The sequence below is a fragment of the Lycium barbarum genome, chromosome 5 (genome assembly GCF_019175385.1).
Source record: "Lycium barbarum isolate Lr01 chromosome 5, ASM1917538v2, whole genome shotgun sequence".
Lineage (NCBI taxonomy): Eukaryota > Viridiplantae > Streptophyta > Magnoliopsida > Solanales > Solanaceae > Lycium > Lycium barbarum.
The window spans coordinates 79,146,367-79,218,455 of NC_083341.1; the positions used below are offsets into that span (position 1 = coordinate 79,146,367).

The window sequence follows — 72,089 nt, forward strand, 5'->3', positions numbered from 1 at the left end:
GGTACATGTATATATATATATATATATATATTTTTTTTTTTTTAAATGATTAGGAAGTAGAAGTTGTCAAAGAACCTGACCAGCCTTCAGAAGATAAAATTAAATGTGAGATATAATGGAGTACACATGCTTGTATGGAGAATCACAAGCAGCTGGTGTCTCTTTTTCAAGCGGAAAAAGAAAACAAGCAACTGATGCGAATCATATTCTATTGAGGAAGGTTGAAATTGTTTATGCATTTGTACTTTACATTTATGATAATCATGTTGAAATTATTATTCAACTCCAATTAAATGACATATCTTTTTCATTGACAAAATTTAATTTAATATTGTCCATGTATATGTTATTTTTCTTTAGTATATTTATAACATTATTATCGTACTTTCAATATCTTAAATCTTAATCATGCCAAGAATAAAAAAACTCTTATGTTTTTCTCTTGATCAAGGCCAGTGTTAACCTACCTTTCCTAAATTGTTGAATACTTTTGTAAGGAACATATAATATCTCCTACAAATACTTGCTTCGACACTTTCTTTAAGCATTCTTTTTGTTTAATTTTACTTTTTACGGATAATAAGAAGATATTATTTGAAATGCTTTAATATGAATTTTGTTATTGACCTTTAACATTTTCTAAATATGGTATACACTCTATACTATTTTTCATTATACTATTTATATTTTTTGTAACTACATGTTTATTATTAATAATATAAATGGAAAATAAAAAAATATCCATAAAATATATAGTAAACTGTGACTTCTCCTTTTCCAAACAAAAGAATTGATGGACTGAAAATAAAAAGTAGCTGCATTTAATTTTCATTGTTGATTCAGATATTAATATTTTTAATATTTTAAAAATTACATATTCAAAAGTTAAAAAAAATTGTAACAATAAATTCTAAGTTTGCATCTGTGGTGACTTTCCACACAACAAAGATATTCTCGATTTCACAGATTTTCCTACAAAGAAGTATAAAAGTTACTTTATATCCAAAATTGAATAATATGCAGCAAATAAACCAATTGACAAAGTGGACCCCAAATATGTAAGCAAGTCATAAGACATAAAGCAGCACATTAAATAAATCAGCGGGTCCCACTATTTCAGAAGCTGTGTCGACGAACTTACATTGAAGAAGCTAGGTGGATTCGTCAAGAAGCAACACGTGGAAACATAGGAGAGTTAGCAAGTTGCCCTCACTTTTGACTTTATTTACAGGAACGCCCTGACTGACGACGATCATGCCCAAAACCCATCTTTTAAAGTATTTCGTTAAGTCAATAATGATGGATTCATTGCCACATGCGTATCAATCAATTAGTGGGAGCAAATGAAATTATTGTACATAAAAAAACATGAACCCCATATTATTGTTTTTTTTTCAAAAGGTTAAGTAGTCAAACTATACATTCTTTTTTTTATATTAGCCTGAGATCTAATCTAAATATTGAACTGTTGTATTTGTTATTCCGCCATGTCATTTATTTGTTATGTTTACTAAAATAAATATATTTAAAATAGTTATATTTTAAAATAAGATAGAATTTAATTACTTTTTTATTTTTATTCTTACTCTAATAAATGTGAAAAGAGATTAATGTCGTAAAAAAAATATCAAATGGAGATCAACTAATGAATAAGGTAAATTAGTCAAATTATAATTCTAATCGACGTTTTCTTAAAAAACCATGCAAAAGACAACATGACAAGTAAAATGAGCTAAACCAAGAATATTTACCAAAAATTTAAAAATAGTATTTCTTCGTTTAAATAGAAAATCAATTTCTACTTTGTTTCGTTTTAAACATGTAAAATTAATTTAATAATTTGAATTATAATTATCCAAATCAAAATTTGATAAAAAATAATAAGTATTTTACACCTTTAAATTAATCGAATTAAAATTGAAAGTATCAACCGATGCTTAAATATTGCTATTGTTTTATCTCAAAGAGGGAAAAATAATTTTTTTTAAACAAGTCTTCTCTTTTAAAAAATATTAATAAATTTTTGCCGATTTTGTATTTGTAGCAAACACTAATATAATAAAGTTTTAGATACGGAGCACAAACTACAATGTTATATTAATCGTGTTTTGAACATAGTATATATATATATATATATATATATATATATATATATATATTATCACTATCCAAACATAATTACATACACATAGATGCATTATAATCTAAAGTGTTGGGCCGTCTAGTCACTTTATAGGTTTATGATTCTTTTACCGGTTAATGGTACTTACGTTGATTTTCTAGAATTTTACAACCAAAACCATTTAGATAAAGAGGATCTGAACACTTTTATAAAAGGCGGAGATAATTTCACGAATATCACTCAATTTTTACTTTATTATTTCAAAGTCACTAAGCTATTTTTTTTTATGAGCAAGTCACTCAAATTTGCTTTTATATATATATAAAAAGCCACTAAACATTTTTATAACAAAATATTACTCAATTTTGACCAAGTATCATAGATATTGTCTCACTCATTTTCTCCTAGCTAGTAACACTCGGTGATACTTAGACAAAGTTAAATTTTATAATATTAAAATAATAATAGTGAATAAAAGATACTAAAGAGCGATCGAAAAATTTATTCTTGCACAATGTATATTTCGTATAATTTATCGACCAAGTTAAATGGCAATAACAGGGTCCAGTTTGGAAAAAATCAAGATGGAAGTGCATATTTTGAATAATCTTCTTTTCGCTTTCAATCTTCATTCGAGAATTTTTGGATACAAGCATAAATAAATACTAGTATCTAGTCCATAATTGGTGACGGAAACTTTGTGCCATGTGTGGTGAGAATTTCATGCATATATTCCATGTTTTGTATCTTAGTTTAGAACTTGTCCGGCATGTTATTGAAGCGAAATAAAAAGTGTTGCTCTATTTAGAAAATGATGATAGGCTTTCTTTGATATGTCTCATAAATTTTTAGCCTTTTCAGAAATTGTACCGCTAGTTAGCCCTTTGAGCCTGTAGCCTTTTTGTTATTAACCGTATTTTGCCTTGATCCTTTTGTTGAATCCCTGGTTTTTGCACCCTGCTTCCTTGACCACTGTAACTTAGATTGTGATATAATTATTAAATTTGAAGAAAAGGGATGGTCAAGTGTAAAAGGTGACTAATGATAGCTGCAAAGTGATGAAAAAGCCCTCTTAAAAAGAATGTGACATGAAAAAAAAATTGCGTGAAAAAAAATGATTGAAATGTTCTTGATATGAGGGAAATACTTGCAAAATAATTGATGAAAGGAGGGCTGAAAAATAAAGTGAAGACGATGAAAATAACGGGTGATGAAGTCTAAAAGTGCAAAGTGTGTAGGGAAGTGTAAGTCACTATTATATAGTTTTCCTAGCCGTCCCCTAGCCAACATTACAACCCGTTAAAGTCTTATTTGATTCTATTCGAGCATACTTATATTTGTAGAGATGTACATAATGGGCAAGCCTATGGTTCTTTGTGCATACACGTGAATTTCTTTGAGTGCGAGAGTTGTGCTTTGATGTTAACTCCTTAATTTATATTTGATTCTTTGATTTGAGTGTATGGACTATTTATTATTGTGAGGGAACTTGTTTCATGATAGAGATGTGATGTTGTTAGATTTCTTTGACAGAATAGGTGCGCGAGCTTAAATTTGATGAGTTAGAGTTCGTCACTGAGGTTAGGAGGTTAGAAGTTTGTTGTTCGAATGAATTGACTTGTATATCTTGCATGATGATAAGGAAGTGTATATTCGATGGTTTGAATTGCTATAGGGCCTAATTGTTGGTATCAAAGTGGTGGTGTTCTTAGGCTTGAATTATTGATAGTGGTTTTAATGCTTACTCGAGGACGAGTAAGAGTTTAAGTGTGGGGTGGTGATGTTCGGCAAAAAATGCATATATTTAGCCATTGTTGCCTCACATTCTAATACTTTTAATCGTTTTTTGAGTATAAATTTGTCACGACCCAACCCCGTGGGCCGCGACCAGTGCCCTAGCTGGGCACCTATACGTACCCGATACCCAAATTAGCATATTATCAGAATAATGATATTATAATAACATTAGTGGATGCTACAGAATTTAACAGAAGAGCAGACTTGGCACACAGAAGCCGATAAGGCTATCATAAAACAAAACATCCCAAACATATGTACAGAACCCACACAAATGTATCCACAGACCTCTACAGAACATATCATAATCATAAGACGGGACAGGGCCCCGTCATACCCAGAACAAAGTACATATCCAGATAGTAGTGTCAGACTGTACCAAAAGATGGGCTCTGAAGAAGAGAGCGCCCCAAAATAGCAGAAATAGGATCCTAGACGTGTGGATCGGCAAACCTGTCGTCTGTACCTGCGCGGCATAAAAACGCAGCCCCCGAAGAAAGGGGGTCAGTACGAAATATGTACTGAATATGTAAAGCGGAATTATAGAAGTAAAAATCATAACGGATACCGAAAACTGAGTAGAAAATCCAGAGTGTCAGATGCATATTTTCAAAACAGACAGAGCATGTACAAAATCATATGTCATATCATATCCGGCCCCTTGCCATGGGGCTCGGCAGACAGAATGTGGTCACCCTCCCAACATCGGTGCCATAACACAGAGGAATCAGAAAAAGGGGGCGTGGCCCCGTATCACAAAATGTCATATCAAAATGGCCATAACAGATCAGATCAGAATAGGCGGACATGGCACATCATACTCCACAGACCCATGTACGCGTATACCTGCCCCCTCACCTCGGGGCGCGGCGAACAATGCAGAAGATCACGCTTGACAACATATCCTGGCCCGGGCTCAGTGTGGGAAACGTTGGGACATCCACGAATGGAGTTGTGAGAAACTAATGCAATTTAAAAATGTGGCAAATGTTTTCAAAGACTCGATGAAGCGTAGCAAAGACAAGCAAATCAAATGGAGTCGGACGGAATCAGAATTATTACAATTCGGATATCATAATAATTTACAGAAATATAACTTTACTGAAGTCATTCCGAGTGTCAAAATAATTTATAAGATTTAATGGAATATTTAAAATAATATTCATTAAGCGATTAGTAGGGTAATCAAAACATTTCTTTCAAAAATCGCTTAAAAAGGAAGCTTTAGCATATTAGGGGCAAAACCGTAAATAGCGGGCCCGCCTCAGAACAAATAAGGCGGCGGGCTCAAATTGTGCCCTCTAAGCATATGGAGTCACCTAAAAAGGTTCTACAGACATTCTATGACTTTCCGAGTAATTTGAAGCAAAGTTACATTATTTCTAGAAAAGGGCACCAAAGTAGTTCAATTCCATTGAAGGAAAAACAGAAATTTTCTCTTGCGGATTCCGAGGGCCACGAGGTCCTTCGAGGCCCGGATCCGACCCTAACTCACTAAGGGCATGCCAAGGGAAGTAATAGGGTTGCTTTACATACCTTTCACGCTCCTTAAGCCTTTCCAATCTCACTTCCCGTTTCGTCGAAAAACTGCAATTGGTCAAGTTTACCAATTGTAAGCTATGAATACCAAAGTCTCAATCTAATGCAAATTTGGCTACCGAAATTTCGGCAGCACTTCCCCTATACATATAGCACCCCGAGAATTCAACTCGGCTATAATTCATCAACAACAACCCAAACAACAACATCAATATCATCAATGAACATTAAAAGCACAAATATCCTCCAACTAGCAATTTTTCTCACAAGTTAACATAATCATCAATTCAACCCAAATTTTCGAATTAACATCATGATCTCACATCCATTATCATTCAAGATCATCACAACATAAATCTAAAGACATCTCATACCATTTCCCTTAGGATATACACTTGATATACATGATATACACTTTTCCGCCAAAAGCATAACTTATGCAAAACATCAAATCTTTGGCATACAATTTCATAACAAGTTTCCAACTTCCAAATTCATCAATGAACATCATAATTCACAACCAAACACTTCATTTCCTTAATGTCGGAAAATCATACCAAAACGACATAAGTGTTTACATTCCAATTCAACACAAACTTATACCATTCTAGCTTCATTCGCATAACAAACATCACAATACCAACATTCTAACACATTAAACAACTTGATCCATATCTATTCCAAAACAATCACACCACACGGCCATATGCTTATTTTGCAACATCAACTAAATTCACCCAACTTTCAATTCCCAAATGCATTTCATTACAATCATAACTAGATTATAACATAAATTCAACACATAGAGGCTATACAAGTAGTATACACCCACGACCACACACCTCCAACACACACCCACTTTGCAAACTTCTATTTCTTCATACAATCAACACATTTCCACATACTACAACACAAACAAAGCTCAACAACACAATAAAAAGGTAGAAATTCTTACCTTTCCTTTAAGCCCTCTTCACTTGAGCTTATGTTCAACTTGGAGATTCTAGAGCTCCCCACTCCAAACCAACTATACCAAGATGCAAAGGGACCTTGAATTAGTAGGAAATCAACAAGATTTGAATTTTTGGGACAAGATTTTTGATGCCTATTTTTCAAGGCCAAACCCGAAACCCTCTACTTTCTTGCTCTTTTTTTTTTTTTTTTGTTTTGCTCTTCTTATCTTCTAAGTATTCATCCTTTAGTAGTATATAGTTGAAGTGCTTGGTCACATGACCAAGCACATGATCAACTAAAATGGGCTTGGGCCAAGGCCTAGCATGGCCGGCCATCCTTGTCTCTTTGGGCTTTAATTTGTTTTACATTTTGCAAGCCCAATAAGGTGTGGATCGTATTTTATAATTCCCGAAACTAATTTCCAAAATTCCAAAATTACCCTTAGCCTTGTCCCACACTTTCATGATTCTATTCTTTCATGCATAACTCCTATGTACAACAAAATATCAAATTTGACTTTATATCTCAAGAATCCAATATAATTCAAGTCTTTCCAAACGTGTGAAAACACGGGTTATAACATCCTCCCCCCCTTTAGAACATTCGTCCTCGAATGTAAAATTAATCTTATAGGGTTGGAAAATACTTTGGGGGAGTTCATGGTTGCAAACAACACATATCACATACGATTGGCATTGAAATCAAATTAAGCAGGGATTTGAGATTACCTGTGGGCACAGGGAACAGATGAGGATACTTCTTCTTCATTTCTTCCTCAGACTCCCAGGTCATCTCCTCCCGGTTATCATTCCGCCACAGTACCTTAACGGAGGCCACATCTTTGTTCCGGAGCCTCCTGACCTGACGATCCAAAATAGATACGGGCTGCTCCTCGTACGATAACTGCTCCGTCACCTGAATATCATCAGCAGGGAATACTCTGGAAGGGTCTCCGATGCATTTACGAAGCATAGAGACGTGGAACACCGGATGCACCGCTTCCAAATCAGATGGCAAATCTAACTCATAGGCGACATTCCCAACTTTCCGAACAATCTGATAAGGCCCAATATAACGCGGACTGAGCTTACCCTTTCTGCCGAACCGCATCACGCCTTTCATAGGCGATACCTTCAGAAATACCCAATCGCCTACCTAAAACTCCAACGATCGACACCGTTTATCCGCGTATGACTTTTGTCGGCTCTGGGCTGCCAACAGTCTCTCTCGAATAAGTTTCACCTTGTCCACTGCCTGCTGGACCATATCTGGGCCAATCAGCTCTGTCTCGCCAATATCAAACCAGCCAATCGGCGATCTGCATTTTCTGCCATATAAAGCCTCGTACGGAGCCATCTGGATGCTGGAATGGTAACTATTATTATATGCAAACTCGATCAACGGCAAGTGGTCATCCCAGCTGCCTCTGAAATCAATAACGCAGGCCCGCAACATATCCTCCAGGGTCTGTATAGTGCGCTCGGCCTGACCGTCGCTCTGAGGATGAAATGCTGTGCTCAGGCTCACCTGAGTCCCTAGTCCCTCCTGAAAAGATCTCCAGAAATGCGCCGTAAACTGGGCGCCTCTGTCAGAGATAATAGATAGAGGAACTCCGTGAAGCTTCACAATCTCTCTAATATAGAGCCTGGCATAATCGTCGGCGGAATAAGTAGTCCTGACGGGAAGGAAATGGGCTGATTTCGTCAGCCTGTCAACAACGACCCAGATGGAATCATACTTCCGTAGAGTGCGAGGCAAACCTGTAATGAAGTCCATATTAATAACCTCCCACTTCCAAGTCGGAATTTCCATTTCCTGCAACAGTCCACCCGGCTTCTGATGCTCAATCTTGACCTGCTGACAATTAGGACACTGGGCGACGAATTCTGCAATATCCCGCTTCATACCGTCCCACCAGTATAAGCATCGAAGATCATGGTACATCTTCGTAGACCCAGGATGGACCGAATAGCGAGCATAATGTGCCTCGCTCATAACCTGCTGCCGAAGGCCTGCAATATCAGGTACACACAACCTGCCTCTGTATAACATAGTGCCGTCCGGTGAAAACTCGAACGGAGTCCTCTCCTTATCATGGGCTGTGTCCCTGTACCGAGCTAAGACAGGATCCTCAAACTGATGCCGCTTAATATCGTCCCTGATAGATGACTCAGAAACCCCTCGAACAGAAATCCGGGTGTCTCTAGAATCGGCCAGACGAACCCCAAGACTAGCCAACTGCTGAATATCACAGGCTATCTCTCTCCTGTCTGGCTGTAAGTCGGCCAAACTGCCCATGGACTTCCGACTGAGCGCATCCGCAACAACATTAGCCTTACCCGGATGATACAAAATATCCACGTCATAATCCTTCAGAAGCTCCAACCACCTCCGCTGCCGCAAATTAAGCTCTCTCTGCCTGAAAATATACTGGAGACTCTTATGATCAGTATAAATATCCACATGAACGCCATATAAATAGTGTCTCCATATCTTCAGGGCATGAATCACCGCTGCGAGCTCCAGATCGTGAGTGGGATAATTCTTTTCATGCTTTTTGAGCTGCCGGGAAGCATACGCTATAACTCTGCCGTGCTGCATCAATACACAGCCTAACCCCATGCCAGAAGCGTCACAATAAATAACATACCCGTCCGGTCCCTCTGGAAGAGTCAGAACTGGGGCTGTAGTCAGCTTCTCCTTCAGTAACTGGAAGCTCTGTTCACAAGCGTCAGACCACTGGAACTTAGCTCCCTTCTGAGTCAGCCTTGTCAAAGGCGCTGAAATCGAAGCAAACTTCTCCACAAATCTCCTATAATAACCTGCTAACCCCAGGAAACTGCGTACCTCTGTGGGCGTCGTAGGTCTGGGCCAATTCTTCACAGCCTCAATCTTCTGTGTGTCCACCCGGACACCATCAGCTGCAATAACATGCCCCAAGAAAGCCACTGAAGACAGCCAGAATTCACACTTAGAAAATTTGGCATATAATTTCTGATGCCGGAGTACCCTTAATACCGATCTCAGGTGATCTGCGTGCTCCGCCTCAGACCGAGAATAAACCAGGATATCATCAATGAATACAATTACGAACATATCCAAGAATGGCCTGAATACCCGGTTCATCAAATCCATGAATACTGCGGGGGCATTAGTAAGCCCAAAAGACATAACCCTGAACTCATAATGCCCATATCGGGTCCGGAAAGCTGTCTTAGGGATATCGGCCTCTCGTACTCGTACCTGGTGATAACCGGATCGAAGATCTATCTTCGAAAAACACTTAGCACCCTGCAGCTGATCAAACAAATCATCAATCCTGGGGAGGGGGTATTTATTATTTATAGTTACCTTATTCAGCTGCCGATAGGCAATACACATACGCAGCGACCCGTCTTTCTTACGCACAAATAATACCGGAGCTCCCCAAGGCGAAGTACTGGGCCTGATGAAGCCCTTATCTAGTAGATCCTTCAGCTGCTCTTTCAACTCCTTCAGTTCCGCCGGCGCCATTCTATACGGAGGAATAGAGATAGGCTGAGTACCTGGGAGTAAGTCAATAGAGAAATCTATCTCCCGCTCTGGAGGAAGACCTGGAAGCTCGTCAGGAAAAACATCTGGAAACTCATTAACCACGGGAACTGACTGAAGTGTCGGCGTCTCTGCTGTCAAGTCTTGTACCCGTACCAGATGATAAATATAGCCCTTTCTGATCATTTTCTTTGCCTTAAGGTATGAAATAAACTTACCTTTCGGCGATGCTGTATTACCAGCCCAATTTATAACTGGCTCCCCGGGAAACTGGAAGCGAACTACCTTATTCTGGCAGTCAACATTAGCGTAACAGGAAGCTAGCCAATCCATACCCATAATAACATCAAATTCAGTCATATCTAACTCTACTAGATCTGCCTTAGTGTCACGGTCACAAACAATCACAGAACAGTCTTTATAAACCTGTTTCGCTACCACAAAGTCCCCTATCGGTGTGGCTACCTCAAATGGCTCTATAGGTTCAGACATAATACCAATTTTACCGGCAACAAGGGGTGAAATATATGATAAAGTCGAACCTGGATCAATTAATGCATACACAGACCGAGAGAAGACCAATAAGGTACCTGTAACGACATTAGGAGATGCCTCCTGATCCTGACGACTGGCCAAAGCATAGATGCGGTTCGAAGGACCGCCAATACCAGAAGCTGCACCACGGCCCCTGCCGCGACCCGCTGGTGCCGGAATACCCTGCCCCATAGGGCGCATAGCCACGGACGAAGATGAAGACCCAGCGGCTGATCCGGTAGGCTGCGCTGCACCACCCGCACTGCCCTTATACGGGCAATCTCTCACAGAATGGCCCTGACGGCCACAAGAAAAGCATGCCCCGGTGGCTCTGTAGCACTCCCCCGGGTGATATCTGCCACAGAAAGAACATTGAACCCTGGGTGGCCTCATCTGACCAGAACCCCTATCTGCCCGCGAGCCTGAAGCCCTGGAGCTCTGGCCTGCTCCTGAATACCCTGGGCTATCAAATTTGCGACCTGTAGGCTGGGGAGGTGCGCTCTGTGCCGGCTGAGATGAAAATCTGCCAGGCTGCTGCGGCTGCTGCGGCTGTCTGCCCCGAAAATCTCCAGAATAACCCGATGACCTGGCCCTCTTGGGCGGTCTCCGGTCCTGGCTCCTGTCGGCCTGCTGTCCTCCTCGGCCCCTATCCTCCATGCCCTGGGCGTGCGCCTGAATGCGGGCAATATCCATATCGGGCTGAGCAGCCAATACCAAACAACTATCAATAAAATACCGGTCGAGCCCCATAATATATATGTGTATCCTGTCCGCCATCGTAGCCACCACAATAGGTGCATATCGGGCCAAGGAATCAAACTCCAAACTGTAGTCCCGGATACTGCGGCCCCTCTGCCTCAATAACAAAAATCTGTCAGCCCTGGCTCGTCGTAACTCTGGGGGCAGAAAATGTCCAAGAAAGGCCTGAGAAAAATCACCCCAAACTGCTGGGGAAACGTCGTCCCCTCTGGATAGCTTCCACGACTCGTACAGTTCGCTGCCACATCATATAACCGGTACGAAGACAATGCGACTGACTCTGTCTCGGAAGCATTAATCAGCTCTAGAGTGCGCCGCATCTTCCTGATAAACTCCTCGGGATCCTCGTCGGGCTTAGTCCCGTAGAACTCTGGAGGACCACAACTCAAGAACTCCCGGGCCCTCGAACTGTCACGCCTATACATCCGGTCGCCTCCCAGTCCGTGCCCCTGGACCTGTCCTGCTACCAGTCTAGTCAATAACTGGACCGCCTCCCTCATAGACTGATCCTCAGTGCCTGGCTGTGGAACTGGAGGCTCAGGTACTGGAACTGCGGGAGCTGGCGGTGGAGCTGTCCCCCGATCTGCAGCTACGGCTGCCCCAATCTCCTCCACGAGTGGCGGTGTAGAAGAACCCTCTGTCTGGGGCAAAGTCTCCGGAGCAATATATGTCTGGGTAGTCCTCTGGACCCGGCTAGTCTCTCCTACGGCCACTGACTTGGCCTTTTGGGCCGCTGTTGCCTTTTTCGGAGGCATATCTGCAAATATAGCCACTCGTTAGGAAGGGGTCATCCTGATAACACAGCTCTATCGCACGATCTAAGACAGAAAGAAGGGTAGTATCCTAAATGCCCTGTAGCCTCCTGTTTATAGGCGTGGTGCACAACACACCGATAAACAAGACTCTACTAGACACGGTCTGTGGACATTCCAAGGGCGAACTGCTCTGATACCACTTTTGTCACGACCCAACCCCGTGGGCCGCGACCAGTGCCCTAGCTGGGCACCTATACGTACCCGATACCCAAATTAGCATATTATCAGAATAATGATATTATAATAACATTAGTGGATGCTACAGAATTTAGCAGAAGAGCAGACTTGGCACACAGAAGCCGATAAGGCTATCATAAAACAAAACATCCCAAACATATGTACAGAACCCACACAGATGTATCCACAGACCTCTACAGAACATATCATAATCATAAGACGGGACAGGGCCCCGTCATACCCAGAACAAAGTACATATCCAGATAGTAGTGTCAGACTGTACCAAAAGATGGGCTCTGAAGAAGAGAGCGCCCCAAAATAGCAGAAATAGGATCCTAGACGTGTGGATCGGCAAACCTGTCGTCTGTACCTGCGCGGCATAAAAACGCAGCCCCCGAAGAAAGGGGGTCAGTACGAAATATGTACTGAATATGTAAAGCGGAATTATAGAAGTAAAAATCATAACGGATACCGAAAACTGAGTAGAAAATCCAGAGTGTCAGATGCATATTTTCAAAACAGACAGAATGTGGTCACCCTCCCGACATCGGTGCCACAACACAGAGGAATCAGAAAAAGGGGGCGTGGCCCCGTATCACAAAATGTCATATCAAAATGGCCATAACAGATCAGATCAGAATAGGCGGACATGGCACATCATACTCCACAGACCCATGTACGCGTATACCTGCCCCCTCACCTCGGGGCGCGGCGAACAATGCAGAAGATCACGCTTGACAACATATCCTGGCCCGGGCTCAGTGTGGGAAACGTTGGGACATCCACGAACGGAGTTGTGAGAAACTAATGCAATTTAAAAATGTGGCAAATGTTTTCAAAGACTCGATGAAGCGTAGCAAAGACAAGCAAATCAAATGGAGTCGGACAGAATCAGAATTATTACAATTCGGATATCATAATAATTTACAGAAATATAACTTTACTGAAGTCATTCCGAGTGTCAAAATAATTTATAAGATTTAATGGAATATTTAAAATAATATTCGTTAAGCGATTAGTAGGGTAATCAAAACATTTCTTTCAAAAATCGCTTAAAAAGGAAGCTTTAGCATATTAGGGGCAAAACCGTAAATAGCGGGCCCGCCTCAGAACAAATAAGGCGGCGGGCTCAAATTGTGCCCTCTAAGCATATGGAGTCACCTAAAAAGGTTCTACAGACATTCTATGACTTTCCGAGTAATTTGAAGCAAAGTTACATTATTTCTAGAAAAGGGCACCAAAGTAGTTCAATTCCATTGAAGGAAAAACAGAAATTTTCTCTTGCGGATTCCGAGGGCCACGAGGTCCTTCGAGGCCCGGATCCGACCCTAACTCACTAAGGGCATGCCAAGGGAAGTAATAGGGTTGCTTTACATACCTTTCACGCTCCTTAAGCCTTTCCAATCTCACTTCCCGTTTCGTCGAAAAACTGCAATTGGTCAAGTTTACCAATTGTAAGCTATGAATACCAAAGTCTCAATCTAATGCAAATTTGGCTACCGAAATTTCGGCAGCACTTCCCCTATACATATAGCACCCCGAGAATTCAACTCGGCTATAATTCATCAACAACAACCCAAACAACAACATCAATATCATCAATGAACATTAAAAGCACAAATATCCTCCAACTAGCAATTTTTCTCACAAGTTAACATAATCATCAATTCAACCCAAATTTTCGAATTAACATCATGATCTCACATCCATTATCATTCAAGATCATCACAACATAAATCTAAAGACATCTCATACCATTTCCCTTAGGATATACACTTGATATACATGATATACACTTTTCCGCCAAAAGCATAACTTATGCAAAACATCAAATCTTTGGCATACAATTTCATAACAAGTTTCCAACTTCCAAATTCATCAATGAACATCATAATTCACAACCAAACACTTTATTTCCTTAATGTCGGAAAATCATACCAAAACGACATAAGTGTTTACATTCCAATTCAACACAAACTTATACCATTCTAGCTTCATTCGCATAACAAACATCACAATACCAACATTCTAACACATTAAACAACTTGATCCATATCTATTCCAAAACAATCACACCACACGGCCATATGCTTATTTTGCAACATCAACTAAATTCACCCAACTTTCAATTCCCAAATGCATTTCATTACAATCATAACTAGATTATAACATAAATTCAACACATAGAGGCTATACAAGTAGTATACACCCACGACCACACACCTCCAACACACACCCACTTTGCAAACTTCTATTTCTTCATACAATCAACACATTTCCACATACTACAACACAAACAAAGCTCAACAACACAATAAAAAGGTAGAAATTCTTACCTTTCCTTTAAGCCCTCTTCACTTGAGCTTATGTTCAACTTGGAGATTCTAGAGCTCCCCACTCCAAACCAACTATACCAAGATGCAAAGGGACCTTGAATTAGTAGGAAATCAACAAGATTTGAATTTTTGGGACAAGATTTTTGATGCCTATTTTTCAAGGCCAAACCCGAAACCCTCTACTTTCTTGCTCTTTTTTTTTGTTTTTTTTTTGTTTTGCTCTTCTTATCTTCTAAGTGTTCATCCTTTAGTAGTATATAGTTGAAGTGCTTGGTCACATGACCAAGCACATGATCAACTAAAATGGGCTTGGGCCAAGGCCTAGCATGGCCGGCCACCCTTGTCTCTTTGGGCTTCAATTTGTTTTACATTTTGCAAGCCCAATAAGGTGTGGATCGTATTTTATAATTCCCGAAACTAATTTCCAAAATTCCAAAATTACCCTTAGCCTTGTCCCACACTTTCATGATTCTATTCTTTCATGCATAACTCCTATGTACAACAAAATATCAAATTTGACTTTATATCTCAAGAATCCAATATAATTCAAGTCTTTCCAAACGTGTGAAAACACAGGTTATAACAAAATTATATTGATTGTGTAGGAATAAAGACTGACAAATTGAAGAGACTTGGAGCAAAATTAAATAAAAAGTGTCAAATTGGGAAAAGAAAGAAGAAAGATGGAAGACATGCAATGATGACTCATGATGATGGTCTAATGATCTGGAAGCTTATAACATAATGATCGGTGGAATGAAGATTTCAAAATCAACCAACTGGAGCAACCAAAGAATTAACGTGTTAGAAATTGGAAAGATATCAACTTCGGAAAAGGACAAAATATACCCCTCGTTATACTTTGGGGCCATATATATCCCTGCTGTTATACTTTGGATCCAAATATACCCTTCATCCATTAAAGTTGTCCAGGGTGTACATCCGATTCTACGTGGCCACCACACATTCGATGAAGTGGATGCCACCTCAACACCCCTAACTCATTTTACCCCTCTCATCCTTCCACCACTTTTCCTTCTCCTCCACCACCATTACCACCACTATGACCGCCTCATCAAATTCCAGGCAACATCAATAGTTAGTTACTTATGAAGTTGATGATGTGGAAACCAACTCAGTCTATACCCAAACATGATTTGTGGTAAACAAATAAGTTTCTGAGTCTTTGGCCAGTCAAGGACACGATACTACTGAGAATTTTGTTAACGCTGATGATCCCTGAAAGACATCAATTGATTAATTTGACACATGAGTGTTGTTATAAGATGCTTCAAAAGTGTACATTCCTTTTGCCGCCTTGGAAAAGAGGGTGAGGGAAGGGTTCTACTGAATTGTCGTTTACCATTTTATTCGCTACGCTTTCAAAACTTTTTGAAGCTCTTACCAATATATATATTTTGTTTTTTGATAAACTTGTCAAGCTCCTAACATAAATGATAGATGTAAGGCACATGCTCATATGCTCTATAACATGTGGACCATTTGATGGTTAATAAAGTGTCATTTGATGTCATGATTCATTTTGCTTTTAGTCCCGTTGTGTTACTTAAGATATTTGCTTCTGCTTCATGACTGTTATTTTTTTTTATGCTGCAGAAAGCTCTTGCTTGCATAAGACGCATCAATTTGGAAGATCTGTGTTGGAGAGTGTTTGATGCCAAAGGCCAGGTTGAAACGCCGTTGATTTTTGTTTTTAATCAAAACAACATCAACAAATACCTCATTGATAAAATAACAATAGTCATTGATGCTAACTGGAATTTGAAGAGCCGGTCATGGTGGCAGTAATGGTGGTGGAGGAGAAGGAAAAATGGTGGAAGGAGGGGAGGGGTAAAATGGGTTAGGGGTGTAGCATGCCACGTGACATCCACTTCATCGAATGCATGTTAGCCACGTAGGATCAGATGTGCACCATTGACAACTTTAACGGGTGAGGGGTATATTTAGCCCCAAAGTATAATGACAGGGGTATATTTCGCCCCAAAGTATAATGACAGGGGTATATTTGGTCCCAAAGTATAACGAGGGGTATATTTGGCCCTTTTCCGTATCAACTTTGTTGTTTTGACGGAAACATGGATGCGAAGCCGTGTGTCGCGGAGGTGAAAGGCTCAATTCCAGAATCTTTTCCCAATGTGTTTTGGATTCAGTTATTTCGTACGGTCTTTTTTCTACACCTATAAATAATTCGTAAGGCATAGTTTTTACACAACTTTGGATAACTTGAAACTCGGAGTTCAGAATTTTGGACCTAGAGAGAGCTTAGAGTTGCCGTGGAGGTAGTAGTTACAGGGTTTTACCTTCTCTTGTTTGTAATACTTATTTTTACCTTTTTATTCGGATGATTTGTTGCTTTTCCTCCATGTCTATGTGGAGCTAAACTCTTTAGTTCTATGTTTCTGACTCAAACATGAAAGTTGACGTTTGATTATCGTTTATATTTATTGGTTCTCCATCTTTAGGTTATTTATTTATTCTTGGTCTTAATTGTTTGATTATCTGTCCAATAGTTGAACACTATGTGTGGCGTGTAAATTGAACTAGGAATAGAAAATTTGCATGCGTAATAAGAATAAATATATCTTGTTCGAGTAATCATTTCACTATTGAGGATAGGAATATACCCTTTAGCCTTGCTTAGTTGAATACGGAGAAGTAAATACGTTTTTGTTACTTTATGGCGACCATAGGGATATAGGCGTTAGAGTATTATCTACAGGCTTGTGAGCAACTCTGAAGATACTCATAAAGTTACAATTAACCCGTCAACTAGTAAACCAGGAAATAAAATAGGTGTAACAATTGGAAGACTCAACTGGATTGTTAGTGGTCATAGCCCTAGATCTATCTCTCTCCGATAAAAGTCTGTTCTTTCTTGATTGATGTTTATTATTTGCTTTCTTTTACTTTTAGTTAGTTTATAAATACAACTTTGGATTTTATTTCTTGTTTAGATAATTAGCATTAGTTTAATTTAGTAAATAATTAATCATAAGTCCCTGTGGGTACGATGTTTAGACTTTATTCATATATTACTTGTACGACTGCGTACACTTGCGTGTGCGTTTGAGAGCAACAGGTTTTATGGGATACTGGAGTTGTTGTATGTGTATATACGTGTTCAGGACCCCCTCGACTTTTCTTTGCCAGAGTTCTTTTCCTGAGGGGTTTTATTTCTGTTGAAACTAGCATGTTTAGATTGTTTAGGTAAAATAGAGTAATTATGACTTAGATGGTAGTGGTTGATGAGCTTATGGCATGGCATGTATGATATGTATGTTTGATGAAAAATGACCCCTTTCCGAAAATTCTGGTATATACTTGGCATGTGTTGGTGAATTGACATGTATGCTTCTTTTTATGACATCTTGAGTATTGAAGTATCATGTGTGATGAACATTTGCTTGGGTAGTCACTTTTCTTAGAAATCCTTATGCCATTGTGAGTGTGAGACGTTAGTATTTGTTCATACATTGCTTTTGCAATCTAGAACTTGCCCCATTTGTCATGCTTGAATTCTAAGGATAGTTTGGTTGTTGAGATGATCTTAGGATTTCTTTATGTAAATTTGAAGCCACTTTGCCTTATAAGCCTTACCCATTCATGTATATGTTCCCTTTGAGCCTTTGACCTTTTCCTTGACTAGCTGCTAACCAACCCATACCCTTGTTTGAAATAATTCCACCTTTGCACCCGTTCTTTCCTTGACACTATAAGAGAAAAATAGGCTAAAAGCCTAAGTTGGGGAGAAACATGTGTAAAAGAAGAGGCTTAAAGCCTACGTTGGGGTGGTGTGAGTTACCTAGTAGAGGATTCGATGTGGTTGCCGTGTAGTTGCCGTAAATTCTTTAAAAAAAATCAGAAAATCATTGCACAAAAAAATAGTTAATACATATTAGTTTGTTAAACCACATCGAAGTTGAAGAAGTAAAAAGAGGGAGAAAGAAAGGCAAATAAAGGAAAGAAAAATATAATGTTCAAGGATGGTGACTCACTATCACCCAAATATCTATCCTACCCGTCCCTAAGCCTATATTACAAGACGAGAAAAAGTCCTAGTGTGATCACAACCGAATCGCCCGTAGTTGAAGGCATTGAAACTAAGGGCAAGCATATGAAATTTGCATTTGTAGTGTATGTAATTCCTTGTGAGTGTGAGTGTTTCTCTCCTTCTTTGTCTTTGTCCCGTTTCTTCTTGTAAATATGTGTTTGGGACATTCTTTGGTCTTTGTGAGGGCATAAGGGTTGAGTGAAATGGTGAAAACAAGTGATTGCCCGAAGTAGCGTTTGTGTATACATTGATAGTTCCAATAACTTTTTGTCATGGATTGGAGCTTCATTGTGAATCGTAGCATAATTTGAGTGATACATCTTATTTTGAAATGGTGAAATTGAGGGGGTCAATCGTAACAAAAATGCATGCCGGTAGTTCTTAATCAAAACCATTGTAGACATTTTTGCTTTGTTATATCTAAGCTTTTTGTTGAGTCGTTTGTGTTGTATTACTTGCTTGAGGACAAGCAAAGACTTTAAGTTGGGGGTGTTGATGTGCCGTGAAATTATGACACAATTGATACCTTTTGACGAGAATTTTTATGTATTTTTAAGCAAGTAATTATCGTTTTATTGTGTTTTTGCGTATTTCAGGTAATTGGATGTTTGAAGGACAAAAATATGAGAATTGCATAAACTGGCACAATAAGATGGAGAAGTACGGACTGTACTTATTTGTACGGGCTGTACTCTTGGTCGTACTTAGTAGTGGAAAGAAACAGAATATCAAAATTTGAAGATGAGAGATACGATCGAGTTTTACGGATCGTATCTGTTTATACAGACCGTAACTTGGCTCGCACTTTGAAGAATAGAACAAGTGAAGGAAGATAGTTACGGACTGTACTTCTAAATACGGTCCGTATAAGTTGCTCGTAAATCTTGACCTAGCCAAGGAGTTCAATGGTCGTAATTTGATATAGGTCCGTACTTAATTGTACGGACTATATCTTAGGCCAACAGGGGCAATTTTGTCAGTTTGTTATCCGGCATTTTTTAGACCTTATAAATAGTTTGTCTTAGGGTTTTTTATGTACTATTCATTGTCCAACTTTGTCTTTTGACTGGAGAGCATTGAATACTCTATTGTTTTGAAGCTTTTGAGATAAAATACAACTTTTATCATCTTCATTATTTAATACGTAAGCATTATGAATTCTTTAACATTTTGTTGTTTGTTCTTCAATATGAGTAGCTAATTTTCATACTAAGGTTGTGAACCCAATGATGGGTGTTATGTGATTGTGAATTGAGATTGATATATGCATAATGGGTTGTTAGGGTTTACTTATTCTTTATTCTTCATTGTTAGTTGATGATTGCAAACATTAACTTATGCCCGTCTACCGGAACTATGCTAATATTCGAGCATTCGTTGTTTAAGTTAAGATAATGATGACCGGTGCAAGCTTATGTCATTTTTGCATTTTGTGTTTGAGGTCATCATTCCCAACCAAATCGATGTCACTTTCGGAAGCGCTTTCGCGATATTGGGGATCTAATCATCCAATTCACAATAAAAGAGGGCCCTCAATTTTCGGTTCTGATGGGGAAGACGTCTCGACCCCATTTAATGGCACAAAGGTTTAGGGAACCTACACGCTCGGAGGCTCTATGGCTATGTCGTGTGTTAGAAGTGGTTCCGTGAGGCTTTCGAGATCGGTTTTGCCCCGAACGTTTTCTTTTTATGTTGCTTTAGATGACAATAACTGAGAACTAAGTGGGATTCTTATTCCATTCCAGGACATGGGATGAGCTGGCCATCCTATCAATACATGAGCCTTTTTAAGGCTTTTACAAAAAGAAAGAAGCGGGGTGGACCTACTACTTGCCGTCGGTGTGCCTTCGGGAAAATCTGTTTTGGAAGTCTCGCTCTTTCCTCCGATTGTATCCCTTCGCTAGCGAAGTACGATGTGCTTCTGAAAAGTTGCCTTGTTAAAAACCTTGCCGGTAAAACCCATTTGGGACAAAATCTCGGTCTAGGAAAAGAGTGCAATGAGCATTCCAGGTTTGATTGTAACATATCCTTCTAAGGGCAATCCATGTCAGGGAGAAGAAGCGAGTTAACATTAGATAAATATTCCAAGAACATACCTGAAGCCTTTTCTAGAGATAAAATCTTTAGAGGTGTCTGACGTTCCACCTATTTTTTTGTTCCCTTCGGTGCTCGTCCTTGATCCGATAAGATCCCTTGCCCGCAATCCCTGCTATTTGATACAGGCTTTCCCAGTTAGGCCCCAGTTTTCCTGTGTTGTCATCTCGAGTTGCGAGTGTGACCTTCCGTAGAACATAATCCCAAAATTGAAGTGCCTCAAGTTTGTCTTTCTATTAAAATATCTTTCGACCGTCTACTTTTGTGCCACCATTCTTATGAGCGTTATCTCCCTGCGCTTTTCTAACAGGTCCAGATTAATCGTCATTGCTTCCCTGTTAGACTCCTCCGTGATATGGGTATACCTGATGCTGGGCTCTCCGATTTCTACGGGTATTAGGGATTCCGCCCCATACACCAGGGAGAATAGAGTTTCCCCCGTGTTTTGCCGTGGTCTTGTATGCCCATAACACTCCAAGAAATTTCTCTGGCCACATTCCTTTGGCATCTTCCAGTTTCTTTTTGATGTTCTTGACCAAGATCTGGTTGGTGGATTCTGCCTAACCATTCGTGCATGGGTGGTACGGGGAGGATGCTATACGTTTGATCTTCAACCCTTCTAGGAACTCGGTGATCTTTGCCCCTACGAACTGAGGACCATTATCGCATGTGATTTCCTTTAGCACCCCAAACCTGCACATGATATGGTCCCAAATGAAATCTATTACCTCATTTTCTCATATCTTTTTATATGCCTTCGCCTCTACCCCTTTTGAAAAATAATCCGTCATTACCAGCAAGAACCTAACGTTTCCCACTATCCGTCATCGGCCCTACGATATCCATCCCCCACTTTAAGAAGGGCCACGCGGCCGCTACGGAATGGAGCAATTCTGCAGGCCGGTGTATCATAGGAGAATGCCGCTAAGACTTGTCACATTTTTGAACAAAAGCTTTAGCGTCGTCGTCCATTCGTGACCAGTAGTACCTAACTCTTACTATCTTCCGAGCCAAAGACTTAGATCCGGAATGGTTTCCGCAACTTCCTTCATGTATTTCTCTCATCACATATTCCTCTTTCGTCAGCACCAGATATTTGACCACTGGTATGAGGTATGACCTATGGTATAACTTCTTATTAGCATGCACTATCGCGCTGCCTTGACTCTTTTAGCTCGTGTGGCTTTGGTATCGTTGGGGAGACACCGCTCTGTAAGTAATTCACAATGTCATTTCGCCAGTCCCATGTCAAGCTGGTGGTGTTTACCTCATGCAAGCCTAGGTCCAGGATGGAGTGCAATAAGTGAACTATAGAATCCGTTCCTGCCTCCGTCGTATCTGCCGAAGACCCCAGGTTTGCCAAGGCATCCGCTTGTGTGTTCATTTCTCAGGGATTTGAGTCGCTTTCCATTGTTGGAAGCGGGACAGTAGTGTCACAACTTGGCTCAAATACTCCTGCATCCGCTCATCTTTGGCTTCGTATTGGCCGAGGATCTGCTTTACGATCAGTTGAGAATCGCTTTTTAATTTCACGTTTTCAGCCCCTAGCCCTCGAGCCAATTCCGATCCTGAAACTGCGACCTCATACTCGGCCTCATTGTTAGTTAAAGGTAAACATTTAATGGCTTGCCTGACCGTGGAATTCCCAACCCCGTCCCTTTGCGTTTACGACCCCATCCGTATACAGGACCCATTCCCCGAAAACGACCTCAAATTCCCGGGTCGCTTTCTTTTGGGCATAGGGCATCATGCCTAGACTATAGTCAGCGACAAAATCTGCTTAGGCTTGCGACTTGCTGGCAGTTTGGGGTTGATAAGTGATATCATATGTGCATATTTCAATCGACCAACCTGCTAACCTTCCCGAAAGCTCGGGTTTGTCCAAGATATTTGTTAAAGGAGAAGTAGTTATGTTACACCTCACACTTTTGGAGCATGAGAAAGCCATGTATTTCACCATGTTAATGGAGTATCGGAGACGTCCTATGAATTTTTGAAAGGTACAAGCCATGGGAAGTACGTAGCAATGAAGTAAAGGATGAATTACGATCTTGTAAGTCGTAATCGGAAAGGAAAATCTTGGAACCAAAGGATATGACCATTATCAAGTATGATTAATGATAGATATCATATATGAAGAGTTTCGGAAGATTCCGGGACCAAGCAAGTTGAAGAAAATAAGTTTGTCAAAAATTTGGAAAACTTAGGCAGAATTTTGGACAGACATTTTGGGTCAATTTTAGAGAAGTATATTTCCTAGTATATCAGGAGTTTTGAAGTGAAACAACAGTCTAAATTGAAGTTCAGGAAGTCTAGTTTCCAACGCAACAAACCGTTCATGAAAACGACATCGGAATAGGGGGTCATGGGCATATCAATATAAGTCTCCAAGCTGCCAAATGGTTCCCCACGGGTCCCATTTGGAAAGTCAGTGGAACCGACTCTTGAGGGGTATAAATACCCTATTATTCTCCTTTTTTCATCATTTACACTTCTTGTGAGCTCTAGAAACATCCATACACTTCTCTTAAACACTTGTAACCCCTTAAATCAAGAATCCAACAAGATTACACCAAACTAGTTCTTGAAAAGTGATTGTTCTTGTTTCTACTTGATGTTGTGGTGAGTTTGGTCTTGAGGAAAGTTGGTGTGGCTAAAGTTCTTCAAGTATAAGGTATGTTTTTATCCTATCTCTTATGTTAAGTTGATTTGAAGGTTTATCAAGTCTTAAAAGTGAAAATAGTTATGGGGGAAAGGTCATAAAGTGTTGTGTTGCAGTTGTTGAGTTTATGAACTGTTTTGAGCATGTTGTGGCTGTGTTGTTAAGCTAATTTCCATGTATATGGATGGTATCTAATGTTGTTGGTGTGTTAATGAGACTATGCTCCTTGATTGGGAAGAAAGGAAGTGTATATTGTTATTATATATTGATATACTTTGGGCTGTTTGATGTATACTTTTTGTAAGGGCAATAAAAGGAGTATTTAAGGACTTTTGTAAGTTTGTTGTTGTTATTGTGGGTTGTTGTATATGTTGAGGTGATTGGAGAGTAAGCGTAAATGCTGCCCGTTTTACTCTAGAATCAAGTGGTTGTTGATATACGTGATATAGTAGCACCATCTAAGTTTATATGTGTATTCCTTGTTATAGGAATGGCGTGCTAGTTGTAATTAGCCTGATTGTTGGATTACTTGGGCGACTTGAGGTATGTTGAGGCTGTTCCTTTCTTTCATTTTGGCATAATCCTTATCATATGAATGAACATAGCAAGCAAACGAGTTCCAAAGACTCTATTCTTAGACAGTGTAGGGATATTCGTATCCTTGACCTCTTAAGTCCCGAAGGGGCATCCATAAGTTGTGCGTTTTCATAACGATGTATAAATCCCGAAGGGGACACTCATAAGGTTTCTTTATTCATATGCATTTCATATTTGATTTTTAAGTCTCGAAGGAGACAAATGAAAAAGGGAAGAAGTTCCCATTTTTGAACTAAAAGTTGCTCCGAAGGGAGTCTTTTGATGTTTTACAGAGATTATCATGCATTTGCATACTTATATACATGCACGATATCATTTCATGGGAAAAGGGAAAAGGGACTAAGGCGTTATATACGCAAACCACCTGATCAGTTGGTCCATGATGATTATGATGGCCAAAGGGGCTGCATGAAGGGGCCAATATGCTCTTATCCCCGAAGGGGCTACGAGCAAGGCGAAGGCATGCATTAGGGGCTTCCCGAAGGGGCCTATATGATATGATTCCCGAAGGGGCGAAGTTCGAAGGTGCGAATATATATATATATATATATATATATATATATATATATATATATATATATATATATATATATATATATATATATATATATATTTCAAAAGTACATTATGCATATTCATAGTCTTTAGCGATAATCACAGGTACAAGTTGACTCCTACATTCTTGTTCTTCTTTGAGTCTTGATATGTTGTTTCATTTCTGCCTTACATACTCGGTACATTATTCTCACTGACATCCCTTTGCCTGGGGGCGCTGTGTTTCATGCCACGCAGGTGTAGACAGTTGAGTAGAAGACACTTGCCATAGGATGTTCCCGGGCTATCAGCTGGATTGGTGAACTCCATTTCTATTCGAATTATTGTCGAGTTAGAGTACTTATGTATGTCCTCGAGTTAGATGCATTATGGGTATGTTGGTGCCTTGTCTCAACTTATGTTATGGTAACTTGATCCTTGTTAGAGGCTTTTGCAGACAGTGTCCTGTGGATAGTGCGTCAAGATGTCGACAGTTGTGTAAGGCGGCCACATAGGTCAATGTGTTCATATGCATTGATTTAAAGATTTTATTATGACTAAAGGTTTTCTTTGACTTAATGATAAGGGAGAAGTCCCTGACATGATGAAAGAGTTCTATTAAAAAAAATTCATATTTTACTTAAGAGAGGCGTCATTTCATAATTTGAAGGTTCACAAAAAGTTGTGATTTATGAATAGAATGGTAGTATGGCACTCAGCCGAGTAGGGGTCTTGGGTGTCAGTCGTGGCCCTCCGGTTTGGGTCGTGATAAGTGACCACGCAGATTGGATGGCATTGGAACTATGGCCTTAGTGTTCGGGCCAGGGCTACCTTTTCAAGGCGTGGGTAACGTAGCTCAGCCTCAGTTAGGGCCTTACTGATATAATAAATAGGGAATTGTATACCTTTTTCTTCGCGGATGAGCACAGGACTTACCGCGGTTTCCAAAATAGCCAAATAGACCAGTAGGGGTTCTCTTTCCTCCGGTCTCGCAAGCAGGGGTGGATTTGATAGGTATTATTTCAGAGCCCTCAAAGCCTGCTGGCATTCTGAGGTTCATTCAAAATATTTTTTCTTTTTGAGCACATTGAAGAACTTCTGGCACCGATCGGACGACCATGATATGAATCTTTCTAACGAAGCCATTCTTCTCACTAGCTGCTGCATTTTCCTGGAGCTATCAAGGACGTTTGGAATTTGTTCGATGGCCCAAATATGGTCCAGGTTGACCTCAATACTTCTGTTGGACACGATGAACCCCAAGAATTTATCCGAGCCCTCTCCGAAGACGCATTTTTCTGGGTTCAGCTTCAGGTTGTGGGCACGAAGAATATCAAATGCTTCCTGCAAGTGTTTTATGTGTTTCTCTGTTCCCAGGGATTTAACAATTATTTCATCCAAATAAATTTCAACACTCTGACCTATTTGATGTTGAAACATCTGATGGGTCAACTGATGAAAAGTGACCCCCACATTTTTCAAGCCAAAAGGCATGACATTATAGCAGTAAGTCACGTGCTCCGTGATAAATGAAGTCTTTTCATGGTCCGCGGGTCCAATCGAATTGGTCAAACCTTGAGAACACATCCAGGAAGCTGAGCAGCTCGTGCTCGGTCACTGAATCGACCACCTGATAGCGGCGGGGCATAGGGTACGAGTTTCTCAAGCATGCTTTATTTAAATCTTTCAAATCCAAATACATTCGAAAGCCATCAGGATTTTTAGGGAGTACCACGACATTAGTCAGTCAATCTGGGTATTTCACCTCTTTCACCGCTCCGCACTTAATGAGTCGGGCCACCACCGTTTTAGCGAATTGACTACAGTCTGCTGACATTGGGCGCTTTTTCTGCTTAATTGGCTGATAGTCAGGATTCATGCTCAGCTTATAGATGACCAACTCCAGAGGGACGCCTGCAACATCTAAACCTGACCTAGTGAAGCTATTCATGTGATGTTAAAACTTAAGAAGTTTCCCCCGGAACTCTGGATCCAGGCCCATGCCCAGGTATACTTGTTCCTCTGGCAGATCTGGATTGCATGTGTTGAGTTCGAGGTCTTCCGGTGTGATGCTCGCACGTCTGCCTCTTCTGGCACAACAAACCCTCTCGATGTCCTTTCTCGCAAAACCTCGCTGGATAAGCCTTTTACTTGTTCTACTCCTTCTCCATGTCCATCCACGGGCTAGGCCACGAGGTCGGTGTTCTGTAATTACTAACAGCCGTCGTCCCTTTGGTCAAGGGGGGTTCTGTGTTTCCTTGGATCGACTCCGGGTCTCCCTGGACTTCATCTATCTTTCAAGGGGTGGGAAATTTCATGACTTGATGGAAAGTAGTTGGGACTGTCTTTATGTTGTGCAACTATGGTCTTCCTATCGCCATATTATAAGGCATGTCTCCTTCTAAGATGTCAAGCAAAGCCTTTGAAGAGACCCCCTTCCATGTGTGTAACTAGCTCAATTTGCCCTCACGTGGTCTCTCTTGATAAATATATTTCGGTCAGGATCTTGACCACCGGGACCACTTGCTCCATCAACTGTATTTCTTTGAGAACTCGGAGTTGCACCATGTTCGTAGTGCTAACAGAATCGACAATCACACCCTTAATATTAAAATTTGAGATTTGAAGGGATACTGCCAGTGCGTTGGTGTGTGGACCACCAATTTTTCTTTCCTCCGCAGCCCCGAGCGTAACGTGGTCTCCTGGGTGGTCCCTCTCTCCTTTCTGAAAGGAGAGGGTTTCTTGTCATGGGGATCTTGTGCTATCTCTTTGATAGTTTTCCTTTCAAAAATCATATTAATTGTGCCTGAGGGAATTTATTGTTCGTGCGGAGTCCCAAATTCGTTTTCCCGAGTATATTTGGATCGATTACTTAGGAGCTCCTTCAAGTGTCCCTTCGTAACAAGTCCGCTACCTCATAACGCAGGTGCTTAAAATCTTCGGTTGAGTGTCCTGAGAGGGTGTGGAATTCACGTCACAACTCCACGTCGCATCTATTTAGGTTAGACTGTGTTGCTACTAGAAACCTTGCTTCCTTCATCTTTTTCATTGCTATGACCAGTTCCCCAGCTTCCATATTAAAACTATATGACGCCACACTCGGGGGGCCTGAATCATTTGATGGCTTTCTTAACAACTTCTCCCTTTCTTTCTTGTGTTGCCCTTGATCATACCGCGATCTTTGAGTTTATGTGTCGCCCTTTGGAGGGAGGCGAGTTGCGTACAGTTCGTACCAATCTCTTGGGTTCCTTTGTCTGGCGAGGAAGACATTCACAGGGCTCTCTTGTGGCTTGTTTCTTATGTCCGCCCGAGGGGCAGTTCTGAGGTCGTCCTCTATTCTCACATCTTGGCTGTGTATCAGTTAGTCACCGCAGCAGCCCAATCTTCTGGTATGGCGGGCAACAACATCCTCTCCCGTTAGAATATTTCCACTTAGTTGCGGAGCATCTCATCATTCCTCTATTTTAGAGAAAAAATGTCCTCTGTGTGTGTCTCGACTCTTTGAGCCCCGGTATGAGCTTTTACGAATGTATCTGCAAGAGCAGGAAAAGAGTAGATAGAATTTTCAGGAAATATATTGTACCAAGAAAGCGCCCCCTTAACGAGCACGTGCTGGAACTTTTTTAGTATAACTGATTCAATCTTGTGCCGCTTGAGGTTGTGTCCAGTGATGGCCGCTTCGAAGATCGTTATGTGCTCCTCTAGATCTGTGGTCCCATCATTGTTGGGTATATCCGGCATTTTGAACTTCTTCGAGATGAGCGCGGGAGCCGTACTCGGTTTATAGAAAATCTTTTCATATTTCCTCGCTCCTGCCTCTTTCAAGACAGGGGAGCCCCGGGTATATATTTAGCTCATTCGGTCTTGGAGCTCTTTTTCTAACTTGGCGATCCTCGCTAATTCTGCACTCTCCTTGTCTGGCTCCATCTCCCCCTGCTTCATGTGAACCTCAAGAGTCCTGGGTGCCTTAATAACCTCCGGGTTATCCGTAGGGCATTTAGCTGATGTTCCCCCAGCCACGATACTTATGACCTTTTCCATGCACTTTATCATGACGCTGTTCGACCCCATAACTGCTGCTAGAGTTATTTCCGATAGGGTATCCTCCGCTTTGTAGATTTCTTCCTCCCTAGGATGAGGGCGCCTTTTCCTTTTTTCTGAGTAACGCCCTCGAGGACGCCGCTCCATGATTTTTGCCGAGTTGTTGTGATGGTCTTTATCGATTGGGACCTCGTTATGGACCACTTCTGGGGGTGGTGTTACCTCCTTCCTTTTTACCCGTTCTTCCAATTTCGGGTTGATTTCTTTGTTATAGCTCTACTGGTTCCTCAGCCGCGAGCCCTGCGGGTGTCTCGTTCCTGTTGGAACACTACTAGTTGACGTGTTGCTAGTTGTTTCAGGCATGGTCCAGTGCGTTTTTTATTTTTGACAAAACAACTCTAGACCCAAGCGAGTCTTCAGATTTTCTGCTTTGAATCAGGATGGCACCATAGTTGTCTATCCCCACGGATGATGCCAAACTATTTTTCAGTGAAATCGGGTTAAACCAAAAAATCAGTTAGAGATATATTTTTATAGGGTTTAAAGACAAATGAGACGTGTCCAACCCCGAGAACTCTTTTTATATCCCAGTCCTGAGTAGTTTGGATTGTGAGAGAGTTTAGCTAACAACCAAAATAATATGATAAGATTCAAACAACTAAAATGATAGGAAAGTGATCGTTTCGTATATATTCCTTAGAGAAAAATGATAGGATTACAAATGCTGAGAGCAAGAGGATGTGCCCTTGCTTCTATCCTAAGCTTCCTTATATAAGTCAAAGTGAGACTTTTCAAACCCAAAGTACAGGTTATGTGACCTTTCTACCACCCCAATGTGTATGCTTGCAGCTGCGCTCTGATCGAGGACTGTTGACGTGACGCGGTTGGTGAGAATGGGAACTAGCTGGACAGGCCCCGTGGTCATGACGAGTATCCAGCCTCATGACCGGGTCCGGATGCACTTTTACCCCCATACAGCATGCATCTTCTCAAGCACAGCCTTGTGTGTGTTATAGAGTTTTATATGTTGGAGTCACTGGTATTTTACTTCTATTGAGAATTTAGCTTTACACTGTTAAAAATTAAAACTCAATGGAATAGAAATTCATTAGTATATTATAATTTCTTAGTATATGAAAGTGCTATTTGCCCTTTCTGATTTAATAGAGTTCAAGTCATTCGATTTTTTTTTTATATGTACAATACAATATATTATGGGGTGCTGTATATACTTTGTTTCATAGACTATTTGATAATGAAAAGTTACATTCTTTTTCTTCAAATGTATTTGATGATGCTTGTTATAATATTACTTTTGTTGGACCAATAGGTGAATGCAACTATCTATTAATATTTTTGAAAGAAAAAAGAGCTTCAGTGGCGACTTCAGTTGCCACAGAAAAATGTGGCGACGTCAAATTGCTACGATAAGTGAAACTATGTTTGTCGACTAAAAATTCGCCATTATGTTTTTGTAGCGGCTCTATCGCGTTTCAAAAAGTAAGTGCATCCGTAGTGACCTCTCTTGGAACACCTTTGTGGGTGTTAATTTGGCAACTTTTGTCGCCACAAGAAAAACCTTTGTGGCGACCCTTAAAGGTTTGTCCCCACACAAGAAGCTTCTTGTGGTGACTCTTAAAGGTCGTCACTAATAACAATCATCCACTCAATATAACTAACGATCCGCGAGGCGACGAAAAACTGTTAGTGGTGACTTTTATGGTTTTATTGGCGACATTGATCGTTGCAAAGAGTGTTTTCTTGTAGTGTCATAAATCACATATTGAGCTCATGGAAAGTGTCATTTAGGGAAAAATGGTGATAATATTCAAAATGAGCGGACGAGTCATTACAAGAGCAAAAAAGAGTTTAAGTTGGCATTTCAGAGGCCCTTGAGTGCTCTATAATTGCAATTTTTTTTGTTTGAATAAATATTATGAATTCTAGTTTCTAGTTCATATAATCATTAGTGTTCTCTGATCATGAAATTGAATACGGATAGATTTAATTCTTCTCCTAAGATGTAAAAGGAAGTAAGGCCCTATGTTCCCCTCCATCCTTGTATCTCTCCTTTTTTTTATTTTTTTTTATACAATTTACGAGGTAGACGTCATGCCAAATGCCCACCACCTTTGGTGGTGAAAGCCTGGGTGAATGATTTTTTGTTATGATGAAAAAGGGTAATGTATAAAATTATGAGAAATAGTGGTGTCGTCACATTTGTGAAAAGGAACATTCCTTCTTGTAAACACAAAACTCAAGGCTATATATTTGATTGCTTAATACTAATATCAGAAGACATACACAAGAACACTTCCAAGAGCTTTTGATCGAGGCTATATATTTGATTGCTTAATACTAATATCAGAAGACATACACAAGAACACTTCCAAGAGCTGTTGATCAGAAGACATACACAAGAATTTTTAGTTGGTTTGGAGACAATAACAAGAATTTTCATATTTTCCTCCCCACCTGTTGATTATCAGATCAAATGCAAGATTAAAGTTTAATTAACAATCTTCTACAATAATGAAAAATATATTGTTGGACAAAAACTAACATGCAAATTTATTCGAACCTGCATTCTCCTTCTTTTACTGGAATTTGAAGTTCTAAGTCATGTTCTTTGAATGGCTTGAAGATCAAGTCGAGTTGCTCATCATGCACTTTGTCAATAGTAGAAGGGTTCACTGGAAAGGAAATGAAGTGTTCTATCAATATTTTTCAGTAAACTCATTAACTACCTATTATCAGTTTCAGTATTGAAAAATGGTTTTCAACTACTTTCAGTCGAATAAACCTAACAGCTCTGTATTTATTCTTGATTATTGTTTGGTCGATAAAGCTACCAACACTGGAGGGGACAGGATATGTCATATGACAAATATTGTGTGTTTACATTAACATACTGAAGGAGGAAAGGAGTACTTATCCTTGTCAATGACAGTAGCCCTAATGTCCTTTACATACAAAATCAATGAATATTTAGATTTAAAATGAGAAATCACAGATCAAGAGTACTTTTTTGTAAATACAATTGCTTATTTTTTTGTTTGCAATCACCTCATACAAATCATCAAATATTATGGTTCGTAGTGTCTTTTCTCTCCTCAGACATTCAGATAGGGGTTGCGTCCTTCCTTCTCGCGCCTGTTTTTTTTTTTTTTTTTTGGAGAAAATTCCTTCTCTTTTGCCAGTTCTATAGATATGCATAAATTCCTTCGTATAAATTAGGACTAGTTACATTTTAGTGTTATTTCAGTCCAGTTGGGGATGCTTTCTTTAAGCTTTTAAGCACTGTCATAGTCCAACCGTTTTCTTTTTTGCCAGCCTCAACTTCCTAAAAATTAATGGAAACTATAAATCATGCTATGCATCATGGTCACATGTTCACTAAGAGAAATATCATCACACGTTTCATTTTATATGATGACATTTAATTGAACATCGAGTATTGGTTATCATTTTGACTTTTTAAGCTATTAATAGTGTTGAAAGAAAAATGTATGATTTAGGATGAGAGAAAAACCATGTACTAGTAATTTAAATTTGATAATTCAAAAAATTTAAAAATAACTAAACTAGTAAATTCGGGTGGTTCGTAAACCATTGAACAACTCAAAGCAGTGGGTGATCGGGCATAAGCGATTTCCTTATTCTAGCCCACTGATGAAGGTCAGACAACCCACAAACAACAAATGAAATTTCTTGTTTTATCCAATGTAGAGGGTTTGAAACTCCACCCCTCCCCCCTTTCCCTCTACCCCCACCCCACTCCCCCCCCCCCCCCCTCTTATTCAATCCAATTGGAGCAGTTCAAGTGTTTAACTGTCACAAGGCAGAGGGCTCGAATCCTCCACGGTCAAGAAAAACCAATGTTTGAAGCTAGAGTCTTTTCACATTATTGCATTAACAATAATTCACAGGGGAGGTGGTTTGCTACCTCCTCGTTTCTAGATTTCACAATAGTTTCTTCTTTTCATTTCCAAATTCATTCTTTTTCGTTTACTTAGGTAAAAGAGTCAATAGCTCTCCACACTTCTATTGGAAATCCATCTAGAGAGAGAGACTCTGACCTCTCTCTAAATTTCCCTAACTGGCCTTTTACACTATGGCCACTAAGTCAATTGCCCAAGCAGAAGCATCACCCCACAAATACCACCGGACCCAGGATGGAAGAGGACACCCCGGGGAGACTCTTCTTTAAGGAAATTCTAGCAGGAAATAAATCTCCTAGTCAAAAAACACTACTTATTCCCATGATATGACTATCATAGCCGAGGATGAAGTTTCACACTCTGAATTAGATCCGACAATTCCAAGTGAAGATGAAAAGAAAAGAACCTATATGCCTTAGCTCCTAGAGATGTGACAACCGGAAGAACCCCTAATCTTAATTTTTTGTCGGGATTTTTTCATAGTCTAAAAACTGCCCTTCACGAAGGTACCTGGTTCATACTAGGGCATTTCCTTTCAGTTTGTAAATAGAAACCAAATTTTGTACCGGCTGAAACAAAACTTTCCTTCACAGGCATATGGATCTGAATTCATCAATTACCGAGTGAATTCTCTGATAGAAGCATCATAGAAAAAGTTGGTAATAGAATCGGCAAGCTCCTGAAAGTTGATACTTACACCTCATCAACCTTGAGAGGGAGTTATGGAAGGATTTGCGTCAAAGTTCCATTGGAAACTCCAGTTAAAACAGTGGTTACCATTAGTTCTCACCAGCAACCACTTGTGTATGAGGGGGAAGGGATACTCTTCAAGGGTTGTGGGTAAATCGGTCATAACCTAAAAGACTGCTCATTCCAAACTATCCCAACACCCCAAGTTCCACCCACAAATAATTCCCCAGCCAGGAAAGATGCAAGTTGACAGCGAATGGAAGACAACTGACTTTAAGAAAAAGAAGAATGGTCAAACAACCAGTTCGACCAAAGGTGAGAAATCACAGAATACATAATCTCTTTCGGTACAGGTAAAATCATCAGATGCCAGCTGTTATTCACTTTTACGCTAGTGCATAAAAGCTACTAAGAGGTTGCTGGTGTTCTAAATGAATTTTAGTATTTTTAGAGTCGTCACCTAATTTATTTAAGGAAAATTAGAAAAAATCGGATTAAGGTTTTATCAAACAAGGGAAAAATACTTTTTAGATCAGAGTTTGAGGTAAGGTTCTGGTGATCCCCTAAGGAAGGTTTTTAGCGCCCTAGTATTAAGGATCCGTAGAATACGATTGACCTACGAGCTTCAATGTGTGATTAATGTAATTATTTGCTTAAGGGCATTTACTTTATCACAAAATGTCATACTTATCATAAATTCAAAATTTTCGCAAAATGTCCCCTTAGGCAAAGGGTTTTTGGTTTAAAAAATCCATCTAAGTCTTCAACTCACTTCATTTCCGGATCAAGACACACTCAGGTTTTCTCCCATGTAGAGTCACTATTGTTTTGGTCCCAACGAGATGAGTTTAGTTATATAGGTTTAAATTTACGTAGCTATAAGAAAGTATGGAGTATATCTCCCAATTTTATAATATGAGTATACAATAGGAAATTGAAGGTTTTATTAAGTCCATTTTGATTTATTGAAGCTCATAATCAACCACATTCTAATTTTCCAAAGCCATCTCACTCTTGACCCAGCCCAAGTACATCTCTCCTTGTTTTTATCCCTCATGTTTGGGCTTTAGGCCCAAAAAATACTTTGTTTTACTTCGCTAAACATTGTCCAAGTTAAAGCAAATGAGTCCATTTTCTGATTCTAAAAACTGGACCTTTCACATCTACTCCTTTTCTCAAAATTCAGTCTAAGTTGTAATCCGAAAACAATCCTTAAATTCACTTTTCGGATTCAGTATTGTTTGTAGCAAAAAAACCATGCAGTCGTTTTTAACTTTAAAAGAAACCTTTTGTGGGCTTAAGGCCCAATACTTCTGTTTTGATCCATTCTATATCAAGAATTAAGCAAAGTGGCGGAAGGCCCAAATTGATCACTTAGCTCATTTGAAATTGTTTGTTCGACATCGAGTTATTAAACCAGTTTTAAAAAAAAAATACAATTTGATGCCGATTTCAAGCAAGGTGCATACTTAGTGAAGTTTAGAAAATAGTTTAGGTGACATTCGTAATAATACTAAGTATTTTCCTAAGCTCTAATATCCATAGGGTTTCAATATTCACATATGTCTTTACAAATACATTACATCATACAAAATAAATGAAAGGAGAAGAGTTTAGGCTGACAGGCCTACCTAAGCCCATCAGTTGCCTATTTTCACCCATAAGTGGGACTTCTTGCTTCCCTTATTTTCCGTCGGACTTGATCAATGAGTAAGAGTTGCGCCTCAGGCCCAATAGGTTTTGAATAGAAGGGAACGACCCAAGTTGCCCGCGATATTTCACATGCAATAGGAAAGGGGATGAGAAAAATTTAAGGTTAGAAAGTATCTTGGCCTAAATAACTGAACTAATAAGAATGGAAGAAAGATTAATCGAAGTGGGAAGCTCAAACATTCATCAAATGTGATTTTACACTTAGTGAAATAATCAAACATGATGCAAAAGGGTTCCCAAATAACTTAGCAAAGACGAAATAATAAAAAGAAACAAAAGTATAGGGAGATGAGGCCCAATATAGTAAACAAGCAAGGAGAACAGGCCCAATTCATAAATAAAAACAAAAGACAAAGTCCAAATTATACTCATAGGCCATGATTCTGACCTCAACAAGTGATATACCATACATATACTAGATATACAAGTTCATATATACCAAGGCATACAGAGCTTTTGTATATACTTAGTATATTTTGGTATACTTTTTGTACATGCGGCTTGTATTTAAACAAGAACAACTATGTAAGCTTACGTAAGACCTAGTTCTATTCACTTTATCATGTCATACCGTATTTAAAGAAGGACATAGAGGCAGTTTACAAAGTCATAATACAAATGATATAGACAATGTTCAAGGTGCTAGATACCAACAGGATGCAATGACATGTAAATGAAACTTAGCATGACTGTATACATGATGCATCTAAATTACTCTAGTGAGACAAACATCAAATCCCGATAAGTATCAACAAGTTTCAAAGAGAATAGGGAAGGATGCCGCATTAGGCTAGCAAAGCAATTATAGGCACAAATTTGATGTGGTCAAGCTAACATAGGCCGAATCTTTATTCATTTGGAGAAGAGCTGCTTTTATGTGATTACAAGAAGGGTAAAAATAGGTCTGATTTCACATAAGGGATGGCAAGAATTACTTTCAGATACAGCAGATATATACAGCACCATGAACGAGCAGGTTTGGATGCAGCAAGAGGCAACATGAGAGCATACAATTGACCATTTTGACACTAGCCAGTTAACACAAAGTTTTAGGGCTCTCATGATATTCAGAGAGATGCCTCTGAGTTCATGTGCAAGTGACACTCCCAAGTTAACATACAAAGGTTTAGTGTCACGACCCGACTAGGGGCCGTGACGAGTACCCGATACTTGTACCGAGCACCCCTTATTTATCTTGTTACCTTTACCTCTTAGCAAACCGTATAAACAGTGCCATGTTTTTTTTTTTTGTTGAACATTAATGAACATTAACATTAGCAGCGTCATTATGAACATAGACTAGTAAACTTCGTTATCACTTTATACAACAACCATGCCAAAACACCATATATCTAACCGTACCTGATTGACTGTACATATCTGTCTACGAGCCTCTAGACATAGTATACTTATACATAGAGAGGGCCGAGTACTGTCGGGCCCGAATATACATACACAAAATAGTACCGCTGGTAGAGCTCCTAAGGATCAAGTCCACCTGTCTGCTGACCTGCGCGGCATGAAACGCAGCGCCCACAAGAAGGGACGTCAGTACGAATAGTGTACCGAGTATGTAAGGCATGGAAGATAATACAAGTAGTAACATAGAGTACGATTAATAGTATCATGGAGTCGTAGGACGAATAATGAGGTAAGAAAGTAACCTGCACTTAGGGAGGCCCCTTGTCTTTTTTTTTTTTTTTTCTTTGAAACATTTCTTTTTCATAGACATGGAAAATAGGGTTTAAATCATGTTATGTTTTTATCATATTACATTCTGCACTATCATAGCGTGTCGTATCATATCATATCGTAGCATATCACGTCATGGAAGTATTATATCCTAGCGTATCATGTCACAGCATAGCTTGTCACATCATGGCATAGCTTATCATATCATAGCATGGCCTGTCATATCATAGCATAGCTTATCGTATCATAGCATGGCTTATCATATCATAGCATAGCCTGTCATAGCATAGCATAGCTTACCGTATCATAGCATGTCATGTCATGGCATATCATAGCATATCGTGTCATATCATAGCATAGCATGTCTGGTCATGACATGGTAGGTCATATCATAGCGCCGAACAATGTCGGCTCACCCACATAGCGTCGATGTAGATACGCACCGGCTCACCCATATATCCCGCGTCCGGGCACCCCGCGTCCGGGATGATAAACCAGCTGATCAGGTGGCAGTGAAACATATTTCCCTTCCCTTTCCCCCATATATCATTTTCCCCCATCCCAGGGTCATGTACATATTTTTAAATTCATATACATATCTTTCTATTCATATACGTAGCTTGTATACATAAACCTGTCTTATATACATTTATTTATCTTATATACATATACATTTATTTATCTTATATACATATACATTTCTTATATACAATTACTTTATCTTATATATATACATATCCATACACGTATACCCGTTTTATATACATATCTCATACAAGCACACAAGAGAGCCAAGGAAAATCAAGTATCCGTCGGAGTGACATAAGGTCGGTGATCTCCGATTACATTACGGGATGCTAGTGATAGCTTTGTCTCGCCTTGAAGGAACAAGTATTTTAAGGCGAGACTATCAACGAGGAACAGTGTTACAGTAACTGTAGAATGAAATCGTGGACATTATAGGTGACAGTTGTAGGCTTTGGAGTCTTAGAAATTAAGTTATAATTAGGAGATATAAATACGATTTAGAAATTAGTTTATAAATTTCGTATTCACATTGGATCCTGAACTTAGAAATCTCAGTCATAGGATCGTTCCGGTCGTACTTATCATAAGCATATTCTCTTGTCTAACATTGTCGTTATCATTATCCCCATTGAAACATTCTCGTTAGGGTAGTCCTAGTACTTATCATTTGGTGGCGAGGTCGGGGTCAAAGGTCCCCTTTGAATTCACTTCAAGTACGTCAACCAAGACTATAGGAAAGTCCGGGAGTAACGGGCCCACCTCGGGCCGGATGAGGTAGCGTATACTATTTACATATGTTACATGTCATGTCATTACCTGTGAGGGTTCTAGGGTAATCGGGTCCCATTTGCGCAAGTTATAGGGGTCTAGGAGGTCTTTCTATCATTTTGCGCACTTTCTAATTCAATTCTATTGAACGAAAAGTGGAAAACTTTAGGTGCGGATTCCGGGGAATAGGGTCGTACCCGAGGCTCGTACCCAACTTATTGTATCTAAGACATGCCATAGAAAGAAGGGTGAAGCCTTACATACCTCTTTCCGCTCCTTTAGCTATTCCAAATTCACTTCACAATTTCGTCAAAATCTGCGAATTGGTCATTTTTACCAAAACATTCATTAGTATACTTAGAGTCAAAACCTTAAGGAAACATTTTGCTACCGAAATTTCGACAGCATTTCCTCTGTAAATATACCATCCTCGACATTCAATTTAGTCAAATTCTCATCAAACACAATCTGGGAATTCAAACCCGGCCAAACTATTAACATAATTCAACAATCGCACTAACAATTCACATATTTCCTTCAATATACATAATCTCCCAATTATCAATACTTCACCAAAGTTATCAAACCTTTATTTGCGATATGAAATCTACGATGATTACAACTTCATTTTTATTATGGAATCCATGACAACAACAATCAAACACTACATAAAAATCAATTCGATTGTCCAACACAACAACACTACATTCGGCCACCATTATCAATCACACAACAACCAAAATACTAACTAGCACTTGCTTACCATTTCTTCATGCTTCAACACATATACACTACTATACATACAATATACACGGCCATGCACACACCATATACCTCACGGCCACAACACAACATCAATATTCTCCAAACTCATTCAACTTCCATTTTCCACATATAATTCACAACAATAACTACCAAATACTAGATGAAATAATTGAAACATAACTCCTACATATATACACACATGCACGGCTACATGCTATATCCACTCCCTTCATGAGTTTCATCCATTATGGCATACAACAACACATATAAACCATTCATAAGACATGAAAAGTAAGCTTGAATCATACCTCTTTTACTTAGCTACTCAAGCTAGCTATGCTTGGCACCTTGAACCAATACTTGTTTCTACCACTCCAATAACTCCACCATGTTGTTATGCACCCTCCAAGGAGTAGAAAGTGATTTTTGGAGAAATTTTTAGCAATTCTTCTCTTGGATTTTCACTATGGCCGAAAGCCTCAAGGGCTTTTCTCCTTCTTTCTTTGTTCTTCTTTTCTTGAATTTTCTAGAGGTGTTATGAGATAAAGATGACCTATCCATCTTTTATAATTTACAAATTAATCCCAAATGGGCTTGGATCCATATCAATGGCCGGTTGGGCCTTTAATTTTTGCCCAAAAGAGACTTTCAAGCCCACTTATATTTTTGACTAGTTTATGTAATTCATGAAGCATTTTTTTCCAATTTCCAAATTTTTCCTTCGTCTTCCTCCGTATTTTCACTTCTAGACTTTTCATAAGCAACTCATGTACCATACAACATAAAGGGTGGCCTTGCTTGTTGTCTTCCCGCGATTGCCTTGAATTATCTGATTGCACAAAATGCGGGATATAACATCCTCCCCCCTTTAGAACATTCGTCCTCGAATGTTAAACTGGCCTCATAGCGTAGTATAATACTTTTTTTTGGGGGGGGGGGGGGGGGTCTCTTTCGTAGGTGCCTCATGTCACTTAACATATTCATCTTAGAAGCTTAGGTTGCCCTTTGCGATCTTTGCAGTTGCAATTCCTCCTTCGTGGCGTCTGCCGCGTCTATCCCCTCACTAGACATGTTCCCGCACACCGCCTTATCATGAATTCCTTGCATTAGCTAGTGTGGACTCAATATCGGTCTCACCCTGTGACATCTGTACTTTTTCGTTCATCCTCAAAACTTTCTGTTGTCATGCCTTCCCCTTTTCTGTTAGTTTAGTCCGTCTCGGCCTACATGACTCGTATGGGGTTTCTAACCACTTTCTACACCCCAATTTACTTTGAGCCGCCTACTCTTACACTCGTCTCTTGTTTTCACATTTGCGAAATTTTCAGCATATTTCCCAGGGGGTCACCCATCGTGGAATTACTCCCGCATGAGCACGCTTAACCTTGAAACTTTAATGCATTTCAGTGTCTCGGTGTTAGTATTTTTACTTCCGCTTCCCCGTACTACCTACATCACATAATGTGGGGCAGGTTGGGGTCTCGGCAATGTTCGAACGCACTCATAGCGCATATTTCTCTTTTAATGACTATTTTAGCCCTCGAGGTCACTAATGTTCACTTTTTACTCGTGTGTATAGTTGCTCTTGTCCTGAAGTTTCCCGAATTCTTTATATGTTCCGTAATACACGGGACGGTGCAAGATAAAGAAAAAAAAATCCAATTCAATTTAACTCCCATATATTATAGAAAAGATGCCAGAAGTGTACCTGTGGCCGCATCGGTGGAAGGTCCAGGATCCTGCCGTCCTGTCAATGCATATATACGGTGTGGAGGGCCGGCTGAACTGGGTGTCCCTCCTCTGCCTCGGCCACGGCCTGCTGGAGCCTGGGAGGCCTGTCCTGGAGGGCGCACAGACGGTGATGAACTCACTGCTGACCCGGCGGGCTGAGCTCTGCTTCTCTCACTCCTTAGCGGACAATCTCGCATCAAATGGTCGGTCCGTCCGCAAGCATAACACGCACTTGTATCCCGGTAACACTGTCCCGAGTGTGGCCTGCCACACCGGGTACACCGTGGTGGGGGTGGCATCATCCTGCTGGATTCAGCTCTATACTGGGATCCCGAAGCTCTAGTGCCCTGACCTGCTCCCGAATAAGTAGAACGGTCAAACCCCCTATCCGCGAATCGAGGAGGTGCACTGGCCGCCGATTGGTCTGAATGCCTAAATTGCTCCTGTGCCTGTCCCCCTCTGTACTCGCTTCTAGCCCTGGAAAATCTGCCCCTTTTTCTGGAACCCCTATCTGGATAAAGCTCCTCTCTCCGTGCCTGGTACTGTTCTTCCAGGTTTTGGGCGTGGGCCTGGATTCGAGTTATAGTCATCCCATCCTGGAGTGAAGCCGTCAAGCCCTCCTTAACCAAGTGTGGCCCTAGCCCACTCACAAATCGGTGCACATGATCTCCCCTATCAGCTATCATGGCTGGGGCATACCTGGCTAACGAATTAAAACGGAGGCTGTATTCTCGAACGCTCATATTTCCCTGTCTCAGGTTCAAGAACATATCGGCTCGAGCTCGTCGAACCTCTGGCGGTAGGAAATGTCGTAGAAATGCCTCAGTAAATTCCTGTCAAACCGGAGGGGGCGCATTTGCTCCCCTCGAAGATATCCAGCTATTATACCACAGAACTGCCACATCCCGCAGCCTGTATGAAGCCAACTATACGGACTCCGTATCCGAAGCATGCATGATCCCCAGAGTCCTCAGCATCTCATCTATAAAACTCTGCGGGTCCTCCTCTGGTTTTGATCCATAAAACTCTGGAGGCTTCAGGGTGATAAAGTCGCGGGCCCTTGCACTTACCGCTCTGCCTCCCGGGTCTACATCTTGCCGCTGAGCCTGTGCGGCAACGAGCTGGGTCAATAACTGGATGGCCTCTGCCATCTGCTGGCCCGGAGCTGCTGGCGGTGGAACTGGAGGTGCGGGGGCTGGAGCTGGAACTCTTTCCTGCTCTGCTGGTGCAGGGGGAGCAGGAAAAGTCTGAGGGGGAGCCTCATTATGAGATTCTTCTTCTTCTAGCTCCCGCTCGACTCTGCTGCCCGCCACCCTCTTGGCTTTATCGGCCGTCGTAGCCTTTCTCTTCGGCGGCATTACTGAAACCATAACATAGGATTAGGGAAGGAATATGGAAGCCTGGTAGCATAGCTCTATCGCACGATCTTAGAATGCAAAGAAGGTCATATTTCCTAAATGTCCTGTAGCCTCCTGTCTATAAGTGTGGCGCGCTACACACCCATAAGCAAGACTCTACTGGACACGGCTCGTAGACAAACCCTAGGACCGAACTGCTCTGATACCACTTCTGTCACGACCCGACTAGGGGCCGTGACGAGTACCCGATACTTGTACCGAGCACCCCTTATTTATCTTGTTACCTTTACCTCTTAGAAAACCGTAAAAACAGTGCCATGTTTTTTTTTTTTTGAACATTAATGAACATTAACATTAGCAGCGTCATTATGAACATAGACTAGTAAACTTCGTTATCACTTTATACAACAACCATACCAAAACACCATATATCTAACCGTACTTGACTGACTGTACATATCTGTCTACGAGCCTCTAGACATAGTATACTTATACATAGAGAGGGCCGAGTACTGTCGGGCCCGAATATACATACACAAAATAGTACCACTGAAGTGAGGCTCCGGAACAACTGGAGCGCTGTAGAGTACCGCTGGTAGAGCTCCTAAGGATCAAGTCCACCTGTCTGCTGACCTGCGCGGCATGAAACGCAGCGCCCACAAGAAGGGACGTCAGTACGAATAGTGTACCGAGTATGTAAGGCATGGAAGATAATACAAGTAGTAACATAGAGTACGATTAATAGTATCATGGAGTCGTAGGACGAATAATGAGGTAAGAAAGTAACCTGCACTTAGGGAGGCCCCTTGTCTTTTTTTTTTTTTTTTTTTCTTTGAAACATTTCTTTTTCATAGACATGGAAAATAGGGTTTAAATCATGTTATGTTTTTATCATATTACATTCTGCACTATCATAGCGTGTCGTATCATATCATATCGTAGCATATCACGTCATGGAAGTATTATATCCTAGCGTATCATGTCACAGCATAGCTTGTCACATCATGACATAGCTTATCATATCATAGCATGGCCTGTCATATCATAGCATAGCTTATCGTATCATAGCATGGCTTATCATATCATAGCATAGCCTGTCATAGCATAGCATAGCTTACCGTATCATAGCATGTCATGTCATGGCATATCATAGCATATCGTGTCATATCATAGCATAGCATGTCTAGTCATGACATGGTAGGTCATATCATAGCGCCGAACAATGTCGGCTCACCCACATAGCGCCGATGTAGATACGCACCGGCTCACCAATATATCCCGCGTCCGGGCACCCCGCGTCCGGGATGATAAACCAGCTGATCAGGTGGCAGTGAAACATATTTCCCTTCCCTTTCCCCCATATATCCTTTTCCCCCATCCGAGGGTCATGTACATATTTTTAAATTCATATACATATCTTTCTATTCATATACGTAGCTTGTATACATAAACCTGTCTTATATACATTTATTTATCTTATATACATATACATTTATTAATCTTATATACATATACATTTCTTATATACAATTACTTTATCTTATATATATACATATCCATACACGTATACCCGTTTTATATACATATCTCATACAAGCACACAAGAGAGCCAAGGAAAATCAAGTATCCGTCGGAGTGACATAAGGTCGGTGATCTCCGATTACATTACGGGATGCTAGTGATAGCTTTGTCTCGCCTTGAAGGAACAAGTATTTTAAGGCGAGACTATCAACGAGGAACAGTGTTACAGTAACCGTAGAATGAAATCGTGGACATTATAGGTGACAGTTGTAGGCTTTGGAGTCTTAGAAAATAAAGTTATAATTAGGAGATATAAATACGATTTAGAAATTACTTTATAAATTTCGTATTCACATTGGATCCTGAACTTAGAAATCTCAGTCATAGGATCGTTCCGGTCGTACTTATCATAAGCACATTCTCTTGTCTAACATTGTCGTTATCATTATCCCCATTGAAACATTCTCGTTAGGGTAGTCCTAGTACTTATCATTTGGTGGCGAGGTCGGGGTCAAAGGTCCCCTTTGAATTCACTTCAAGTACGTCAACCAAGACTATAGGAAAGTCCGGGAGTAACGGGCCCACCTCGGACCGGATGAGGTAGCGTATACTATTTACATATGTTACATGTCATGTCATTACCTGTGAGGGTTCTAGGGTAATCGGGTCCCATTTGCGCAACTTATAGGGGTCTAGGAAGTCTTTCTATCATTTGCGCACTTTCTAATTCAATTCGATTGAACGAAAAGTGGAAAACTTTAGGTGCGGATTCCGGGGAATAGGGTTGTCCCCGAGGCTCGTACCCAACTTATTGTATCTAAGACATGCCATAGAAAGAAGGGTGAAGCCTTACATACCTCTTTCCGCTCCTTTAGCTATTCCAAATTCACTTCACAATTTCGTCAAAATCTGCGAATTGGTCATTTTTACCAAAACTTTCATTAGTATACTTAGAGTCAAAACCTTAAGGAAACATTTTGCTACCGAAATTTCGGTAGCATTTCCTCTGTAAATATACCATCCTCGACATTCAATTTAGTCAAATTCTCATCAAACACAATCTGGGAATTCAAACCCGGCCAAACTATTAACATAATTCAACAATCGCACTAACAATTCACATATTTCCTTCAATATACATAATCTCCCAATTATCAATACTTCACCAAAGTTATCAAACCTTTATTTGCGATATGAAATCTACGATGATTACAACTTCATTTTTATTATGGAATCCATGACAACAACAATCAAACACTACATAAAAATCAATTCGATTGTCCAACACAACAACACTACATTCGGCCACCATTATCAATCACACAACAACCAAAATACTAACTAGCACTTGCTTACCATTTCTTCATGCTTCAACACATATACACTACTATACATACAATATACACGGCCATGCACACACCATATACCTCACGGCCACAACACAACATCAATATTCTCCAAACTCATTCAACTTCCATTTTCCACATATAATTCACAACAATAACTACCAAATACTAGATGAAATAATTGAAACATAACTCCTACATATATACACACATGCACGGCTACATGCTATATCCACTCCCTTCATGAGTTTCATCCATTATGGCATACAACAACACATATAAACCATTCATAAGACATGAAAAGTAAGCTTGAATCATACCTCTTTTACTTAGCTACTCAAGCTAGCTATGCTTGGCACCTTGAACCAATACTTGTTTCTACCACTCCAATAACTCCACCATGTTGTTATGCACCCTCCAAGGAGTAGAAAGTGATTTTTGGAGAAATATTTAGCAATTCTTCTCTTGGATTTTCACTATGGCCGAAAGCCTCAAGGGCTTTTCTCCTTCTTTCTTTGTTCTTCTTTTCTTGAATTTTCTAGAGGTGTTATGAGATAAAGATGACCTATCCATCTTTTATAATTTACAAATTAATCCCACATGGGCTTGGATCCATATCAATGGCCGGTTGGGCCTTTAATTTTTGCCCAAAAGAGACTTTCAAGCCCACTTATATTTTTGACTAGTTTATGTAATTCATGAAGCATTTTTTTCCAATTTCCAAATTTGCCCTTCGTCTTCCTCCGTATTTCCACTTCTAGACTTTTCATAAGCAACTCATGTACCATACAACATAAAGGTTGGCCTTGCTTGTTGTCTTCCCGCGATTGCCTTGAATTATCCGATTGCACAAAATGCGGGATATAACATTTAGGCTGAAAGATTCAATAGGGAGACATGGGGGTTCATAGTGGTTATACTTTTAGCCTAGGCTTAAAAACTATGTATAAGGTTCATGCTGCTCAAATAACAAGCCTAGTAGCCAAGTTAGGACAAATGGTTGTTTCATGCGACTTATTCAAGAAGCAGATGCTGCAATCTGTCAAGAGTATCAGAACTATTTTTAGACTTAACACGGGTTAACACAGATCAATAACATCAAGCAAGAACACTTACATTCACGAATGATATTTCTAACAAAGGCAGAGTGGGATGTCACATTTGAACATGAATGGCTAAACTTCTATAACTCATTTAACAGTTTTGGATATGCTTATAGGGTTGTCATGTCAAAAAGTTTCAGAGTCATGCTTATCAAATTATCTCATGACCAGTTTAGGCATTTTCACACATAGTTCCAAAATGGCACTTAATATAACCTCAGACTGAATTTAGGTTACCTATTTTTTTTTACTTTTAAACCAATATTTAAGCAATAGGATCATGTTATAGTTTAATACATCAAGGGTCATAGCCAAACTTCAAGTTCAAACTCAAATCAGACAAAACATGGCACACTTCATCAAACCAAACTAGTCCTTTAGCAAACAGATCTTATTCCAGATGCGTGATGGCTCATAGTCCTTTTAAAACTATCATAAAGCCTAACTACATAAGTTACTGTTACACCTCGGAAAACTTTTCCGTTAATGCACAGTGAATAGACTAACGAAGGGCACGAAGTATACGATGTTTCGATAAGTGAGAAATAACATCTGATGATCCTAATTGAGATTTCAAAGACATTCGAGGTAAGAGAAGAAAGTTGCCGAGAAAAGGCAAGGAATACGTTATGTATCAAAAAGGATTTACGAGTACCGAATTAATGATGACTTAACGATGTTTTAGAGAAAAGTTATAACATCCCTTAGATTGTTAATGAGGTGCTAAACAAGTGTCAAGAAGGTTCCATAAGGATTGGAGATCGAACGAACCGACTGAATCCATTTCAGAGAAATGGAGTTATACGACCACTTATACGGTCTGTATAAGGGGTCCATATAACTCCCAGCAGGGAGATGATTTTCTGGTTGGTGAACCAAAGCCACTTATACGGGCTGTACAATACTATACGGACCGTATAAGTGTCCGTATAGTACCCGACAGGCTGATTTTTAGTTTTTGTATAAATAGATGCCTTGGGTTCTTTTACTTCATTTTTCATCTGTTACAAGTATTGAGAGCTCAAAACCCTTCTCTAAGGGCATTCCACTCACGTTCAAGAGAACACAAAGATCAAAAGACTAGAATCAAGTGTTTATGTGTTAGAAAGCTTCCAAGGGTTAGAGGACTACAAAAGATTCCATTAGAGGTGAACTAGAGTTTTGATTCAAGTGAAGTATTTCCACTCAAGGTTCATTCTTACACCGTCTAAGGTAAGTTTTATGGTATTTCTATGTTGTTTAAGGTATTGAGACATTGAAAGACTTGGATTGTAGAAGAATACAGAAAATGTGTCTTGAATGTGAGAATAGTGATGTTTGTGAGTAGTAGCTTGGGTTGAGACATGATTCTTGATATGTTATGATTATAATAATGTTATAAATGACATTAAAAACATGGGATAGACATTGTATATGAGTGAATGTAATAGTGTGCCATGACCATGGGTATGGATGACTTGAAGTGAATTGAGGAATATGGATAATGTAGGAGAATGAAGACTATTGTTATGATGTTGTAAATGCTATTATAGATGTTTGGGGGTTGATTTATGATATGGAGGAAGTTGTATAAACAAAGGGAATGCTGCCCAATTTTCTCTAGCTTTAGTTTAGTATGCAAAGCTATCGATTTTCTAATGTTAGTATATACTCTAATGAAGGTAGAAACATGTGCATTGAAGGAGAACGTTCAAGCGATAAAATAGTTGAACGAAAAGGTATCTAAGGCTAACCCTTCTTTCATAAGGCATGGTTCCTTGGCCAAATATATAATCTTCTATGAGCCTATGATGTCCTCCAAATGATTCTATCTTTAAGAGCTACTAAGCTTATGATTCTCGATATGATACGATAGTACTAAATTCTTCCTATGAGGAGTAATCCTCTAAGGATAGATGTAATGAACGACGATACTAATGATGCTAAAGATGCTTATGAGCTTTTATGTATATGTGTCTATGTATGACTATTATGAAACCCCGAGCTTATATGGCCGGGTAGAATATATATTGCGCGCGCACCACTGCAGTTGAGTACGGATAACCCTGAGCCTTGGTAGGGCCAGGTATGTGTAACCCTGAGCCTTGTTAGGGCCAGGTATGTATAATCACCGAGCCTAGCCATGGTCGGGTACGCGAAACACCGAACCTTCGTGGTCGGGTATGCTATGTAAATGATATGTATATGAACATGAATATGTATATGAATATGATTACGGATACGAAATGTAAATGAGTACGGATACGAGTACGGATACGGATATAGATGTATGTACACAATCACGCATTATAAATGGAAAGTCCCTATGAAAAGCAAGTAAGTGTCTATGACGTTGGATCTACTACCTCCCATCTTATGCTATTTCTTATGTTGCTTATTATGCTTCTATAATGATGTTGATCATGCTTTTCATACTCAGTACATTCTTCGTACTGACATCCTTTTGTTTGTGGACGCTGCGTCATGCCTGCAAGTTGCTAGGGAGACAGGCTTGATCCGTAGCTTTATTATTCAGGGACTACATAGCGGAGCTCCATTTCATTCGGAGCTACAACTTTGGGTATTTATTCTTTTGTGTACATATTTATGGGCATTCTGGGGTCCTGTCCTGCCTATATGATATGACATACTCTCTTTAGAGGCTCGTAGACATGTGTATATTGTTAGATGTATTTGGCTTTGTCGGCCTATATTTTAGATATCATTTTGTTAGCCTCGTCGGCTTATGTACACCTTTATGGGCATTGTTATTGATGATGATATATATGTATTGTTGCCCAATGGAATTAGTGTGAATAATGGATGGAAAGTATGATTTAGCTATGTGACTCACTAGATGTAAATGTGAAAGTATGATAAGAGGTGCCCGGGTGGGTTAGTATCGGGTGCCCGTCGCAGTCCTCCGGTTGGGTCGTGACAGTTACCGACTGTAACGACCCGTTTGGTCATTATAGTTCTTTCGGCACTTTCGCCCGTTCCCGAGCATTGATTGGCTTACTTTTGACCCGAGAGGACCGCTGATATGCTTCCCGGGGTGTCTAGACCGGATTCGGGCAACTTTGGTAAAAATATAGGCTAAAAGTAGAAGTGGTTGACCCAAAGTTGACTTTTGGGCAAACAAACCTTTTTCGGAATTCCGTCAATTCCAAGAGGTCCGGATAGTCGTTTAGAACTTAATAGTGCATTTGATTTGGTTCCCAATGCATTCAGATGTATTTCGGGACATTGGATGGGAAATGAGAATTAAGGCATCAGTGGTTGACTCGATCAGCGAGACCTCCGTTGGAAATTCTGAGGCCACAGGCGCATTCATAGTATGTTTTTATATAGGACTAGGTATCTGGTATGTGAGCAGATGGCCTCGGGAGTTAGTCAAAAAATCAGATAGAAATTAAAAACTTAGGCCAAGTTCTAGTGTCTGGTGTCCGCTTTGGCGGCACCAGCACCGCAGCAGCGGCACCGTTGTGGCAGTATCCCTACCGCTGAAGCAGCCCCAGTCATTTTGGCTTGACTGCTGAAGCGGTCAGGTGGCCACTGGGGCGGTCCAGCTACCGCTACTGCGGTGACGGGCAGTGACTGTTCATTAAATAAGTCTTAGACCCTCATTATTTCATATCTCAATATTGGAGCTTGGGGATACTGTTCTTGGATTCAAATTGAAGAAATTCTTGGAGGTAAACTTTGTCTAATCCTTTACTCCTTTTAACTCACAATCATCTTAGATTTCCCCCTTCCCTTTCCAATCCCTTGGAAATGGAATTTGAAGAAGGGTTTTGGGAGATTTTTCTCTAAGATTATACTTGATAAATTGACGATGTTAATGGAAAAATGTGATGAATCTAAGCTTAGTAAGCCCATATCTTCCAGTTTTAACATTGAATTTCGGATTTGGAGAATTAGGGTTCATACCAATTTAGGGGTTTTTACTTGAAATCAGATTTAGACAAGTTCTTGAGCTAATTCAACAATTAATGATTGGGTTATGATTACCTAGGATTCAATTTGGTATTTTACCGGTGAATTTCCCATTTCGCCCTTGTGGGCCCGTTCCTCCAATTTCTAGGGTTAAAATGGACCTAATTGATGTCATAGAAATATTAGTATCATTATCCATGATTTCTAATTTAGAATTCGATTATGTTTATACTACTTTGGTTCTGAGCTTCAGAGGAAGGGCAAGGCGATAAAGTGACTTGTTAGTGTTGCGGTTCGACAGTCCAGGTAGGTTATGGCTTACCTCTAGTGAGACTATGCATAACGAATCACATATTTAGAATATAATGTCGGAGACAACATGCGAACCTTCGGGTATGAAGTCGGGTTTGACATTGCCTTAGGTTGGGCCCTGATATGTGTTGGGACTAGCCACTCCGTTATGTGTGTATTGTTCCATTTGATGGTTGATGCTACGAGTAGTGGTGAATATCAGAATATGTGTTACTATCTTGGTTGAGATATGGTTGATATACCATTGTTGGTATTAGCATTGTGATACATTGTTGATGTACCCGTTATTGGTACTAGTAATATTGATACATTGTTAGCATACCCTTGATGGTATTGTGATATGATACATTGATGGCGTACCCCTTTGTGGTACTTGTGATATTGAACTTGATTGTTGATACTTGATGTACGCGTTGCACTCATTCTCACACATTCATGATGCATGGCCGATACCCGGTGATGATTCGGTATCGTTGATTGAGTAAATTGATATTTGATAAACTCCTTATTTGAGTGATTGTAAAGGCTGATGTCCGAAGATCCATTCCGGAATCGTTGATTGTATGAAACTGATGTTTGATAAACTCTTTTACTTGGGTGATTGTGAGAAAGCCGATGTTCAAGGTTTAATTCCGGAATCGTTGATAAGTGCATTTCATAGATTCCCTCATATTCATTATGCATGGTCGATAGCCGGTAATTATCCGGTATCGTTGATTGAGCGACTCTTTTACTTGAGTGATTGTGAGAGGCCGATGACCGATGATCTATTCCGGCATCATTGTTGCATGGCCGATTCCGATGTTATTCTGGAATCGTTGTTAGTGCATGGGCTCTGTGGGTCCTCCAGTGTGGTGCGGTTGAGACTCCCCCTGTGAGCAATTACTCAGGGTCTCATCTGTCTGTTGGGCAAAAATCCGGGACGGGTGTCACTTAGACTTCGCGAGTCACACTGGGTTGTGCTACCGAGACGTCGATATTTCCTTCCGGAGTATATGTGTACACCTCATTTGCATGGCATTATATCTCATCCATTCCATTATTGCATTGCACTGCATTGCATTGCACTATGACTTGATTGAGGTGTTATGATGATTGGATTGTGATGACTCTGTTATGACGGTGGATCGTGGTGATTCTATTGTGATGAGTGAATTGGATAGATACATATTTCGGACTTGGTGTACTTGGGTTTAAAGACTTTACATAGGCGACGACGAATACTTGGTTGTGATCTTATTATCTTATACTTGTTGGATTCCTTGCTATCTACTTATTTTCTGAATTGTGTTATCTATGCTTGGTCGGCCGATGATGCCTACCAGTATTGTTGTTTGTACTGATCTGCACTTGTTACATTCTTTACTGAATGTAGAGTATCAGGTCGGATCCACTTCTCTGACTCGTGGCTGATCGACTCTTCAGCTTCCACTTGAGTTTTCCAGGGTGAGCATGGCGCCCGCTGACCTCGAAGACTCTTCTATTACTTATGTCTTGCTTACCATTCAGAGACATGATTTGAGACTACTTATGTATTATTATTCAGATCTTTAGCATTCAGATTTAGATGCTCTTGTATGACCAGACCAGATACTGGGGTGGATTTAATTACTTCTGCACTTATCTATATAATATCATATTGTGAGACTTACATTATTTTACTTTCTTCCATTATTTTCTATTATTATGAATGTTGAGTTAAGGGTTCGCCTACCGAGGTAGGAAAGGTAGGTGCCAGCATGACCTAATGCAGAAATGGGTCGTGACACCAATAATGGATACACTAATATTGATCATCAAGCACACAACATAGTCTATACCAAAGGATTAAAGCACAAATAGAGTCTAACAGAAAGAAACTGCTACTAATGCCATGTTCTCAACATAATAAGGATCAAACCATCAAGCACATAGTAGAAAGATGCAACTACACAGGATTTAAACTAAGAGTATACTAAACAAGAGTCAAAATAGGCATAGTATCAGTTAGAGTAGTTTTGCTCAACATGCAGAATCTTGCCTAAGTAAGTCTTAATCTAACAAATAACACACAAACATGGATTAAATGCTTTTAAACATGACTGGACTTAGCAGATGAGAAAACATAATCAAACAGGATCAACACTTAACATATATATAGCTAATTTAAACCTACAACACCATATCTATACTAACAACTTACATAATCAAACTAAAGCAAGACAATAAATTAACAAAGCAATAATCTAATCAATAGGATTATAAAATGAGCATAATAACCACATATTCAACTAAAACTAAGCAAACAATTAACAGAAAAAACACTTAAACAACATCAAATGCAAAAAATAGGGAAAAGGAAAGGACATTACCTTTTGTGAGTGTAGCAAATGTCGAGATTGGACTTGGAAGAAATCCTTGCTTCCTCAACCCCAATACTCAGCCACAAAACCACAACAAAAGAGAAACAAAACGTTTAGACTAATATTTCGATTAAGTCAGGATTTTGAGCAATAAAATGCTAACCCTAGTTAAATCAAAATTTTTATACTCAGAATCAGGTTCAAGCTTGTGTAGGTCTCCCAAATGTAAAGGGTTGGGCTTCTTCATATCAAACCCCAATTCTCAGAAACCCTAAACTCTGTCCGATGTGGGACTTCAAAGATTTCATGCAATCAAACTTCCCAACAACAATCAACGGACAAAAATGAAGGTAAATGAGGAATCAATGGTCGAATTTTACTCATACAAGGTCAATTCGCATGATTCACTCCAAACCAATGACAATATCCCATTAAAAAAATGAATACAAAAAAGTACAATTAAAGAAAATCAATTCTATCCATTGTAAACACATGAAAAGTGCAGCAAAAGAAGAGGATTGTGCCGTGTTTTGATCGGTCTTTGGTGGTTTTGGTTGAGAAATGGAAGAGCAATTCTCGATCATGCAACAGTCAACAAGAATGTTATGGGCCCTTAAACTTACCATTTCCGGCAATGATGACGCGAGCAGAGAGAAATGAGGGGTGGGGGTGGCGCTAGAGTTTCGTTGGAAACCCTTGAGAGATAAACAGGGTGCATTTAGTTTGCTGAAAATAAAAAGGGAACATGGGTTTTACCCTATAATTGGGAAATTGGCCCGGGTCTCGGTCCTGTCGGATTGGGCCTGGCCAGTTAAACAGGGGACATGGTATACACATATGTACGTGCATATGCATGTATATATGCGTATAGTCAGGGCCAAAAATCACAAATCCTTAACAAAATGGCCACAATTGTGAATGTCTATCAATTCTACACTTTAATTATGACCACGAATTAACTAATTAACCGACTAATTAAATTAAAGGCATGATTAACCTATAAAAAGGACTTAGATTGCAAACATGGCCTTAATGGACTTAAACCATGAAATTGATTATCTCAATTATGGCCGCATGTAATCTAATCAAGCAATTAAGGACTAATTTTGCAAAAAATGACCTCAGTGGGCTTAAACCATGAAATGGCTATCTCAATTAAGGCCATAATCAACCAACAATCAATATTTTCAATTGTGGCCGCAATTAATCACATGGAAAACAACTTTTGGATGTAACTACAATTAAGTACTAACCCAAATATGAATAGACTTAAACAATTCCAAATTGATTATGTAGAGTTCAGATTTGAGAGGTAAAAATGGCTATTTTTTTTAGTTAATCAGATTCCTTGAATATTACGGATTAAAATGCTTGCTATTGATTTCTCATAATTTTAGTAAATAAATAATTGTTTTAAATTACCTTCTTGCTTAATTTTAGCAAATGGTCCGTATTAATTATAAACAATTTGTAAATTAATTTCTAAATGATCTTATACTATTATTGAGGTTATCTTGACAAATGAAATGGCAAAATATTATCTAAATAGTTTTTATAAAATCATTTTGACTTGTAGAAAGTATACATTTCAGTCTGTTTGATATCCAAGGACTCTGGATAATAAAAAGAAATTATGGGAGGTCAAAAATTAGGTTTCAACAACTGCACCTTCGGTGTTCAGGGATGGCGGGACATCCCTGAGCAACGAAATTTGACTAACCCAAATCCAAACTAGCTCTCATTTTTATGCGATTTTAAATATATGACCGGACACTGATTTTTGGGTTTCCTACATATCTCAGGTTATATAAGAGTTCAGGCCACTTGTAGTTCGACTCAATTCGGACTTCTAAATGCAAATTTAAGCAAATTTTGGATTTTTTGGTTATTGAAACCGAGAGGTCTGGGGTGATTATTTGGAGTGTGACCGACTCTCTGGCATTGAGTCCGCCTATATATCCTTTGTCTTGGAAATCAAGTTATCTGTACTTCAACTCGATAGAAGGAAAAAGGTATCCCTTATGCGAGAATGTCTTTGTGTGTGTCAGTGTGTGCCAGACCGGTCTCGGGAAAATTTTAAGAAAAAACGGATAAAGCAAATAAGAATTTTTGTGTGCTGAGCATGGGGCAGAGCGATCTTCCAAGTCCTGGCTCAAGAGCTTGACTCTCATGGGATCCCTATCTCGACCAGCTTCATAAGAAAAAATTTCATGTTTGCTCCACATACGTCTAGATTTGATTTGATCAACCTGCTCCATTTTGCAGCTGCTAATCTACTTCCGTCTGCTGCGTAACGCTGAGATTGATTTTGAAAATGAATATTGCGGCCATTTGGCCAGATTTACATCGTGTGGACCTTTGGAGCGAAAACTGCAGTCATCTGACTGGATTCACATCGCTTTGACCCTTTGATTACAACTGATAATTTGTATGAATGCATGGCCTTTACGGCAGTGTTTGAATGAAATGGCCCTCTCGATAATGTTTGAATGAATGGTCCTCTCGGCAAATGTTTGTATGAATGGTCCTCTCGACAAATTTTTATATGAATTGCCCTTTCGGTATTGTTTGAATGAATGGTCCTCTCGACAAATGTTTATATGAATTTCCCTTTCGGTATTGTTTGAATGAATGGTCCTCTAGGCAATGTTTGTATAAATGGACCTCTCAGCAAGGTTTGTATGAATGGCCCTCTCGGCAATGTTTGAATGAATGACCCTCTTGACAATGTTTGAATAAATGGCCCTCTCGGTAATATTTGTATGAATGGCCCTCTCGGTAATGTTTGTATGAATGACCCTCTTGGATATTTAAAGGAATGGCCTTCTTGAAAATGTTTGTATGAATGGATCTCTCGACAATGTATGTATGAATGGCCCTCTCGGCAATGCTTGTATAAATGGCCCTCTCAGCAATGTTTGTATGAATGACCCTCTTGGCAATGTTTGAATGAATGAATGACCCTCATGGAAAATGAAAAGAATGAATGAATGACCCTTATGACAAATGAAAAGAATGCATGAATGGACCTTATGGAAAATGAAAAAGATGAATGATATTCGCCATTTTGGTCATTCTATGGCCCTTATGGCCAGATATTCTCCCTTATGGCGTTCAGCTATTTTTATAGCCCTCGTAGCTAGATATTTGGTCTTATGGCATTCAGGACCTTTTACAGCCCTCGTGGTTAGATGCTTGCCCTTATGGCATACCAGTTCTCTTATAGCCCTTGTGGCCAGATACTTTTCAAACCCTATCTCTAGTGGCTACTTCGACCTTGTCTGGTGAATTATTTTTACCTGCACATGAAACAAAGTTAGAAAAATGGGTCGTCTTCCTGACATCATGGGGTCCTACGTTAGTAAAGGGTTAGTTTCCTATTAAAGTGATCCATATTGCTGACTCTAGATCTTTGGCCTCGCCGACTTTTTTGGACGCAAATCCCCTTGGATTCGATATTTGAAAGATGAATTTATTTCAATCATGCAAGCAAAATCGTTTTGTCAATGTTAAGCAAGAGTTAGTTACTTATAAAAACAAATGCATCGTTTTAAAAATTGTAGATTAAGTTCATTACATGTGCTTCCGAACTAGAAAATATCCCATCCTTTGATCCTTTGATAGTCGAGGTTCCACAATTTCTTTGGCAGAATTTTTGAGAACCTCTCAAAAATTCTACCCTAGTTTAGATCTATGTGGGCTAGCGAACTCTTGTGCTGAATCTTTAAGCTCAAAATTTCCTGCCCCAGTTTAGGGTGTTGAATTGGTTAAGGATCCTCTCAAAATTTCTCAAAAGTTTGTGACTCTGGGTTGGCTGATTCTTGTGACAGGCTGGCGACACAAATTTTTGAGACATTCTCAAAAATTCTGCCTCAGTTAGGCATGTGTGGCAATCTCTTCGTGCCAAGTCTGCATCCTCTTTGAAGTCCTATCTGTGAGGCTTCCTAGGGATTTCTTGGTTTTTCCTTTTGGTATGACCAAGCTCAAAAAGCTCCTACATATCCTAACGCAGCAGGAATCAAGTCGAACGTAGTTCGAAATAAAGTAAATGAGTTTTGTTTTTTACTAGTAATGCGATCGGGTCCCGAACGGACTGCCTACGTATCCCATGGTGGGTAAGTCAGGTCATTGCGTAGTTCATATTACAAAGAAAATCCTCTGAATTGTTTTCCAATCTATTACAAACAATTACAAGCAAAGGAATAACTACTACAAGTAAATAAAATGACTATTACAAGAAAAAAATACTATTACAATTAAAAAGATGTGTCTTCACGCGTAGTAGCGCTTGATCGCATCCGAGTTGATTGGCATGTGCCACTCTTGCTGATTTATCTCTGCTAGTACCACTGCTTCTCCAGAGAGTATTTTGCAGACCAAATAGGGGCCTTGCCAGTTGGGAGCAAACTTCTGTTTCTACTCGTCCTGGTGTGGGGGAATTGATGTGTATTCAAATCATAGGAGCGAGCAATCGTCGATATGCTCATATTGGTGACGTTATTGTTGTTGTGATCAAAGAAGCAGTACCAAATATGCCCCTAGAAAGATCAGAAATAATCAGAGTTGTAATTGTGCGTACTTGTAAAGAACTAAATTCTTTTGAGCACCGTTTGCCCTATTTGAAAAAGTCGAACTTTGACTCTTTTATTGAAGGCTTGCGCTATCCTTTGTCGGTATAGTTGATCGCGCCATACAACAACCATCCTCTTTTCATCAATCAAAGACTATTGCTAATATCAAGCCCGGACCCATTCAGTATTGTCTAATTCAGCTTCTTGAATGATTCTCAACTATGGTATTTCCACCTCGGCAGGTATGACTGCTTTAGTACCATAAACAAGTAAGTACGGAGTTTCCCCTGTTGAAGTTCGGGCTGTTGTGCGGTATCCCAGTTGTTACGGTTCGCTTTTACGCGGGTTAAGGCATAAAAGTTACTACGAGGTTGTTGGTGCTCTAAACGGATTTTAGTGTTTTTTAGAGTTGCCACCTAATTTATTAAAGGAAAACCAGGGAAAATTTTTTTCAAGCAAGAGAGAAATCTTTTGCTACCCAAATTCGAGGTAAGGGTTCTGGTTATCCCGTAGGGAAGGTTTTACGCACCCTAGTATTAAAGATCCATAGAATACAGTTGACCTACGAGCTTCAATGTGTGATTAATGTACTTATTTGTTTAAAAGTGTTTTGTTTTTCCGCAAAAATGTCATTCATATCCATATCATAATTTCAAGAAAAACATTTCGCAAAAATTCCCCTTAGAAAAGGGGTTTTTGGGTTTTAAAAATCCACATAAGTGTTCAACTCACTTTATTGCCAGACTAGGACACACCCGTGATTTCTCTCAAGTTGAGTCGCTACTACTCTAGTCCTAATAAAATAAGTTTAGTTCTTACAGGTTTTTATTTTTTATAAGAAAATATGAAGTATTCTCCTATATTTATACATACATATACATAGGTATACGTAAAAAGAAAGTCTCTTTAGGTCCAAATTTTATCTTTTTGAAGCCCGTAAGGTCCAACCGTTTTCAAAGTCCGAAAGACCATCATACTTCAATTTGGTCCAAGCGTATTTCTCTTTGTTTTCAATCCATTTGTTTTTGGGCTTCCCGGCCCAAATCAACCTTTATTTTCTTATCAGATTTCTTGTTAAACTCACTGCCCATTTCAAGTTTTTTTTTCCTTAAAAAAAGTACCAATTCTTTATCTTTCAGGACGTCCAAACCAAAAAAAAAATAATTCCTTGAGTTTGCCAAGAACTTATTTCAACACGATTTTAATTCTAGAAAACGTTGAACAGCTTTTTAGAATCACAAATGATGTACCAAAGTTTCACTATTTTACCATTTTGAAAAAAACAATGTTAGTCATTACTCCTCTTCCTTGAACAAAAAAAAAAAAGTCCATTTCTTACATCGTTTGCCACAAACAATGTCACTTAAAACAATTTGAAGAATTAATCTAAGTTGATTTACCACGTGAAATTTGATTGTCATCCAAGTTTTCTTTTATTTTTTTATTAAGGTTTAACGACTTTCCTAAAGCACTAAACGTTAATTTCCTAGGTTCTACACATGGATAGGGTTCCAATATTTTTGCAAGAGTTTTTTACAAATACACGTACATGAAAAGATATGAAAAATAAAGGAAGAAACTCAGGCTGGTGGGCCTACCAAGCCCACCAATAGACTATTTTCACCCATAGTTGGGCTTCAAATAATTTAGCTTCCCTTTCTATATTTTTTTTTGACGGACTCAATCAAGAATGAGTCTTTGGGCCTTCAGCCCAATGGGTTTATGCAAATGGAAGTCGCCCAAGCCAACGTATTTCATGCAAGCAAGAATGAAAAAGGGATAAGGATTAGGACATGTTTAAGTTAATATTTCAAATAAAACCAGACTCCTATTATACATACATGTATAAGGCAGGCAATTCGTCATTTAATAGGATAAGACCTTGACTAAGTATACATAGACTGGGGACAACAAACAAAATATGCCCAAAATTTGCGAGTAACCCAAGACCCATATAGATCAAGACAACATAGAAACAGACCCAAACATAGAAAATAGAAAATCCCACAAGAACATTTCACTTAAATTAAAAAGTAGGCAATGCCATACAAATAGACACAACTTCAAGCCAATATACCTTGGATATACACTCCCATGGAGATACTAAAATAGCCCAAAAAGGAAAGCTTTCACCCTCTTGCTACTAATGCCGCACAAGATCCAAGGCGTTTCTAGGAACCCCAGGCATGGCAGACACCAGGGAAGGCTTAAGCTTAATCCTTGAGTGCTACTAAGCATCTCCATTTATGTGTTAAGCGTATGATATATAAGAAGAAAGTATCAATATTTGTATGCACATCTTATCATAAAAACTAGCTATACCACACACATAATATATGATGTGCCGCGTATTTACATCACATTTAATGCTTTCAATAGCGGTTTTACTTGTGTTTCAAGAAAGTTTGTGTAAGTTTTACGTGTTTTTATTATGTTTTAGGTAATACGAGGTACCTAGAGCCTAAGTGTGGAAACAAGCGAAAAAAAGGAAAAAGAGTTGATCACTGGAAAAACTGGAGATTCTGGAAATTTTGTTGGAAATTTAGCCTGTGCGTTCGCGCCCATGCACGTTAGTGACTCTACACATTCGCATGAGTGTGGCACGTGATGGCGCTGAAGAAGAGCAGTGGTGCTGACGTCATCCACGCGTTCGCGCTGCCACGTGGCGCATTCGAGCTGAAGGCCTTCAGGCCCAGTCCGAGCAGAACTTGGATTTTGACGATTTTTTCTATTCCAGTTGATTTAAAAGCCAACTGGGAGCATTGTAAAATTATCTTTGGTGGAAAACACAAGTTTGGAGGCTAGGGTTCCTACGTATATTTTCTTTCTTTTAATTGAACCTTGTTTATCGAAATTTCGGTGACAATTGAGATTGAAACTCTTGTTGTCTTTATTTATTGATTGACATTATTTTTAATCAAGTAAGTTAGTGTTATTTTAATTATTCTTGTTCTTCAACTTTTCTCAAGGGAGTAGCTAACCCTAGGACTTGCCCATTTACTTTGTTTGAAACTCGGAAGAGGAAGAACGGGGTTGGGATAGAATAATTAACATGAATTTGAGGCGTTAACCCCCATCTAATGAAAATTGACCTAGGAACAGGCGATACCACTTGTAGCCATAGTCGGGTGTTCTTAATGCTCCTAATTGATTTAGGGATATTCAATTAGGTAGTCTAGTTAATGTTCGGGAGAAGTTAATTTAGAGTCATTATTCGAGGCTAATTAACATAATATTACCATTATCTGTAATTCGTTAAATTTATTGGATCATTACTTGAGAAGTAGTTTCCTTTATTCCATTCTTGTGGCCATTGATCAATTTACTTGCTTTCTAGATTAGATTTTATATTTTCGTATTTTATCAAAACCATATCTAAAAACCACCATTGATGCGTTCGGCCGAGCTGTTGTTGGTGATAATTCTTAATCTGCTTAAACGCCTATATATTTTTCTCTTTGGGATTCGACCCCAACGTTGTTGGGTTACTATATTTGACAACGTCCGCGTTATGCCACAAAAGGTGTAATTTGAGCGTATCAAATTTTGGCGCCGTTGCCGGGGAATAATTGACGTATTTTGGCTAATTTAGGAAATAAGTTAACTTGCTATGAACCGAACCTGTGAATATTGGTATAGTTTTTTTCTATGTTTTATTCTATTTTTAGAAATAAAATGGCATCTTTCCATCAAGACTTGTTTAGTAGTGATTTTTATTGTGAGCATGGCCAAATTGGTGAGTTCAAACTCATGATGGAGTGCCTGCTAGGTGAGGATAACGAGAATCAAAAAGCCTTAGAAGAATACTTGAAAACTATTCTCCAACTTGGTTTGATGACAGAACAAGAAAATCCACCATGGGCAGTCGATCCAGATCAGATTAAATATGAACTCTCCAATGCTCAAGTTGAAAAAGTAATCCCTTTGTTCGGGGTCAATCATGAAGATGAGTTTATTGGGGATGCCAAAGAAAAAATAAATTGGAGTCAACTTTTGTGCTGAAAAAGATGGTTGTTGTTGACTCCAATCCGGGGGAAGAATAGGATGTCGTAATTCAAGAAGTTCAAATGCCATATATTTTGCAATATGAAAGCTCAAGACGGAAAAATGATATTCCTCACTTGAAAGCCAAGAAGTGTAAGATGAAAAATATTATGCTTGGCTTGTTCATCTACTTACCACCCCCCACCGCTCGTGGTCACAAATATGAATCCAAATTAGGTGCCCAATTCATAAGCTTCAGATGACTAGAAAAGCTGTGAAGTTGGTAACTGTCGTGCTGCGACGTTAAATCAAGCTCTTGGTAGGAGGCAACCCATCATTTATGAATTTTTAGAATAGTTTATTTTATTGTTTTTGACTAACCTACAGACTTTCAGAATTTTAGGAGACCATTTAAGCAGGGTAACAATTTTCAGACCACACTCCTAAAAACTGCGATTTGGAAAAAGAGGGTCTCAAATACCTCTGCGCGAACGCGCCAAATGTGGGGTGAACGCGCTGAACAAAAAAAAATTGGTCAGTGCGAACGCGCTAGTTGACCACGCGTACGCGCCAGAGTGGAGGCCCCAGGTAACCAAACGTTTAAAAACAGAAGCAAAAGGGATAACAAAACGGCAAAAATAAAAACATAACCCCCATTTCTCTCACTTTTCTCTCAAACTCAACTTCAATTCTTTAGAGATTCTTCAACTTGCAACTACAAGGTATGTGATTCTCTCACTCTCTTGTTCATAGAGTTGTTTTTATCTTCTTATGGTGTGAAAATTTGTGGAAGAAACTATGTTTACTTTTTCTTGTTTAAACACTAGAATTGGGTGAAATTGTTGAATTTTATGTGAAATATTTGTTGTTGGTTGTTGTGTAAGTGAGACGAGAGTGTTGGGAGTTGATTGTTGACAAATTTGGGGCAAGAAATAAGTACTAAACCACTATAAAAACGGGTGAACATTTTCACACCCCCAAACTGCTCGACAATATTCCTCTGAGAATGCTAAAACGCTGTTTAGCGCGATCGCGCAGGTAACTAGTGCGAACACGCAGAATAATAAAACAAAATGATGCGAACGCGTCCCTATTGAGCGCGAACGCACAGAGTAAAATTGTGCAGTGTAAAATAGAATGCTCGCACAGAGTTGCCCAAAACTTTTGTGACCTAGTTCTTTGACCTAACTGCCTCATTATACATTGTTGTACGTATCCATACTTATTTTTGACATGTGTGTTCATTTTGTAGGTACTTAAGCTTGAAAAATGGCTACAACATCCAATGTTTCCCAACTGCCACAGATTGAATACTACAATACCATCACCTTTGTCACGACTCAACCCCGTGGGCCGCGACTGGTGCCCTACTTGGACACCCAAATAGACATACAAGCCAAATCGTCATATAATAACTTAACTCAGATTTCATATTCATCATTTTAAACAGAGCGAAAAACAAATATTATCTTACGCGATTTCGCGTACAAAATATCATATCAAAACCAAAAGAGGCGGCGGAATATACATCGCCGATTATATGCACATATACAAATATACAGGCCATTCTGGCCGTATCCAAATCTGATAGGTTGGCGGAATGTACATCGCCAGATACATGCACGTATATAGACAAATGGGCCGTTTTGGCCATAATAGCAAACGGGACCGCACTAAGACGCAGGTCATACCCAAACAAACACACACATGACCCATGACCCACATATATGACTACAGGCCTCTACAAACGATATCGGAATCATATGACGGGACAGGGCCCAGCCGTACCCCAAACAGTCAAATATACGGAGACATATACACCATAAAAGATATGTACCAACATATGGGCTCCGAATCAAAAGGAGCACTCTGTGATAGCTGAATATGTGGCCTACACTGGCGGATCACGAACCTCTGTACCTGCAGGCATGAAACGCAGCCCCCCGAAGAAAGGGGGTTAGAACGAAAGATGTACTGAGTATTTAAAGCATAGAGTACAGAAATACAAACCATAACTGACATAAAAAAAGTACAAAGAAACATTACCGAATCAGTACATCAGAGTCTGTGCTGAAAGCATATGTATATATATATATATATATATATATATATATATATATATATACTTTAACTTTTTCTTTTTGAGGTGTTATTTCTACCTTTTTTAATTGGTCTATTAATTCGTCAACTTCTTTATTTTTAAACGTCTCTTTATCTCTTTCTTTTTGTTGTTCAGTTAACCACGAAATGCGTTCGTCTAATAATTCTAACCTTGGTATTATTTTTTCTATTTTCTTTATTATTTCTAATATTAATGAAATTGTAGTAGTATTTTGTTGTATTATTATTTGGTCCGATTTAGCGCTAGGTATATAATTTTAAAACAGGAATAGAAAAAATAGGAATAATAAAAAATCAAAAGGACCTAGATAATATAATAAAAATTCTAGATGAAATAGAAATTATTGGAGAAAAACCATTAAGACACTGGAAAAATAACAGGATTGTATGTAAATTAGATATAATAAATCCAGACTATATAATTAAAACAGCATCTATTGAAGCAACAAATCAAGATGTAGAAGATTTTAAAGTACAAATAAAAGAACTATTGGACTTAGGAGTAATACGGAGATCTACTTCTAAACATAGATCAGCAGCATTTATGGTAAGAAATCATAGTGAAATAGTAAGAGGAAAAGCAAGAATGGTAATAAATTATAAAAGACTTAATGATAACACTAGAACAGATGGATATAAGTTACCAGACAAAACAGAACTAATAAATAGAATACAAGGAAAGAAAATATTTAGCAAATTTGATTGTAAATCAGGATATTGGCAGGTACGAATGCATGAAGATAGTATAGAATGGACTGCATTCACCTGTCCTGAAGGACATTTCGAATGGTTAGTAATGCCATTTGGATTAAAGACAGCTCCACCAATTTTTCAAAGAAAAATGGATAGTATATTTGGAGAATATAAAAGGTTTGTATTAGTATATGTAGATGATATATTAGTATTTAGTAAAGATATTAAAGAACATTTAGGACACCTACAAACGGTATTTAGATTATTTGTAGAAAATGGGATAATAATTAGTAAAAAGAAAATGGAATTATGTAAAAATTATATAAACTTTTTAGGAGTAGTACTAGGAGAAGGTAAGATAAAATTACAACCTCATATAGCCAAAAAAGCTTTAGAAATGCCAGACAAGTTAGACAATGTTAAAGAATTACAAAAATTTTTAGGAATAGTCAATTATGCTAGAAATTTTATAAAAGATTTAGGAAAAATAGCAGGACCATTATATTCAAAGACTGGATCAAATGGTCAAAAACACTTTAATACTGAAGACATTAAATTAGTACAAAAAATAAAAGAAAAAATAAAAAACATTCCAGATTTAAATATGCCACTAGAAACAGACTATTTAATTATAGAAACAGACGGTAGTTTTGAAGGATGGGGAGCAGTATTAAAAGCAAAACCTAGTAAGTATAGTAATAAAAATGAAGAAAAGATATGTGCTTATCAAAGTGGTAAGTATAAAGAAAAAGGAAATATGAGTAGTATAGATGCAGAAATCTTAGCCGTAATATATGGATTAAATAGTTTCAGACTATATATTTTAAATAAACCAGAAATACTAGTTAGAACAGACTGTGAAGCTATAGTTAAATTCTATCAAAAGATAAATGATAAAAATAGTAGTAGAAGACGATGGCTAAATTTTTTAGATACCATTTCAATTTATAATTTAAAATTTGAACATATAAAAGGAAAAGATAATAATTTAGCAGATCAATTAAGTAGATTAAATATTACTGCTAACTAAATTTTTTATTTGGACAGCATGAGACCTTCCAATTCTCAGACAGCAGACAAGGGGAAAGGCATAGCCTCAACCCAAGACACATACAGACAGACAGTATTAGGTAACCTTCATTTTAGACCTACATCTTTATTAGAAAGAAATGCTATGGAAGAAAGAATACAATTCGGAGCCAATAATTTAGTAGTCTATCAGCCATCAAATTGGACTTTTAAAGTATTACCAGAATATGTAATAGATAGACAACAAAGATGCTTAGTGGATAATTTATGGATTTCGCGTAATAAAAAAGACGGAGCTAAACATTTTGTAGCCACTATAAATGCACTTTGTCAATATTTTACAGACCGAAATTTAGACAAAAAATTTAAATTTTATGTTGTAGTTCACGGTAAAACTAATGGTATTTTTCAGACTTGGATAGAAGTTGTAGACTCTATTAAAGACATAAGAAAACCTCTTTTTAAGGGATTTAATAATTTTACTGAAGCATTAGATTATGCTAGAGGGACATTGGGTCCAAATTATTATATTTCTCCAGCTCTCAGACAAAACCCAGACAAAATCCCCCAGTACAATGTACAAAAAGACACAGACAAAATAATCTTTTGCGACCATTGTTCTACCATGACTGATGTAGTCAAAAGACTAAACCAGCAAAAAGAGACATTGGTTCAAGAAAAAATGCAACTCTTGGATCAGGTAAAGACATTAGAACAAAGACTACAAGCATTAAAATTCGAATTGATGCAGTCTCAGAGTTCTCCATCTCAGAAAAAAAATGGATGAGACGGGTGTGCATTCCCCAATGAATGCAATTAGACCCACTGTATCGGGTAAAGATACAGCTAGTCCGGTTCAAACGGTAGCCGGTAAAGACTTATCAAATCCGTTAATGGCTGTCACTTTGCCAAAAAGTGAAGACGAGGGATGTTCATCTCTCCAAACCAGACGGAGACTACCAAAGACACTTACGCAAGGAGCGGCTTCTACAAGGAAAAGCACACTTGCAAAAAAGAAGAAAAATGAAAAAATAGAAAATATAGTAAAAGAGACACTAGAAAGATTTTTTCAGACAAAAGAAAAAGATAAATATATAGTCAAAGATCCTAGTCCAGAATTATCTCCAAGACAAGAGATGTCACCAGTCCATTCAGATTTTGAAGGAGAAGATATTAATTTTCAAGACTCGCAAGATCCAAATGATATAGATTCAGGCATGAGTTTTGACTCAATTGCCCTACACAATTTAGACACTTATATCAGTTTAAAAAAAAAAAAAAAAAAAAAAAAAAAAAAAAAAGATTTGAAAAGACATGGTTCAGAAAAAGATGAAAGAAAAAGACAAAGGTGAAGTAGAGAAAAAGTCATGAAAGGAAAAGACAAAGTGAAGTAGAAAGAAAGTCATGACTTGGAAGATTTAGTTCGGTGGATCATGAGGACAAAGACATAGAAAAGAGAAACAAGGACATTAAAAAAATGACAAAAGCATCAATAATTAAAGACAAAGGTATGGAAAAGAGAGAGACAAGGACATTAGTCATCTTTTAGAAAAATGAGATGAGACAAGCTCAATAATAGAGGTAGAAGACTTTTGACTTTGGACTTTGTAATTTTTCAAGACACGTTGGAGCAATAATGTTGACAGTTCAGAAAAAAGAAGACCAGATTTTATTAAAGTAGCTGTAATAAAGTAGTAGTTTTATCTAGAAATGGGACAGCTCAGCAAACGGACAAAATTATAAAGTATCTTTTGAAAAGTTTCATGTGACGATGGGGCCCTAAGAGTACCCGGCTGAACTCAAAAGATTCTTCACAATTTTGAAGTCCGCATTTGAAGTCCGTCAGACTCCTATAAATAGCAGTGTTTTGCAGAGAAGGAGGGCATCAGAAAATTAACATCGATCAAGAAGCAAGACACAATCACCAAAAAAGCCTTCAACAAATTCTCTCACCAACCACTCCATATTCCTCTTCCCTTTCACAAAATGCCCCAACTCCTTTCCCCAATGAAATCCTTTGTAATATAACTTCCCTGTAAAATAGTTTTAATCTTTCCAGTAATTTTCTTTTAGTGTGAAGTAGTTTTTCGGGTTCCCCGAAAGGGAAACCTCTCTCCATCTTCAGACATGTAAGTTTTTATCTATGTTTTCTGTACTAATCTCCCTACTATGTAAATTATTTTATGTTCAATATTATGTTGAATTAAAATATTATGTTTGAGTAATTACTTACCTGTTGTTATGAATCTATTACTCTTAGTATATGGTTATTCTCTTAATTTCTTAATGAACACGATGGATTAACCTGTAAATTCCTAGGTGTTTGAAAGGCCGTTTTAATGTCCAAATGATAAAAGGACGATGTTGGCCATGGTAACCGGGGTGTGGTTAAAGAAGACGGATATTAAGAACCAAGATTAAGAGAAAGAGATGAACAGTGTAATAAAGATTCATAACTAAACAGATTTATTTAAAAAAAAAAAAAAAAAAAAAAAAAAAACGAAAAAATGAAAAAACGAAAAATATAAAAATATAAAAATTGGGAGAATAGGCAAAAAATAAGAAAAACACCTACATGATAAGAAGATTCAAGGAGTGAGGAAGTACCGAGTAGGATTGTTTAACATATAAGCTAAAAACCACAATACCATATTTCTATCTTTCTTTCTACAAAAATTAAAACTTATATATTTAGGACTTATATATCTATTGAAACAAAAAATATAACCCTGATAGAAAGATAGCAATATTATGTGGTTTTTACTAATGTTTTAAACAATCCTACTCGGTACTTCCTCACTCCTTGAATCTTCTTATCATGTAGGTGTTTTTCTTATTTTCTGCCTATTCTCCCAATTTTTATAATTTTCGTTTTTTTTTTTTTTTTTTTTTTTTTTTTTTTTTAGAAAAATCTGTTTTAGTTATGAATCTTTATTACACTGTTCATCTCTTTCTCTTAATCTTGGTTCTTAATATTCGTCTTCTTTAACCACACCCCGGTTACCATGGCCAACATCGTCCTTTAATCATTTGGACATTAAAACGGCCTTTCAAACACCTAGGAATTTACAGGTTAATCCATCGAGTTTATTAAGAAATTAAGAGAATAACCATATACTAAGAGTAATAGATTCATAACAACAGGTAAGTAATTACTCAAATATTATCAACATAATATTTTAATTCAACATAATATTGAACATAAAATAATTTACATAGTAGGGAGATTAGTACAGAAAACGTAGATAAAACTTACATGTCTGAAGATGGAGAGAGGTTTCCCTTTCGGGGAACCCGAAAAACTACTTCACACTAAAAGAAAATTACTGGAAAGATTAAAACTATTTTACAGGGAAGTTATATTACAAAGGATTTTATTGGGGAAAGGAGTTGGGGCATTTTGTGAAAGGGAAGAGGAATATGGAGTGGTTGGTGAGAGAATTTGTTGAAGGCTTTTTTGGTGATTGTGTCTTGCTTCTTGATCGATGTTAATTTTCTGATGCCCTCCTTCTCTGCAAAACACTGCTATTTATAGGAGTCTGACGGACTTCAAATGCGGACTTCAAAATTGTGAAGAATCTTTTGAGTTCAGCCGGGTACTCTTAGGGCCCCATCGTCACATGAAACTTTTCAAAAGATACTTTATAATTTTGTCCGTTTGCTGAGCTGTCCCATTTCTAGATAAAACTACTACTTTATTACAGCTACTTTAATAAAATATGGTCTTCTTTTTTCTGAACTGTCAACATTATTGCTCCAACGTGTCTTGAAAAATTACAAAGTCCAAAGTCAAAAGTCTTCTACCTCTATTATTGAGCTTGTCTCATCTCATTTTTCTAAAAGATGACTAATGTCCTTGTCTCTCTCTTTTCCATACCTTTGTCTTTAATTATTGATGCTTTTGTCATTTTTTTAATGTCCTTGTTTCTCTTTTCTATGTCTTTGTCCTCATGATCCACCGAACTAAATCTTCCAAGTCATGACTTTCTTTCTACTTCACTTTGTCTTTTCCTTTCATGACTTTTTCTCTACTTCACCTTTGTCTTTTTCTTTCATCTTTTTCTGAACCATGTCTTTTCAAATCTTTTTTTTTTTTTTTTTAACTGACCTAAGTGTCTAAATTGTGTAGGGCAATTGAGTCAAAACTCATGCCTGAATCTACATCATTTGGATCTTGCGAGTCTTGAAAATTAATATCTTCTCCTTCAAAATCTGAATGGACTGGTGACATCTCTTGTCTTGGAGATAATTCTGGACTAGGATCTTTGACTATATATTTATCTTTTTCTTTTGTCTGAAAAAATCTTTCTAGTGTCTCTTTTACTATATTTTCTATTTTTTCATTTTTCTTCTTTTTTGCAAGTGTGCTTTTCCTTGTAGAAGTCGCTCCTTGCGTAAGTGTCTTTGGTAGTCTCCGTCTGGTTTGGAGAGATGAACATCCCTCGTCTTCAATTTTTGGAAAAGTGACAGCCATTAACGGATTTGATAAGTCTTTACCGGCTACCGTTTGAACCGGACTAGCTGTATCTTTACCCGATACAGTGGGTCTAATTGCATTCATTGGGGAATGCACACCCGTCTCATCCATTTTTTTCTGAGATGGAGAACTCTGAGACTGCATCAATTCGAATTTTAATGCTTGTAGTCTTTGTTCTAATGTCTTCACCTGATCCAAGAGTTGCATTTTTTCTTGAACCAATGTCTCTTTTTGCTGGTTTAGTCTTTTGACTACATCAGTCATGGTAGAACAATGGTCGCAAATGATTATTTTGTCTGTGTCTTTTTGTACATTGTACTGGGGGATTTTGTCTGGGTTTTGTCTGAGAGCTGGAGAAATATAATAATTTGGACCCAATGTCCCTCTAGCATAATCTAATGCTTCAGTAAAATTATTAAATCCCTTAAAAAGAGGTTTTCTTATGTCTTTAATAGAGTCTACAACTTCTATCCAAGTCTGAAAAATACCATTAGTTTTACCGTGAACTACAACATAAAATTTAAATTTTTTGTCTAAATTTCGGTCTGTAAAATATTGACAAAGTGCATTTATAGTGGCTACAAAATGTTTAGCTCCGTCTTTTTTATTACGCGAAATCCATAAATTATCCACTAAGCATCTTTGTTGTCTATCTATTACATATTCTGGTAATACTTTAAAAGTCCAATTTGATGGCTGATAGACTACTAAATTATTGGCTCCGAATTGTATTCTTTCTTCCATAGCATTTCTTTCTAATAAAGATGTAGGTCTAAAATGAAGGTTACCTAATACTGTCTGTCTGTATGTGTCTTGGGTTGAGGCTATGCCTTTCCCCTTGTCTGCTGTCTGAGAACTGGAAGGTCTCATGCTGTCCAAATAAAAAATTTAGTTAGCAGTAATATTTAATCTACTTAATTGATCTGCTAAATTATTATCTTTTCCTTTTATATGTTCAAATTTTAAATTATAAATTGAAATGGTATCTAAAAAATTTAGCCATCGTCTTCTACTACTATTTTTATCATTTATCTTTTGATAGAATTTAACTATAGCTTCACAGTCTGTTCTAACTAGTATTTCTGGTTTATTTAAAATATATAGTCTGAAACTATTTAATCCATATATTACGGCTAAGATTTCTGCATCTATACTACTCATATTTCCTTTTTCTTTATACTTACCACTTTGATAAGCACATATCTTTTCTTCATTTTTATTACTATACTTACTAGGTTTTGCTTTTAATACTGCTCCCCATCCTTCAAAACTACCGTCTGTTTCTATAATTAAATAGTCTGTTTCTAGTGGCATATTTAAATCTGGAATGTTTTTTATTTTTTCTTTTATTTTTTGTACTAATTTAATGTCTTCAGTATTAAAGTGTTTTTGACCATTTGATCCAGTCTTTGAATATAATGGTCCTGCTATTTTTCCTAAATCTTTTATAAAATTTCTAGCATAATTGACTATTCCTAAAAATTTTTGTAATTCTTTAACATTGTCTAACTTGTCTGGCATTTCTAAAGCTTTTTTGGCTATATGAGGTTGTAATTTTATCTTACCTTCTCCTAGTACTACTCCTAAAAAGTTTATATAATTTTTACATAATTCCATTTTCTTTTTACTAATTATTATCCCATTTTCTACAAATAATCTAAATACCGTTTGTAGGTGTCCTAAATGTTCTTTAATATCTTTACTAAATACTAATATATCATCTACATATACTAATACAAACCTTTTATAGTCTCCAAATATACTATCCATTTTTCTTTGAAAAATTGGTGGAGCTGTCTTTAATCCAAATGGCATTACTAACCATTCGAAATGTCCTTCAGGACAGGTGAATGCAGTCCATTCTATACTATCTTCATGCATTCGTACCTGCCAATATCCTGATTTACAATCAAATTTGCTAAATATTTTCTTTCCTTGTATTCTATTTATTAGTTCTGTTTTGTCTGGTAACTTATATCCATCTGTTCTAGTGTTATCATTAAGTCTTTTATAATTTATTACCATTCTTGCTTTTCCTCTTACTATTTCACTATGATTTCTTACCATAAATGCTGATGATCTATGTTTAGAAGTAGATCTCCGTATTACTCCTAAGTCCAATAGTTCTTTTATTTGTACTTTAAAATCTTCTACATCTTGATTTGTTGCTTCAATAGATGCTGTTTTAATTATATAGTCTGGATTTATTATATCTAATTTACATACAATCCTGTTATTTTTCCAGTGTTTTAATGGTTTTTCTCCAATAATTTCTATTTCATCTAGAATTTTTATTATATTATCTAGGTCCTTTTGATTTTTTATTATTCCTATTTTTTCTATTCCTGTTTTAAAATTATATAACTCTGTCTCTATATCTATTAAAGTATAATCTTTTTCTAGCAACTCCTCTTCTTCTAGAATTTCTTTTTCTTCTAAAGTTAAATTTTTTATTTCTTGTTTTTCTTTACAACATGTATTCTTTTCTTCACATTCTTTACAACAACTATCTTTTTTCTTTTGCAGGTCTGTGGTAGGGATCTTTTTATGATGAATCCTTGTTTCAGTCTTAAGAACTTGTACTGGTGTATGAGTAATATTTTTTAAGAAAATTACTCCATCTCTTGTAATCATACAGCTACCATTATTATGTAACATGAAGTCTAATCCTATGACAAAGTCTACATTTATATTAAGGTCTCTTACCCATATCTTATCTATTTTATAACTTGGTTTGTAAAACTCTGAACATGTATTTATAAAGCTAATGTAGGCTTTATGAACATAATGTCTATATATATTATGGGTTCCATCCATTTGCATGGCCGCAACTGGTTTTTCTAGAATTTTTATTAAATTAGGTGGAACTATTCTTTTATTTATTATGCACTTTGTGCACCCTGAATCTACTAATGCTAACGTTTG

At 38.4% G+C, this 72,089-nt stretch overlaps 1 long non-coding RNA gene across 1 annotated transcript; it reads left to right on the top strand.

Annotated features, from left to right (window-relative positions):
• Positions 1-32,359: 32,359 nt before the first annotated feature.
• On the top strand, positions 32,360-51,603 carry LOC132640984 (uncharacterized). The gene is made up of 2 exons (XR_009582526.1): positions 32,360-33,510; positions 51,323-51,603. It is a non-coding gene; the product is annotated as an uncharacterized LOC132640984 (long non-coding RNA).
• The last annotated feature ends 20,486 nt before the right edge of the window (positions 51,604-72,089 follow it).